The 72,089-nt window shown below is 36.0% G+C and overlaps 2 protein-coding genes and 1 long non-coding RNA gene across 8 annotated transcripts; all 3 read left to right on the top strand.

Annotated features, from left to right (window-relative positions):
- The first annotated feature begins 45,771 nt into the window (after positions 1-45,771).
- On the top strand, positions 45,772-46,474 carry LOC145954864 (uncharacterized). Its single transcript, XM_083069551.1, has 2 exons — positions 45,772-46,240; positions 46,356-46,474. The coding sequence occupies exons 1-2, from the start codon at positions 45,772-45,774 to the stop codon at positions 46,472-46,474; spliced, it is 588 nt and encodes a 195-aa protein (XP_082925677.1).
- Positions 46,475-46,851: 377 nt separating this feature from the next.
- LOC145954863 (uncharacterized) lies at positions 46,852-47,271 on the top strand. The gene has a single exon (XM_083069550.1). It carries the CDS (start codon positions 46,852-46,854, stop codon positions 47,269-47,271), a length of 420 nt encoding a protein of 139 aa, XP_082925676.1.
- Positions 47,272-53,829: 6,558 nt separating this feature from the next.
- LOC145954219 (uncharacterized) lies at positions 53,830-65,560 on the top strand. 6 transcript variants are annotated; one of them, XR_014431395.1, is made up of 6 exons: positions 53,830-54,223; positions 54,346-54,469; positions 59,846-59,914; positions 63,048-63,158; positions 64,139-64,202; positions 64,419-65,560. It is a non-coding gene; the product is annotated as an uncharacterized LOC145954219 (long non-coding RNA). The 6 variants fall into 6 exon arrangements; XR_014431394.1 differs by having other exon boundaries at positions 64,402-65,560; XR_014431398.1 differs by lacking the exon at positions 63,048-63,158 and having other exon boundaries at positions 53,834-54,223; positions 64,116-64,202.
- Positions 65,561-72,089: the final 6,529 nt, after the last annotated feature.

Below are 72,089 nucleotides of genomic sequence, written 5' to 3'. Positions count from 1 at the left end.
TTGAAATTTGACCTAATTTTTGGCTGATTTGTATTCTCGTTTTCCATAGCTTGGAACCTTAGAAAAATTTGAAATAAAAGGCAAAAACACCCTCTGGAATCTTAATTTGATACTGGAAAAAGAAAGAATTAAAAAAAAAAAATATAAGATAATTTAAAATACAAAAGCCGAGAGGTGTACATTGGTGAAAATTCATTTGGTTCCTTGTTATTGTTTTGGCTACTACTTTTGCTATACTTGTCCAATTGCTTTCAAATTTTTTTTGTTTTCTTCATCTACTCTAGTACCTATCTAGGATTCATTCTAACTGAGTGCTAGCTTCATTTTGGAGTCTTAATTTTCCAGTTTTACTTGTTGAACTTCTTTGAGTCTTGTCATATACACATATTACTCTTAATTTTGGTATAAGCTTTCCAAATTGTGCTTTGTTGCTTGTCTAGTTTTCTTTCAATAATTTCCTGTGCTGGAAGTGGCCTTAAATCCTTGCTCAAGGATCAAGCATTGCTCAACAAAGAGTAGGAAAAATTTTGGACACTATAATCACCAAATTTGACCTAATTTAGTGACCAAAATCCTCCTAAATTTCCTTCACTTGAGTGACCAATCCCTTCACCTTGTGAGGCAGCCACTTTAACCTCTTTGTTGTGTTTCTTTTGCAGGTCCAGGAGCAGCATATTGAAGGATTAGTGGCGGATTAAACACTTGGTTAAGTGTTGGAAAATTTGCACAACAATCCGTCACTAATTGGTCACTAAAGCCGCCACTTTATTGTTTTCCTAGGCTAGTTTACATTTTTGCCAAATCTTTTGTATTTTAAACCAATTTGTAAAGCTTGGAGGGAGTATTAAGAAGCTGGTCAGGTATATCTAACCCTTGATAGCCTTCTCAGTGTAGTACTAGTGGAAGTGGCTTGGAAATTTCATATGTTTCAAGCTTCCACTTAGGGTTATCCGACTAGCTACTTGTTTTTGCTTCCTTTAAAGTTTCTTGTCTATAATTGTGTTTACTTAGTTGCTTAATTTCGTCTAGACTTGTGTAGATTTGATTTTTCACGTTTAGTTAGTCTTAAATACAAACAAATTGTGAAAAAGCATTCAAAATTTTTGTGAAAAATTTTGGGGAATTGAAAGTACCACAAAGGAGTTTAGTGATTTCCACTTGAAAAGGCTTGGTTATTAAGTGGCTCTTTGTAGCTCACCTCCCTTGATAGTGCAACTTGTACACTTAGACTTCCAAGTGCTATTTTCATTCCTAGAAAATCTCAAAAATATTTTATACCTTTTTGCATAGCATATAAACTCTTATTGCTTAATCATGAGTCAACATTCTCAAAGTAGTAGTGACTTTCAATCTCCTAAAAGTTTTAAAAGAATTGTAAAGGAGGTTGAAGCACTAAAACTTTGGAAGCAAGATGAAGTACTTCAAAAACAAAAAGAAAAACTTGAAAAAGAAGTAAAAATCATGGCTTTAGAACAAGAGATTCAAATGATTAAGCAACGAGAAGAAAAACTTTTGAAAACATTAAATAAAAATAAAAGTCCAAAAGGTTCTTCTAGGAGCTCAACCAAGAGCTCCAATGATTCTCAAAGCCAAAATAATGATGGTAGTTTGCATATGGATGCTTACTATCAACCTCATCCTAGGAGAGTCATTAAAGAACACAAAGTGAGGGAATCAAGGGTTGATCTCCCTTACTTTCATGGAAAAGAAGATGTGGATGCCTACTTGGATTGGGAAATGAAAGTGGAGCAAATCTTCACTTGTCACCAAGTAGGTGAAGAAAGAAAAGTTCCCTTGGCCACCTTAGCTTTCCAAGGACAAGCTATGTATTGGTGGACCTCCTTAGAGAGAGAGAGAAGACTTCACAATGACCCTCCAATCACTTATTGGAATGAGTTGAGGAGTGCTATGAGAAGAAGGCACATACCTTCTTATTATAGTAGGGAGCTTATGGATAAGCTCCAAAGACTCCAACAAAAGAATATGAGTGTTGAGGAGTATAGACAAAAGATGGAGTTGTATCTCATGAGGGCTGGCATAAGGGAAGAGGAAAGATTGACCATTGCTAGGTTTTTAAGTGGTCTAAATTTTGATATAAGAGATAGAGTTGAGTTACTCCCTTATAGGGACCTTGATGATTTGGTCCAACTTTGTATAAGGGTGGAACAACAAAATTTAAGGAAAAATTCTTTAAAAGGAAAAACTCAATCTAACTCTTATATCAAGAATGACTACAAGAGGGAGGGTCAATATGACTCTTCTAAAAGCTCTAGTAAGGGTCAAGAAAAAGAAAAAGAAAATGATAAAAATGTTGTCACTTCTAGTAGTAAAACTAGTGACATCAAATGCTTTAAATGTCTTGGGAGAGGCCATATAGCTTCTCAATGTCCAACTAAAAAGGTCATGATTTTGAGAGGACAAGACATTTATAGTAGTCTTGATGAATCTAGTTCTACCACTTCAAGTGATAGTGAGACTAGTAAGGAAGATCCTCAAATTGAAAAGCTATATCCTGTTGATGGTGATCTTCTTATGGTCAAAAGGCTTCTTGGAAGTCAACCTTGTCCCACTTCACTATCACAAAGAGAGAACATTTTTCACACAAGATGTTTAGTTTCCAAAAGAACTTGTTCTCTCATTGTTGATAGTGGATCATGTTCAAATTGTTGTAGTACAAGGTTGATTAACAAGTTAGCCCTTACCACCATTCCTCACCCTCACCCTTACTAACTTCATTGGCTCAATGAAGGTGAGGAATTGGAGGTGAATCAACAAGTGAAGGTCAAGTTTTCTATAGGGGATTATAAAGATAAAGTTTTATGTGATGTGATCCCTATGGAAGCTTGTCATATTTTGCTTGGTAGGCCATGGCAATTTGATAAACAAACTATACATGATGGCCTCACTAACAAAATATCCTTCATTCATAAAAATAAGGAAATTGTTTTTAATCCTTTAACACCACCCCAAGTGTTTGAGGATCAAAAGCAAATGAAAAAGAAAAGAAACAAAGAAAAGAAAGAAGGACAGAGTGTGGATAAAGGGGACTCCACTAAGACATTTGTGACAAAAGAAAGTTATTTTATGACCAAACAAGACTTGAAAAGAACTCTCTTTATTCATAAAAGTTTTGACTCTTGTCCTAATGCTGCCACTTATCTTAGAGTTGAGAATGAAAAACAAAATAAATTTCAAACCAAGAATTCTCAACTTAGAGATGTAGTGAAGAAGGAGTGGACTATTCCTAGTGTTACTCCTTATACTACTTCCTTGAAGGCGCACAAGGAAGGAAGTATTTCTTTGGATTTTCTAAAGCACCCAATTTTCGGTTTACATTGTTTAGTAGATCTAACTTGTAATACTCTATATTCTATGTTTGATCTTATGGGAAGTTCTTATTTTTTTGAACTTAATATGTTTCCTTCCCTACAAGACAAAAATAGATTATATGACTATGAGTATCTAATAAACAATAAAATCCAAAATTGTTTAGGACATTTTTTAGTAGTATTTTCTTTATATTTTAGGAAAAGCCTAGGATACCATTTAGGGTACTTTAGGCAAAATATTATAGTGTTTAAAAATCAGTTTTTTCATTGTCTTAGTCATAGTGTTCTTACATTTTTAGGTTTTACTTCTAGGTTATGCTTAGAAGAGGAACCTATTTCTAGAGAGTCTAATATTTTATCTTTCTTTGTTAGGTTAGATACTAGGACTCCTCTTAGGATCCATGATCTTTTCTCTTACAATGTTACTTCTTATTCCTTGCATGTTTTATATGTAGGTGTTAATTTTTCTTCTTCCATTCATCCTCGAGATTTGAGGACAAATCCTTTTCAAGAGGGAGGGGATGATGGAATTATGCTTTGGAGTGCAAGAGGTGACATACTCAAAGAACTAAGAGGAGTTGGCTAGACATGAAGGTTTGGGCCAGTCAGGGCCCAATGGGCCTTATGGGCCTGGGAAGGCCCAAGTTGAACTTTTCATGGGCCATAGTTTGTTATAGCTATTTTCATATGTTTTGTATACATCATGTTAGTATAGGTATCATATATTTTGGTCTTGTATTTTGGACCACATAGAGTAGCATTTTAGGTTTTAGGCTAGTTGGGCCTAGTTTTGGGCTTCATGGGCCTTTGGGCTTTTGGTACCCAATATTGGGCTCATTTTCATTCTTGTAATTTTTCCTTTCCATTGTATTTGTTTGACCATTGTATTTAGGTCATTAGATTAGGAAAATACAAGGAATACTAAAGTAGGCTAATTAGGTTTAATTTGGAAGCCATTTAAGTTACATTTGAGTCACATGTTTTGCACCTTTGGTGGCTGAACATGTGACCTCAAATTAACCCTAAATGACACTCCAAATTACACTTAGATGCACCTTAGGTACCTGAATTTTCAGAGTAGCACATGGGAGCCAAAATTTGAATTCAAATTTCAAATTTGAATTCAAATTTTGGGCGCCACATGTCACCTTTTGATTTAGGCGCCCAAAGTGTGCAAAACCATGCTTACTTAAGTGTTTCCTTCACCATTTTGTATTAACTTTGAATATTGAATGAAATTTGAGAGCCTTTGGCCGAGTTTCTCCCTTTCAAAGTCACCTTGAGAGTTCTCCTTCAAACCTTAGGATTTCACCTTTCTTCCTTCTCTTTGAAGTGAGCACTCCATTGATGCTTGAGCTTGGATACTTCCATCCAAGGCTTAGGCCTATTCCAATCCGTGATTCATCCTTCTCAAGTGCTTGAAGTGCAGTTCCAAGTCTCCTTTGAAGAAGATCCGAGTTAGAGAGAATTTTAGGAGAAGTTCATCTTTCACTTTTCCTAGTGTTCTCCATCAGAGAGTAACCTAGTACACTCGAACCTGACTATACATTTATCAGTTGTAAAGCCTGAAGAGGCTAGGGAAAGAATACTTGTGAAGCCTGGAGGGGCTTGTCAAAGAATACTCACTACTAACCAGAAGTGGCTAATAAGAAAATACTAGCGTTGATGAGTGAAGTCGACGAGCCAGGAGTGGTCGAGAATACTTGGAGAACCATAAGTGATTTAAGAATACTAGCGTTGGTGAGTGAAGTCGACAGGCCAGGAGCAGTCAAGAATACTTGGAGAACCAGAAGTGGTTTAAGAATACTAGCGTTGGTGAGTGAAGCCAACGGGCCAGGAGTGGTCGAGAATATTTGGGCCAGGAGTGGTCGAGAATACTCAGGGCCAGGAGTGGTCGAGAATACTCAAGGCCAGGAGTGGTTGAGAATACTCAGGTCCAGGAGTGGACGATAATACTCAATGTACTTCATTTTATATCTAGTGGAACCCTTCATGTTGAAGGAGACTAGACGTAGCTTAGTTGAGTGAACCAGTATAAAATGATTGCATTCCTTTACTTAGACACAAATCTTCCTTACTATTTCAAAAATTGTGAAAGACTTTGTCCGGTGTTCATTTATCTTTAAAACAACTTTTAGACGAAGACATTAACTTTGCTTGACAAACTTATTACACTGAAAGTTCATCTGCTACTTATCCTTAAACGAAACTATCTTGAAAAGGAAAATGTAAGAACTTCAATTAATATTTTTATGAGACATTTTTCTAGTGGACGATAAACCTTTCATACGCATTGATCGTAAGTTAAACAAACTCTGCACAATCATCTAATATTCAAAAGTGCAGTGGACGAAGAGCATTAATCTTGCAAAAAAGTTTTAAAATACCTTTGTTCATACACACACATATTCAACCCCCCTTTCTATCTGTTTTCCACTAACTTCAATGATGACTCTACCCCTTATTTGGATCTCTAATATCCAGTAGCCTAGACGACTGTTCATTTTTGGATGGCTTGGTTGGGGTATTTTGGTTTTATTTTCTTATCTTCGACTTTTCAACATGTTTGAAGCTTGCCTTTTTATGAATTTTTTTTTATTGATGAAAATATTCATTTTCTCTAGTGATGGTGCTTGTTTATTTGATGAATATTATTTTGAAGCCACTCATGGCTTTGGTCTTGTAATCCATTCATGTAAGCTTACTTATTCCTCTTTGGCGAGTTTTGTTTTGTCTTATTGTTGATGTTTCCTTCTTTTCTTGGTGGCTATATGAAACCACTTGTATGGAGTGCCCTTGTTAAGTTAGGCTTTTAATGCCCTCTTGTTGATACGTGGCCTCGCTTGATGGTCGAGCTTTTTGGCGCTTGCGAGTGTTTTGGCTCAAGAGTTCCCCATGACACTAACAAACAAAACAGGGATGCAAAATGTAAAGAGAGTACAAAGCAAGAATGGATTGGATGCTCTTTTTTATGGTGAGTTTATACCCCTTTGGTGCATCTTTGTTCCATATGCATATGCAATGATGCTTCTATGCTAATGCTTAAAATGCAAATTTATTTTTTACTTTCAAGAAATTAATCTATGCGCATAATCAATGGTGTGGATTGTTAGCCTTTAGTCGTGTCGAATTTATCATAGGTGTCGCTTCTTGAACCAAAGGCTTGTGTAGTTTGACCCTCTTGCCTGTACCAGATATGATTTGTTAGCCCTCAGATCAAGTGTTCTCAAACTCTATTCCAGGACACCTCTAACCTCTCTCTGTGAGTATTCACTATACCTATTCCGTATATCTCTCAATACTATCTTAATGCCATGTAGGTCAAGAGAAAAGAAAGAAATGGATATTTTTGTTTGACTTTTCAAAAGGTTTATTTTAGAAAGTTATTTTTTTTTGAAAAAAAAATTATTTTTAGAAGAACGGCTGGCCAAGGTTGGCTGGAGTTTAGGCTGATGAAAAAGCACATTCAAAGTGAGGAGATCATTTTTTGCATTAGCTCATTATTTCCTTCAAAGTTAAGCGATGACTTAGGATTGCATATTGATTAAATGATCTTCCCGAGCTGACTTTTGGTTTTCAGCTTGAGATATTACTTTGTCCTAACTTTTGCCTAGGTTACTTGAGATGTGTTCCCTAGCGGACATTTTCTTTTCAATCCTTACTTTTGCCTAGACTACCCTTTTTGTTTGTGGATCTCCTAGCAGGCTTTTCCCTAAATTTTGTGCAACCCCCCTAATGGGTTTCATGCCGGGCTTTTTTCTTTGTAGCGTTTGTGATCACCTTTTGTTCCTTCATTAAAAAGGGGATGCCCCTTACACTGATTTTGTTTGGACCTTTATCCACAAGTCATGCTGAATTTTTTTGATTGATTTTTATGTGTTATTTGTCCTTATTCTGCATTAAGCCATTGCTTCCAATGACATCCCTATTTGAAGTGTACTTGTTCATTTAAAGTTCGTTAACGAGGCTTAGAGTAGATTAAAGGAAGAAGAGAAATGAAGTAGAAAGACGTACGACATTAAAATAAAATTTTCAATTTACATGTGCCTATTTAATATAGCTCAAGGGCCTAGGCATGCCCCAGGTTCATGATTCATACATAGAGAAAAAGAAAGAGGGTGCCCCTTAGAGAGGATCGATACACTTGAACAATTTCTTCTGATGTTTGTATGCCAGCGCTTCAAAAACTCTTCATGCAAAGAAAGATATATATCTCAGCTTCTCTTCCCTTAAAGACATGGCTAACTCATATCCTGAACCCTGTCGCTTTGAGTTGTCTTAAAATATGGTAGCTTAATCGTTCCTTACACATCTCCACCATGCCCTTGTCCTAGATGGTAGTATCTGTGCTACTAAACTTCCATTACTCGAGTTCGTATTCATGTGGGGGATCTTTAGGGTTTCTTTCGTCGTATAAAAGATGGCGAGTGGTTTGTTGATAAATAGTTCTTCCTTAGCTTAAACCACTATTGGCTTGTCATTCGCCATGAACTTGACCTTTGGCGGAATGAGAAGGATACAATTTTCCCTTGATGCATCATAGGAGGCGATTGTAAGTGGGAGTGATAGTAGAGCTTTGGCGTAGAACATTCATGGAGTCTTGCTTTTTAAAAGGGATACTTGAGCTGCCTGTCGGTGTTCAACTCAAGCAAACTATGCCTTTTTTTTATTCCTGTTCTTCTATCCCTAACTTCTGCATAGGATGTATCCTATCGGGATTTTTGACTCTTTTTCTCACCCTAATTTTTGCCTAGGATGCCTTATGCAGGTTTTCGTCCTAACGGGTTTTTAACAAGTGTCGCAACCCGAAAATTTTCGATCTTGCGACCTATGGTTTAAACATCCTTTTAAAGATCTCATCAATTAAGGAATGCCCGGACACCAGACTAATCCTTAATTAATGGTTTTGAAAATAGGTTCTATGGAGTCGCCACCAATGTTTTACTCAAAACATTGGAAAAAGAAAAGGTTTTTTAAAGTCCAATAATGACCTTGATAACCAGAATTGGGTTCGGGGGTCGGTTACATGTAGGGAAGGTATTAAGCACCCCTACAACGCCCTCACTTGGTACCCTATGATGAAGTTAATGTGATAAAAAAATAATAAATTAAATATTAGATCCCCTTATGAATTACTATTTACATGCTTGAAATTTAAATTACACGATTGACCCTAAAACGTCTACATGATTGCTCTTGTTATAAAAAAAATAAGAAGTAAAAGAAAGAGAAGAAGATTAAATGAAATACCTCGTTGCAAGCTTTGTTAAATCTTCAAATATGAAAAATATAGGTGCTTTGTGGCAACCTTTCACACTACAATGCCTCACAAAATCTCAAGAAATACAAAAGAGAGAGGGAGAGAGAAAAAGAGAGAAATTTCGTGCTCTAAGGAGTCTAGACGAAATTTTGGAGTCCCTCAGAAATGTGCCCAAGCTGTCTATTTATAGGCTTCAGACAGGGTCCAGAACGGCTCGTTCCGAAATCGGAACGGCCCGTTCTAGATCTGGCCATTACGTGTTAATTTATTGTATTGGAACGGGCCGTTCTGAAATTGGAACGGCCCATTCTAGAGACACGTTTAACACATAAATGCCATTTTGGAACGACCCGTTCCAAATTAAGGATTTAAGCCTTTTTTTGTTATTTCGAATGGTCAGTTCTAATTTGGGAATGGCCCGTTCCAAATGTATGTTTTAGCCTTTTTTAAAGAGCCTGGAACGGCCCGTTCCAACTTTGGAACGGCCCGTTCCAGTTTAGGGTTTTAGGCTCTTTTTGTAAATTGGAACGGCCCGTTCCAGTTTTGGAACAGCCCGTTCTGGGCTACTAAAACCAGCTTTTTTGGGCTTTTAGCCTTTTAATGTCATTTTCTGTTATTTCGATGATTAGGAGCTCCTTTTCTTGATAATAGACGTTCATTTCTTCATTTGTATGCCCCCCGGACGAAATTGGGTGTCTATAACTGCTCCTCTTTACTTGTCCATTGGAATAGCTATGTGTTGCTTTTCCAAAAGCAAGTAAAGACGTAGACATTTCGTCCAAGTCTTCTCTTTGTCTCTTTGTGTGATGCTTCTACGTTGCTTCCCTTGGATAGGTGTATTTGCTCGTGTCCTCACCCTTTAGAGCAGTTGAGCATTGATTGCATACTCTATTGGGTAACAAGGCTGACAAACTGTACACTTGACCTTCGGTCTTCAAGTAGATGCTCCATTATTTCAGCTCTTAATTGCTTCTCTTGCGATAGTGAGGTGGAGATCCGGTTCTTCAACCTGCTGATGTTGAGTATTGTTGTGTCGGCCTCTCCAGGTCACCTGCTAATGTGAGTATTGTTGTGTCGGCCTCTCCAGGCCGTCTGCTGATATTGTGAGTATTTTTATGTCGGCCTCTCCAGGCCGCCTACTGATATTGTGAGTATTGTTGTGTCGGCCTCTCCAGGCCGCCTGTTGATGTTGTGAGTATTGTTGTGCCGACATCTCCAGGCCGCCTGCTGTTATTGTGAGTATTATTGTGTCGGCCTCTCCAGGCAGCTTGCTGATGTTGTGAGTATTGTTGTGCCGGCCTCTCCAGGCCGCCTGCTGATATTGTGAGTATTATTGTGCCGGCCTCTCCAGGCCGCCTGCTGATGTTGTGAGTATTATTATGCTGGCCTCTCCAGGCCGCCTGCTGATATTGTGAGTATTATTGTGCCGGACTCTTCAGGCCGCCTGCTGATGCTGATGATGTGATTGCCTCTTTTCTGTGGGAGGACGTCTGATGAAGAAGAGGATTGCTGGTAGGTGGTGCCCTTGTGATGGTGGGAAAAGGAGTAAATACTGAGTATTATTATGCCTGGCCTCTCCAGGCTGCTTGTTGATGATGATGTGATTGCCCCTTTTCTATGGGAGGACGTCTGATGAAGACGAGGATTACTGGTAGGTGGTGCCCTTGTGATGGTGGGAAAAGGAGTTGATGGGTGATAGGGATTCTAGTGTTGCCCCTGCCATGTGAGTATTGTGATGCCTCTCCAGGCGTCTGCTTGTGGTAGGTTTTTTTTTTAATTTCATTTTTTTGTTTAGCTTCGGCTCTTTCATGTTTGAAGCTTGCCTTTTTTGCTATTTTTTCTAAATGCTTCAGCTTTTTCAACATTTGTGAAGCTTGCCTTTTTCTGATATTGTTTTTGCTTTTTATTGTCATCATTGGTGGAGGGATCTATTCCCATGATGTTATTTGTTGGATCTTTATTGAGGAGTATTATTTTGGAAGCCACTCTTGGCTTTGGTAGGAAAACATTCCTGGTCTTGGCATTTTCATGAATCTTCCATCATTCGGTTGAGGAGTAGGGCGCGATGACCTCTTCATGCTTATGGGTTTGCTTATTTGGTTGATTCTATTCCACTATTAATATGTATTTGCTTAGTGGGCACACAGAATCACTTGGGGTTGCCATTTGACACCGCTTCGACTCATGCTTGGCTATTGAGCTTTTATGAGTGCTTTGTCCTGATGAGTCTTTCTGACCCATAGCAAGTGGAATGCATGAATGCATGGATGCAATTAAAATGCAAGACAAGAATGATTCTTTTATTTTTTTTTGTGTAACGCCCTTCCATATGCTCCTAACTCATATGCATGCGATGCATTTTATGCTCATGTGTTTATTCCTAAAGATGCAATTCATTTTTTTTATGTCACGAAATTAACCTGTACGCATTAAGGTTAATGTTGATGATTTCTTTCTATCCATGTCAATCTTGATTACTGTCGGGATATGTTCTTTTGAGCCCAAGCTTTAGTGGCTCCTTGACTATCCAGTCAATGTGTGGTCAAGCGTCTCTAACCTCTGTTTGAGGACATCTCGGCCTTCCCTCCGTGAGTATTCACTGTGCATTTTCCGTGTATCTTTTCAGTGCTATTTTAATTCCATAAGGGTCAAGAGAAAAGAAGGAAGGAATGTTATTATTATTATTATTATTTTTTTCAAAAGGGTTGTTAGAAAGGATTTTTCAACAAGGGTTTTTCAGAAGAAGGGCTGGCCAAGGTAGGCTTTGGTGTTTAGGGTTATTAAACAAAATGTATTTGTTGCAAGGAAGCTATCATTGTGTTTTAGCCTTTTTGGAAAGTGGAGTGATGACTTGGGGTCGCGCTCTGATTGAATGATTCTCCTGAGTTGTCTTTCGGTTTTCAACTCAAGTTGCTGCTTTAACGTATTAACTTTTGCCTAGGTCACTCGAGATGTGTTTCCTAACAGACATTTTTCTTTTGATCCTTACTTTTGCCTAGGTCACCCTTTTTGATTGTGGGTCCCATAAAGGATCTTGCCCTAATTTTGCGTAGCCCCCTTAGTGGGTTTCCTGCCGGGCCTTCATTTTTGGAGCATTTGTGTAGGACGCCCTATTTTTATTGACCCCTAGTCATGTTTGGATTGTTGATTGTTCCTTTGTTATCCTTCTCATGCTATTATCGAGTAACATCTTTGTCGCAAATACATTTTGTTTATTAAGGGTTGATGGATGAAGCCTAGAGTGAATATTTAAAGGGAGAAGAGAAACGAAAGAGTGTTATGGCATTTAAAACAATACTTTCAATTTACACGTGCCCCTTTAGCAAAGCTCGAAGGCCCTGGCATGTCCCAAGTTCGTGATTCATACACAAAGAGATAGACAGAGGTTGCCCCCTAGAGAGTCATGAATGATTTGATAATTTTCAAAAGAAAACCTTTCCACTTGCTTGAACGTCGATGTTTTGCATTTGGAGTGAAACCTTTGTGAATTCTTGCTTTCAAAGGGAATACTCGAGCCACCTTTCGATTCCAACTCAGATAGACATTTCTTATTTTTATATATCCCTACTTTTTCATAGGACGTATCCTATCGGGATTTTGATTTTGATTTTTTTTTTTCACCCTAATTTTTGCCTAGGACGCCCTTTATGAGTTTTCATCCTAACGGGTTTTTGTATGCAATGTCTTTATTCTTCAATTAGGTTTTGTCTTGTAATTCCCTAAAAAGCAAGGATTCGTCCATTCTTGATCATTCCTCTTATCCTGGCAATTGTTGTTTCCGCATGGGAAAGTCTCGATGTTTGAATCGTCAATTTGGGCATGTGATGCCCCCAATTACTGATACGTGTTGCCCGATTTGATGTGTCAGGTTCGCATTTGATTACAGTAATTTCCATTATCCGGCTAACATGCACAAATTAGATTTCCCTTTTTATTCTTATTTATTATTTACAAGAAAGATGTGTAATCTATATGAAACGTAAAGTAGGATGCAAAGACACATGAGAGATTCAATGGATATCATTCTCATTGATTTTTGTTTAGAGAACATTCTTTGCATACTATTATGTGTGCCTTCCATTTCTAATGAATGTATGCTAATGCACTATCCTAGGAGATGCATGATATTTATTTTCTGCCTAAAATTTATCATGTTTCTGACTAAGGGTTATGATGCATGATTTTTTTGCTATATTTTTTTGCTATATTTTTTTGTTTTTTGTTTTTTTTGAAATAAACTACCCTATATGATGCTTTAGAGTTAGGGTATATAGAAGGGAGTTAAATTTTCATCATATTTTTTTATTAATATCTATTTGTTTGTAATTCTTATCCATTTAAAATAAATAAACACAAACAAATGCAACACACATATGCTCAAACAAATGCACACCCGCGAACAGTCACGTTTAAATCTTTGGTCTGTGGTCCCTGCAAGAAAAGTGCATTGTATAGGAAAGTTCTAATCTCACTGGTCTTAAGGCCCCCAAGGTGCCCCCATTATAGGAACTCAGTATCTCTATCGCCGTCACCTGGCAAACTCTAAGGTCTGTCACAGTATTCAAGCTAGAGTAACCAGTTATCACCTTGAGTTTGATTTTCGACAAGGCTCGCAGGCTCCAAGGCCAAACTTGGGCCGGTCATACGTCAACCACTCCCTATGTTTAATACCCTCATTCCCCCGGGTGTAGGGGGAACTATTGTGTGCAAAGGTTTGTGTACAATTTTATTTCAAACAGGTGCGGAATTTAAATAAGCAAACAGATATCAAAGCCAAACAAAGAAAACGAACAAGGTAAAGGGAAAAAATATTTCAATTATTATTTTTTTATTTTATTAACTTCATCAATTAAATGGGCCTGATCCTCTTTAAACGTCCCCAGTGGAATCGCCATCTGTCGCAACCCAAAAATTTCCGATCTTGCGACCTATGGTTTAAACATCCTTTTAAAGATATCATCAATTAAGGAATGCCCGGACACCAGACTAATCCTTAATTAATGGTTTTGAAAATAGGTTCTATGGAGTCGCCACCAATGTTTTACTCAAAACACTGGAAAAAGAAAAGGTTTTTTAAAGTCCAATAATGGCCTTGATAACCAGAATTGGGTTCGAGAGACGGTTACGTATAAGGAAGGTATTAAGCACCCCTACAACGCCCTCAATTGGTACCCTATGATGAAGTTAATGTGATAAAAAAATAATAAATTAAATATTAGATCCCCTTTATGAATTACTATTTACATGCTTGAAATTTAAATTACACGATTGACCCTAAAACGTCTACATGATTTCTCTTGTTATAAAAAAAATAAGAAGTAAAAGAAAGAGAAGAAGATTAAATGAAATACCTCGTGGCAAGCTTTGTTAAATCTTCAAATATGAAAAATATAGGTGCTTTGTGGCAACCTTTCACACTACAATGCCTCACAAAATCTCAAGAAATACAAAAGAGAGGGGGAGAGAGAAAAAGAGAGAAATTTCGTGCTCTAAGGAGTCTGGACGAAATTTTGGAGTCCCTCAGAAATGTGCCCAAGCTGTCTATTTATAGGCTTCAGACAGGGTCCAGAACGGCCCGTTTCGAAATCGGAACGGCCCGTTCTGGATCTGGCCGTTACGTGTTAATTTAGTGTATTGGAACGGGCCGTTCTACAATCGGAACGGCCCGTTCCAGAGGCGCATTTAACACATAAATGCCATTCTGGAACGACCCGTTCCAAATTAAGGATTTAAGCCTTTTTTTGTTATTTGGAACGGCCCGTTCCAATTTGGGAACGGGCCGTTCCAAATGTTTGTTTTAGCCTTTTTTAAAGAGCCTGGAACGGCCCGTTCCGATTTTGGAATGGCCCGTTCCGATTTTGGAACGGCCCGTTCCGATTTTGGAACGGCCCGTTCCAGTTTAGGGTTTTAGGCTCTTTTTGTAAATTAGAACGGCCCGTTCCAGTTTTGGAACAGCTCGTTCCGGGCTACTAAAACCAGCTTTTTTGGGCTTTTTGCCTTCTAATGTCATGTCCTGTTATTTCCATGATTGGGAGCTCTTTTTCTTGATAATAGACGTCCATTTCTTCGTTTGTATGCTCCCCGGACGAAATTGGGTGTCTACAACAAGAAATGACTTCAAGCATAATACTTCTTCTTCATATTGAAATTATCTTAGTAAGAAAGTTCTATTCACTTCGCCCTACACGTTTGAGAGATTTGTCCTCCTCTTTAGGTTCCTCTCCTTTCCCCTTTGAACTTCTTCTTTTTGAAGGCATTAACTTTACAATTTGCTAAGTCTTGGCCACTCCTGGTCATTCATCCAATCCTAATGATGTTTGATGGGTCATTTAATGATGATGCTTGGATTTTCGCAGACCTATGACATGGCTTTATCCTTGTTGTATAGGGAAAGGCCCGACATCTTTATAGTTAATTTCGACATTCTTTGCCCTTTACCCACTCAAATCATAACTGGTGTAACCATTAACTGTGCCCCGCTCTAGAGTGCGGGTTTGATTACCAGCGGCTTACTTCCCATTACTTCCAATTAACGCACATAGGCTAATTTTCCTTTTTATTCTTATTTATTCTTTTACAAGGAAGGATATGTTCTAAATGAATGTAATGTAGAATGCATAAAAAGTTGAGAGTCGATAAATATCACTCTCATTTATTTGTTTATCGGTGAATGCTTAAATAGATTTTGAAAGTATCAAGCGAGAATCTAAAGAAATTTTTAAATGGTTGATGTCTTTGTGAAACAAGTCTTATTAATGCCTAAGTCTGCACTTTTTACATTTTGTCACAGTGGCCCTTTTTTTTGCGAAACATGTATATTAGAATCTAAGAAGGTTTGCTTCAACAGACACATCAAAGAAAGGGCTCAACCATAATATTTTCAAAATCGATTTGGGCCTTTCTTTACAGCGTAGATACTGTCATATATTAGAACATTCACTTTTCTTAACTTTCTATACATGTTGCTACCTAATCCATTACAAGAATGCACGAAAGTAGGGTTGGCCACACAGCGTCAGCCATGGAACAGACGCATATAGCGACGGTTAAGCTAACTCTAGAAGGACAATAAACAAAAGTTATGCAATTTTTGTATTATTTCATTAATTATTTCATTTGTGTCAGTCAAAGCAGATGCTAAATAATAAATTTTATTTTAATATATATTATAATAGAGGTTAGTGTCGCTTTAGCCAACACTATATATTTTAAAAAATTTATAATTATGGACGAAACCCATTACTCAATTAGTTTGTTTTATAAAAAATAATATATTAAATATTAGTGTCTGTTTAGCTGACACAAAGAATTGAAAATTAATTAATAAAACTAATTATACGAATAAAGAAACCTGAAAAGGATCGAAACTCACTAAAATCGTCCAAGTCAAAACCTTTCACACATTAAACATGAACCCCAAGTTCTAATGTGTCTCACGCCCCCCTTCTCACGCCCCCTTCTGCATCTACTTTAAGCCCTAACTCATCAATTTTCCCCTTCCCGAAAGTAAAACATGAACCCTAAGTCCTAGTATGGCTCATGCCCCTTCTGCATTCACTCTCAATGAACCCTAGCTTGTCAAATTTTCCCTTCCCAAAAGTAGAATATGAAGCCTAAGTCCTAATGTGGCTCACGCCCCCTTTTTCTTCTACTCCCATTGAACCCTAACCTGTAAATTCTACCCTTCCTAGAAGCAAGAAAGTAAAGTAAATAGATTGAGAAGGCATAAAGTAGACAGAGTGAGTCATGAAACCTACACTCACAACCTTCGCCACTCTTCCCAACAACACTCACCTCTTCACTTGTTCCTAATTGAGGCTCGGGCTCTTCTCCTTGGAAAAAATCCTACTAGTTTCCCAAAACCCCAAGTTCGACAACAAAGGTATTTTTCACTTTCTCTCTAAGCTTAGAAAAAATGCTCTTTTTGTTGAGTTACTCTTTTTTATTTTTGTTTTAATATGTTTTGGATTTTGATCTTTGTGCGTTTCGTGGGGGATTAGGGGTTGAGGTTAAGGGAAAATATTGTATATTGGATTAATATTGTATATTTAGAATGAGGAAGTGGCCATGTGTCGTTGGGTGGCTAAAAAACATATTCACAAATGGGAGACATGGGTTGCTTGTGTGGTGTTTTGGATTCTAATCTAAAATGAAAATGAGTAAAAATTTGAAGTTTTAAATGAAAATACGGACACAGGTTAGATTGGTTGAAATTTTGCATTTTGACTTTATAGGAAATGGGTGAAAATGTCAATAAGGATGCTAATGAAAAATTTTGAATGTCAAGGTGGTTAATGTTTTTATTTCTTCTATTCTAAGATGAGGTTTGAGGATTTCGATTGCTTAATTTGCATTGGGTTGAAGGTATTACTTATGTAGGATTTTAATTAATAAGTATCTTGAATCATCTTCTCTTAAAAGGATTGCAAGGTTGAAATGCTATTTCTCTGCAAGAGTGACATCCCTATGTTCAATTTTTGTTCAGTAGTTATCTATGTTGTGACGTTGAGTTGTATATGCAAATTACATTTGTGCCTCAAAGTGAATGTATTTGCTCAAGTGGACTATGAAATCCCTACATTTATATTTATGTGGGCAATTGACTGAACTTCAAATTTTGTGCCCCTATTCTACTTTCTTGTCTTTACATAATGGGGATGCAAAGGTTGAAAGTATGATTTAGCTAATTATTTTCATTATTTGAGTTTCTATGGATGAACTTTGTATATTTTGAGTTGTCTGATCTATGACCAATATGTGTTTTTTTGTGGAAATACTACCACCAATTATATGTAAATAATTGGCTACATGGCTTCTTTAGATATGTAGCATGTAAGGTAGTCTATATAAATTAAGAGATTGAACAATTTTAAAATACTAATCCTGTTTGATATCTGTTGATTTTGATTGAGAAGGTTGTTTGTCAATATGACTTGCTACCTATGTAACTCTGTTAGATATGTGTTTGAGAAGATTGAACATTTTTGTTCTTGGCCTTTTTCTGTATGAATAAATAACTTTTGATTTTTTTTTCTTAATAAGGTTTCTCTTGATTCAAAAAGAGGCTAGGAACAACAAACTAATTTAGAGTACAACTTAGAGGTAAAAATCATTGATATGGTTACTATTTGAGTTTTACCTATGTCAACTCCATTATAAAAAAACTTGAATGTGAGGTGTTACTTCTTTGCTTAGAGTACGTATGAGGTTGTTATATAGGGTCGCAAACACTTGAATGTCACAGTTGTTTTGTGATGTTGGAGAAGTTGTTTGAATAGATAATTGCTAGAATGAGTTTGGACCTTAACTTGGGAATTAGTGACCTCAAACACCCATGCTATATTGAACATAGGACCAAATTAGTTCCCAAATAAAGTGTGTAATATGGGGTTGGTTTACTCATATTTTCAACTCTTATTGATTTTTTTTCATAGGGTCATCTACTTTCCTAGTTTCTAGTGTAATATGATTTTGATATCTTGGGTTTAAATCAATTGCCTTTTATTTTAATAGTCATAGTTGTAGTTAGTTGTCTCCTTTATTATAATGTGTGTTGAAGGCCATAAATGTAATGACCATTGTGATTTTCTTTATCCTTTTATATCTCTTACCTAATTATGGTTTGTAAGAGGTTGAGGCTAGATGGGGGAATATAAAACCATAACTAATATTGGCATTTCTCTATTGTTAAAAAGGGTTAGTGAAATTTTGAAGAATGTTTTTTCATTGGTATTTCTTTAAAAAGTGTTACTCTTTGAGACTAATAACAATTATGTATAAAATTTAAATTAATATTGTTGTATGATTTTGTAAAAATATGAAGTTTTAAATGAAAATGAGTGAACTTTGAATTTTGCCCGCTATTCTACTCTCTTGTTTTTACATAATAGGGATGAAAATGCTAGATTAATTGACACGCAAAAATTTCACGTATTTATTTCCATCATATTTGATAGTTATAGAATGTTTGTTTTATCTGAATTTAAACCTAGAGTTGCCCTAGAGTTGTTGTTTCTATTTTGGTCACTTGGTTCAAGTCTGGTGCTTGCTGTTTTCAGTTTGTTAAATCTGATTTGGTTCTGTGGTTGTTCCTATATATGCATCTCTTGTCTTGGTGTTTGCTAGCTTAACAAGGATACTACTTTTAATTAAATGTATAAAGTAGAGTACATTGTTGTTTATTTTTTTCCTGTTTAAAAAGTACATATGATGGAAACAAAATGTATAATTTTGAATTCTTTCATTTCATATTCACTCAAATTTCTTTATTTAGTGTGTTTATTTTTTCTTCCTTTAACTTAATTTTACCCAATTGTGGTCAAATGTCTATAATGACTAGGACAATAAGTCCAATGAACATAAATTAAAGGCTTACTTAGACTTGGAAGTGAGCCCGAAGATATCAATGTTTTATATCGAAAAGTTAGCAAGGTTAGCACCAAAAAGGAAGTGGAGCCAAAATAATAAGAGAAAAAAGGTGTCAACTTTGAAATGGGTTTCTTGATAAAACATGGTTTGTTTAAAATTTTCTCTGAAACTTTCATGAAATTGGTAGAGTAATAATGATTCTACTATATCTAAAAAAAAAATCAATAATTGTATCTAGTGATCTAAGAAAATTGATCAGTTTATTTCATGATTTGTCAGCTACTCATTAGATTAGAAACATGAAGTTGAATTAGTTATCATCCTATATCTTATAGCTTATACCTATTTTTTTTCAATGTACCATGATTTAGATCCATATGGTTTCAATAGATATAAAGGGATTAAGTAATTTTTGAAGCTTTTAGAGAGACTTTATAATTATAAACACACTAATGATTAGAAAGCCACATACACAGACGAACATTTTTTTCCCAAAAGCTACTAGGTGTTAAAAATGAATGGTCATAATTATAAACTGAACATGTTAGATTTAGAATTCATCTCTCAATCATTAAGATTTCATGTCTAAATTTCATTACTTGCACAGAAAATAACATGATAGTATGCATGTAGCCCAAGGTTTAAGTTAGCTGTCAAATTTTCAATCAATCATACTATAAATCTGGAAAAATGTTAAGTGTTTTAACATCCATTGGAAACACTAACAAGAATTGTGCATGTGCTTATGTAGACGGAAAGTTCAAGGTCACTCTTGAAAAAGCTCAAACAACATGTGCTCATGCATAAGGAGGTTCAAGGGCACTCTTGAAAAGGCTCAAACAAGAGGTGCTTATACATGATGCAAGCTATTATTTTTATCCAATTGGAGTGTATAGGTGATTTTAGTTTTAATTTTAATTAGCTTTTTTGTTGTTATACATGTGAGTCTAAAAGACTCACTAAAGTGTTGTGATTGAAACATGTTGAAATTACAATCATCTGGATTGTAATTAAAATCTCTATAATTTTTATTATTTGAGTTTCTATGGATGAACTCTATATATTTGAGTTGACCAATTTATGAACAATATGTGTTTTGTGTAAACTCTACCACCAATTATATGTAAATGTTTGGCTACATGACTTTGTTAGATATATAGCATGTAAAAATATTTAAGAATTGAGAAGACTTAACAATTTTAAAATACTAACTCTATTAGATATCTATTGATTTTGATTGAGAAGGTTGTTTGGTGCATGAATTACTTCTTTTGTGCATATGTTAGATATATGTTTGAGAAGGCTGGGCATTTTTGCTTGATAGATATAAATTGGTTAAAGGCTTATAATATGGTGCAATTTGTAGTGTCATTATTCAATGTTCTACTTATGAGTTCTTATTTTTGAATATGTGTATAAATTGATAAAGTCTGATTTTAGGAGTTACTCAAATTCCCCTATTTTTTCATTCCTAATTCACCAAGTATGTGATGAACTAGAGTAATATCATTATATAGATTCAGGGCTTTCTTTAATTTCTTATTGGCCATATTGGATGTTGACACCAAGTTTATTAAAGCAATATCATTCTGGTAATGGCATACATAATTTGTAATCATATTTATGTGATGCAAAAGTATAAATAAGTTTTTAATGAGTATGCTGATTTCCTTTTAATAAGGATTGATTACCTTTTAGGACACATCTTCTTGGTTTATTGTGTTTTATCATTTGTTAACTCTTATTTTCTGTTGAACTTATTTATGTTTTATTGTTTGTTTCTTGATATGTTACTAGAATGTATTCTTCAGATACTACTACAAGGTGAATTCTAGTTTGATTTGAATCGATGTGTAACCAAATAGCTACAAGTTAATCACTTAATACTCATTCAGTTTCTTTTCTTTTGATAGACCTAATAGCTTCTCAAAAAAGTTGTCTCTTCTCCATCAACAAAATAATAAAAAAAGCAATATTTCTCCAAAATAAGCTAAATCAATGACACACTTAGTCTACTGAAACCAATATTTAAATCCATCAATTTTTTCTAAACCAATTATAAATCCTTAAGTTTGACCATGAACTAAGTTTAAACTAGTTAGAGCTGATTTAGAACCAATTTTTAACCTTTGATCTAGTTTTGAAGTTTGCAAAACCCATATAGAAGGTGCAATTAGTCTATACTTGTACTCCAACCTTAGAAGTATATATTATACTTGCTTTTGACATCTTTCACTTGCACAATTCTTTATTAAAATATGGACTTACTAGACAAAAAAAAAGCATAATAGAACTATTGTTTATTGCTAACATAATAAGCTATTGCTTAGCATTATAAGAAATTGAAGTAACTTAATTTGATTGATAACCTAAGTTGCCTCTAGCTTTAATAACGGGATATATTTTGTTTTAATTTAATGTAATGTGCATTTTTTTTTTCTTTTACATGTCATTGATATTTCATACAAGTTGCAAGAGAAAAGCTGCTAGTGGTACTCCTTCTTCTTAGCTTTCTCATTTGTTGTAGATTTAATGGATATATTAAAAATTGATCTTACTTCTAGCATGTGTGTTGTCTAAATAGAAAAATTTTCCTAGAGTACTATTTCTTAAATGAATTTAAATTTGTCTTCTATATATTTTAGATAGAACATTTTTATTGATGGTTAAGGTTTGGTGTAACTAGTTTAGAACATTCTTATATTGGTGACTTGGTTGCTTTCTTTATAACCAATTTTAAATTAAGTGGTTTTAATGTATGAACCGGTTTAAAATTTGTTGAGCAATTATTTTTTAACCTATTATTAGTTTTAAACTATACTTGCTTTAGACATATTTTACTTAAACAATCCCTTCTTAAAATGCAGACTAACTAGACCAAAGAAAGATAGCATAATAGAGCTATTGTTTGTTAATGACATATGAAAGATAGCATGATAGAGCTATTATGCACAATTAAAGGTTGTAAGCCATTAAATAACTAGAGGAGAAAATTTAAATTTAGAGATCAATGAAAAATGTGTAGTTCTACCATTATTTGTTGGTAGAACTTGTAAAATTTCTTGATTATTCTTGTAAAAGGATAACAATAACAATCTAACATAGTCAAATTGCATGACTATAGATCAATCTTGATTATCAAACACCAATTTTTAGTGGCTTTCCATTTTGAAAATGTCCCCATATGAATTCTTAAAATGTTATGAATGGTATGTAGAAACATGGATCGTAGCTGGATGTATAATATGCTTGATCCTTCAAGGAGACTCAGACATGAGTTCATCAATGGTGTCAACGAATTTGTTTGCAAAGCAATGGAACAATCTTGTTTTGTTCTAGATGGAGGGATTAGATGTCCTTGCGTAAATTGTAATTGTGAGAAGATTCTTAAACCACCGATAGTGAGCGCCCATTTGCTACGATGGTTTAAACCAAACTACTAGGTCTGGATTGAACATGGAGAAGATGGGCCAAATGTCTCAAATTTAGAAGTTGGGCCATCTAGTAACTCTTCATCTATAGGTTGTGAGAATCAATTTGCATCAGTGACTCGAATGGTGTATGATGCACACACACATATGGGTGATGTATCACATATCAATGCAGATATGGACAATGAGTCTCCAAATCTAGAAGCCCAAAGATTTTATGACATGCTAGCCTTTGCGAACCAACCAATATACGAAGAAGCAACTAAATCCAAATTCTCAATTGTTGTAAGGTTTTTGGCAGTTAGAACCAATTGGCATGCCCCTGAAAAATGTTTAGATTATTTTATACAAATGTTAGTTGATTTAGCTCCAAAAATTATTTGCATACCAAAGAACTATTACGAAGCAAAAAAAATTGGTGTTGCAATTGGGGTTGAAAGCTGAAAAGATTGATTTTTGCGTGGATGGGTGCATGTTGTATTACAAAGAGGTCAAAGATTTAACTAAATGCAAGTTTTGTCGTAGTCCAAGGTATTTACCTCCTAAGGTGGGGAAGGGAAGATACAAAAACATTCCGGTGAAGAGAATGTTTTACTTGTCAATCATTCCAAGATAACAAAGACTATATGCATCAATGGAAACTGTGAGCCAAATGAGATGGCATCACGAGAACAAAAATAATTCTATTGATCTACGACACCCATGTGATGGGGAAGCATGGAAACATTTTGATCATGTTTATCTAGATTTTGCAAGTGAACCACAAAATATAAGACTTGGTCTATGTTCTGATGGGTTTACACCCTATGTTCAAGCATCAACAAACCCATACTCATGTTGGCCTGTAATTGTTATGCCTTACAACCTTCCTCTTGAAATGTGCATGACCAAACCATACTTTTTTCTGACTTGTCTTATACCTGGTCTGCATAACCTGACAGTGAAAATAGACGTGTACTTGCAACCTCTAATTGATGACCTAAAATTGTTGTGGGATTGTGGGGTGTTGACGTATGATATCTCCACAAAACAAAATTTTATCTTGCATGCGGCGTTGTCATGGACAATAAATGATTTTTCAGCTTATGGCATGTTGTCTGGATGGGGGACAAAAGGCAAATTAGCATGTCCTCATTGTATGGCAGACACAAAGGCCTTCCAATTAGATAATGGTGTGAAATCTTCATGGTTTGATTGTCTTTGACAGTTCTTGCCAGCAGACCATCCTTTTAGGAAAAGTAAAAGGAGATTTACAAGGAATAAAACTGAATTTGATGGATCACCTTATTTCTTGAAAGGAGATCAAATATGGGAATTTATCCATAATTTTCCTAAAGCGACAGATGGTCCTTTACCGAATATGCTAGGGTATGGGCAACTTCATCATTGGTTTAAAAGATCTATATTTTGGGATCTTCCATATTGGAAAGATAACTTATTAAGACATAACCTTGATGTAATGCACATAGAGAAGAATTTTTTTGATAATGTATTCAACATTGTAATGGATATCAGGGGTAAAACAAAAGACAATGAAAAGGCAAGAAAGGATGTTTCTAACATTTGCGCACGTGGGGACTTAGAGTTGATTCAATTACCTAATTGGAAGAGGGGAAAACCTAAGGCAAACTATACTTACTCGTCAAAAGAAGAAAAATCAATTTATAAATGGATTACTGAGTTAAAAATGCTAGATGGGTATGCCTCTAACCTAGCTAGGTGTGCCAATGTTGATCGAGGAACTATGCATGGGATGAAGAGTCATGATAGTCATGTATTCATGGAGCATCTTCTCCCGATTGCATTCCATGCATTGCCAAAATGTGTGTGGAATCCTATTGCTGAATTAAGTGGATTTTTTAGATATTTATGTTGTAATACCTTGCAGATGGATGATTTACTTAGAATGGAGCAAAATATAGCAGTCATAATATGCAAGTTAGAAAGAATTTTCCCTCCAGGATTCTTTGATTCAATGGAACATCTATCTATTCACCTACCTATGGAAGTAAGACTTGGTGGTCCTGTTCAATATTGATGGATGTATCCATTTAAAAGGTATTTTTTTTATATGTAATATTGATTATCAAGTTTCCCATTTATTTTCTGGTTGCACTAAATGGTTAATGGGGTATAGAATGATGGGAGATGCAAAACGAGCAGTGTATAATTTGGCAAAAGTAGAAGGGTCAATATGTGCATTCTACTTACATCGAGAGAACATTTTTTTGCTCCTATTATTTCAAGAGTGTAAGCTTGCTGCCAAACACTAGTTTGAGAAATGATCCTAGAACTGCACATGAGGGCATTCACCCAACATTGTCAATATTGAACAATTTTTGATGCCCTAGTGGCATGTCTAAAGAATATTGGTTACGTGACGATGAATGGAGATCTTCTCATGTACATATTCTCATAAATTGTAATAAGGTTAAACCAATTCTTGAGTAAGTACCTCTAATTCCTAAATTCATTGTGACAATCATAATGTAACTATTATATTTGTATGACTGGTTATGTGTTTCATTTTAGCTTATTCTTACAAGTTCAATCCCTAAATGATGAACCAACTTCTGGTCATATACATGCATATTTTCCATAATGGTTTAGGAACTTTGTAAGTGTTATGATTCTCAATTTCTTAATAAGGAAAATCAACAATATAAACTTAAGTGTCTCATTTATGTAGGTCAATGATGGGAGGAATGGGGTGGTAGACCCAAACATAAGGTCATTAGCATGGGGTCCTAATTCATGCGCAATATCGTAGAACATGTACTTTGTTAATGGGTACAAGTTTCACACAAAAAGTTGGAGTAATGGTAGAAAAACAATCAATTGTGGGGTGCACGTAAAAGGTGTAACCGAAGGAGGAGAAAATGACTTTTATGGCATTATCCACCATATTTATGAATTGGAGTATCTTGGATTAAATAAAAAGATTCCCTCTTTCTACTTTGAATGGTTTGATCCCACAAGAAATAGAGGCACAAAGGTTCATCCACAATACAATCTTGTAGAAATCAAGATGAGAGGAAGATATATTCCATATAATTCTTTCATCCTTGCACAAAAAGCAAGAGAAGTTTACTATGTTTCTTATCTATATATTTGTAGAAACTTGCGTGCTTGGTGCGTGGCAATCACTACAAAACCAAGAGGTCATGTTGAAGTCAACAATGTGGATGAGGAATTACCTTATCAAGTTGATGAAATGGAAAATGTATTACCAATTGTAGAAATTGAAAAATTACAAGGTTTAGTTGACACATCAGTAATTGAAGAAGTTGAGGATGATGAAGAAGATGAAGAAGTTGAAGATGGTCAAGATAGGTTGCAGTTAGGGGAGGAAGATGATGATGAAGAGGATTGGAACTTTGATAACGACAATGATTAACTTAGGATTATATTTCATTGATTTTCATATATTGTTAAGTGTTTCTTTTATTCATAAAAGGTTTTATGTTAACTTGTGTTATCTTAAACTTTAACTAATGTGTGAGAAAAATTCCTAGGACACGAGGCACAACTGAGATTTTTCAAGGCTAGCGAGCTATGGCGAGAGATCAAGGGATTAGATTATTACCCGGTCATCTTGCTATAGAGCTTGGTCATGTGCGAAATTCTACCCCCACATCCATGGGTACCTCTCCATCTATCGATACTACATCCACATCGGGAAATAACAGTACTAATACACCTTCATCCACCCATAAGCCCAAAGCACTAGCTCAACACCTTCAGTAACTCATCAGGCCACCTGTACTAGTGGTGTTGTACATTTTACCCCTTCATCATTGCAATTACCTAGCCCTACGCCACCACCCCACACTCTCATAGTTCATCCAACCCCTACTCCATCACCTTATATCACCCACCCTCCACTCGATCAATCCACTACTATTCTTCCACCTCACACTCCCATAATTGATCCCACCCCTATTCCATCATCCTATGCCACCCAACCTTCACTAGTTCAGCCTACTCCTCCACCCCATACTCCCATAGTTCAGGCTACCCCTACTTCATCATCTTATGCCACCCAACCTCCACTAGTTCATCCTGCTAATATTCCTCGAGCAGAGGATCCCCATAATGTTGAAGGAGATGAGGATATAGAGGTGGAGGCTCATATAGGGAAAGAGCACGTCCAAATTAAGGAGATAGTGGAATGTCATAGTGATGGTAGGATCATCATCTGACCTATTGCAAATGGGTATGTTTAATAGCAATTTGATTTTTAATGCTTATGCCTTTTATGGTTTTATTCATGAACTTAATGCTTAACATTAGATTTGAATATTTTACAGATGGATCCCTAATAGTCACCCTATTGTGGCAATTGGTCATGCAATTAAGTCATAATTTAGGGGTCCTTATCATTGTTATGATGTTGTTCTCGAGGATGTGCAAGTCAAATGATGGAAAGAGTTCAAGGTGACTATATGTTCTTTTTGAAGTTAGCGAAAAAACACAAAGAAGGGGGGGGTTGAATATGTGTTTGTTTGTATGAAGGAATTTTAGAAACGTTTTCGCAAGAGAAATGCTCTTCATCTAATGCACTTTTGAATGATAGACGGTTACAAAGAATTTTGTTAACATAATGTCATTGCTTTTGAAGGATTCATCGTCTATTGAGAAAAATGTTTTATAATGATAATTATTGAAGTTCTAACATTTTACGTTTCAAGATGATAGTTTCATTTAAGGATAAGCAGCAGATGAAACTTCCAGTATAATATGTTTGTTAAACAAAATTTGCGTCTTCGTCTGAAAAATGGTTTTAATGAGAATTATACAGTAGACGAAGTTTTCAACAAGATTTGTCAATTAAGAAGTGTTCGCGTATGAAGAATAAGTAAAATAGTGCAATCATTTTTATATTGGTTTGCTCAATCTAAGCTTCGTCCAGTCTCCTTCAACTAAAGGGTTCCACTAGATATGAAATGAAGTACACAAGTATTGTTGACCACTTCTGGCCCGTTGACATCACTCATCAACGCTAGTATATTCTTCTCAGCCTCTTCAGGCTAGCAGTGAGTATTATGAACCACCTAGGTTAGAATCACTCCTGGTCCAAGTATTCTCGACCACTCCTGGCCCGCCAGCTTCACTCACTAGCGCTAGTATTCTTACACCACTTCTGCTCCAAGTATTCTCGACCACCCCTGGCACGTCGGCTTCACTCAACAATGTTAGTATTCTTAAGCCACTTCTGGTTCCCCAAGTATTCTCGATCACTCCTGGCCCGTCAAATTCACTCACCAACGCTAGTATTCTTAAACCACTTCTGGTTCCCCAAGTATTCTCGACCACTCCTGGCCCGTCGGCTTCACTCACCAACGCTAGTATTTTCTTATCAACCACTTCTGGCTAGCAGTGAGTATTCTTTGACAAGCCCCTCCGGGCTTTACAAGTATTCTTTCCCTAGCCTCTTCAGGCTTTACAACTGATAAATGTATAGTCAGGTTCGAGTGTATTGGGTTACTCTCACAAAGAGGATTGGGAAATTTCCTACACTCACTAAGGTTTGTTACCTTAGTTTTACAGAGATTGTGTTTGAGTGTTTGGGTTACTCTCATGGAGAGGATACATAGGTTTACAACACTCACTAAGGTTTAGTCCATCGCTGACATTTCGAACACCTTAGTATAAAGAGATAAAAATATAATATAACATTGTACATATGACTATATATGCTCATCTCTGGTCTCTATTTCGTGGGCTTGATATCACTCTTTTTCTTCCAATCAGAAAGCCAACCATTTAAGGTTTGAGGTAGTAATATATATAGACTCTTATAAAATATGCCTGTTGCATATGTCCGTTGAAGCAGATATAGTTGTTTATTACTAGTTTAATCTTCTCATTTAATGCGCTGTTCCTGCATTAAATGTTACTTCCAGTTTATAGACAGTGTGTGAAGTTTTCCTGCTCAATTGGTAGCTATATCTGTGTGTAGCAGAGTCCTAGGAAACTTCTATCCTTTTTCTGATCCTATAGTTGTGGAGCTTTTGTCCTTGCATGAAAAACTGATGTACTTTTTCTGACATATGCAAGATTTATCGTTTGAGCATACTCTTCTTCTTTCTTTTTCTCTTCTAATAATTCAAATGACTTTGTGTGTTCTTCTTTGAGTGTAGACGATATTCAAACTGTCTTTTGAAGCTTGATTTCTCAGATGATTGCATGTCATTTTTTGTCTGCGTCTGGTATCTGCTTTTAGATCACTATGTTGACCTTGATCTAATCATTTGTTATTAACGCATTGACTTTTCCTTTCGTCTGGTTGACTTTGTATATGGTTGGACTTTCCAGTTCTTCTGGAGTTTCTTCTTGGTTGTTTGACCATCCTTCGTCTGATTCCCTATGTGCTACCTTCGATTGTGCTTGGCATGGTCTTGTTCTTGATTTGGCTTGTTGAGAGCTTATGTTGGCATTCCGTTTTGTATCGTATGATGCTTATGCCTCTTCATCATTTTACTTGTTCTTATATTTTTCTGAAACACTAACTCACTTGTTAAAGATAATAATATATATTATATTTTTCTCAAGTTTGTTTAAGAATAAGATTAATTCGTCTGAATTAAGGCAATTTCAAATAGAGTAAAGTAGATTGTATGTTTATTATGCAAGTTGAGTATTGTGTTCATGTTCAATTCTCCCCCTTAGTGTATGCACTCCCCCTTACTCGATTATCCCTTGGAAGATATTAGCTGTATGTTTATATTTGATCAATTTCTTTCTTCTATTTCTCCCCCTTTGTAATCATAAAAAAAAAAGAGAAGATAGTATTGAATTGCAATGAGTGTGTACAATAAAAACTTCAAAATAGAACCTAAAAAAGAATTTTATACTGCTTTCTATCATGACTAATCCTGTACTAGCTATCATAGCTTCCTTGACCATGATCATAGGATGGAGGAGGTCCTTTCGAAAGCTTAGAGGCAATTAGATTAAGCAAGCTGTCAAATCGGTTGTTCAGATCATCCTTGAACGCATTAAAGGATTCAATGGAGACATATTGTTGTGCTGGTTCAGAATCTGATGGGAGTGCCTCCAGCGGAGCAAATGCTGAGATTGGCTCAACAGAGATAGGTTCAAACGATTCAATTCTTGCCTCTTTAGAAAGAGTATCCCAGGGCATAGGCATACCTGGTTTCCATGATGGGATATCCTTGCACCACTCATACTCATCCTTATGCCATGTGTTTGTGACTGTCTTCCACTCATCCTTGTATAGGTCGAGATTGAATAGGGAGGAATGGATGAATTATCTCTTGCTAAGAGCATTAAGGTCAGGCCCTCGTCTTCTGTTAAGAAAGGTAGCAGATGTGTCGTTGAAATGTATCACTTTTCATGGAGTCATCTAGCAATACCCACGCAACATGAGAGTCTTGGCCTTTTCATCGTCTAAGAGACCAGACGAACTAGCTTCCTGACTATATTTGTACATGAAGTTCTGATAAAGCTTCTCAGCCTCATCTTCGATGTAGATCAGTGCTCTAACGGGGTCTTGTTCCCAATCCGATTGTACTCCTTTATAGAAGCGAACCTCAAACTTTGATGGCTTGGGCATTGGCCCCAAATATAGTGCAGGTTCTTTCATCTTACTTCGATCAATTGGAGGAAGACGCGGGCAGATATAGTCAGGATAGATATAAACTTGTGTTTCTGCTAGAGTGTATAGAGAGGGAGGTATGTACAAGTGTAATGGTGTATCTATACATAGACGTAGGTGACCAAATGTTGCAAGGTCCGACGTAGAAAGGGAACGATAGTGGCCAATATGTACAGGGAAGAATTTTTTAGGAGAATTAAATAATTCTACCTTTGGCAGATGAGATGATCGCTTTCTTGGTTGGGTGGAAGGTATGGATTGCTGATGGAGAGGACGAATGAGTTGAGGAGTGCCCTGTGGTGGAGTCCATGCGAATTTGGACTTAATCATCCTTCCTAGATATATCTTTCTCTTGAAGGTTGATGGAGGAAGAGTAGTTATGGCACTAGGTGGAAGAGCTAGATAGGCCTCAAATGGAGAGAAAGGTATGTTTGGGCAATATGGTGTGTACACGTACGTTCCTTCCTCATACTCATATTCTGGCACGGGAAGAGCATTTGGACAGGTTGGGGAGGGGTCTTCAACTGTTTGACCATGAGGGTCAGTGACAGTAAGTGCAGGAAAGTGTTTCAACAGAAAATACACAAAAGGAGGATGTCTGGGCAGATCTTCTACAGCCTAGAGGGAGGGCGAAGAGGATGAGTGAGATTCTTGCTTGAGTCCAAAACCAGGTGGTCGAGCAAGGATGGAGAATGGAGCTGGAGGAGGAGACTACTCTAGGTAATAGTACTCAGGTCCATATGTTGGCTTTTTGGACAGAATGGCTTCATACTTATGAGTATTCCCTTGCAAATCACGCAGAGGGTTCCTTGATACGTCTAGTATGGTTGAACCTTCCTCAAGCCAAGAGTATACTGGTCTGTAATACCCTAGGACGTGTGTAGTAGGTGTTTGCAAAATATAATGTCCTACCCAGTCGATGGGATAGTGACCACAAAGCACACTTATTGTCCTGTCCACAATGTAAGGTTGTGGCTTTGGACGCAAACCAACGTTGTTTTTCTTCATGATATCCCTATTGGTGGTAAGTTGGATGGATTGAAGCAACTCTATCTTTCCCTCATGATTTTCTGCCCCAGGATAAATAAGTGAGTATTCATCAGTGTTTGGAGGCATCCTTTCTGGAAGTAGTGAGTTTGTCAGTTCAGGGAGAGAGAATGATGGAAAGGAAGAAGGCCCTGGAGGCAACATCATACGATCACTCCGGATTGCCATTTTTCTATTTCTCAATGCTGTTGTATCTACAGTAACAACGAAGGGAGAATGTACAGTGACTAGAGGAGAGGAAGAAATATCATTTTGAGTCTTTGTCGAAGCTGAAGGGGCAATGACTCTAGCTGCTGGTTCAACAGTGATCACCTGTTCAGTCACAAGTGGAGGGGAGCATGTTGAATTCTCCGGTGCAACCACCTTTGAAACGAGCCTCACATTCCTTTTTTGTTTAGGTTGAGGTGGCGCGACAGATGGTATGGGAACCCTTCTTTTCAAGAACATCCCAATGGTTGGTCATCTTCAGCATCGGATGTAGAGACTTCGTCTGATCTGAGGATTGTCCTTTTTTTAGCTGGTTGTGCTACAACAACCAGAGACTCGTCTTCTTTGGAAGACGGAGGATGAGGATGCTTCGTTGTTTAGCACGTCATAGCTTGTCCTTCTCTAATCTCCGCCTTAAGTTTTAAGGCAATTGTGGGGTCACAAAGTTTAAAACTAACAGGCATCTTCCCCAAGTTAGCTTTTCCAAAGGTAATGGGTTGTAATCTCTTGTCTCTCCCCATTGCCAATATCCTCTACTTCTCACCTTCTTCAAGAGAGAAGAGGGTGTGATAGATGTTGTGATCCCAGAAGATTTTATTTAAGAGCATGGTATGAACCACAAAGTCCTTACAGTCTTTCAGGCACCCTCTCTGGTGATGATAAAGGATTTGTGGTAGATTGAAGGCTCCTCCAGTCATCATCTGAAACAAGAAAAATTTGTTCATGTCTGAGATGCTATCTTTGGCTCCCGCTTTATGAAGAATAGACTTGTTTAAAATTTGTTGAAAGATTTTGGCTTTGTCATTGAGTTTGTTGTAGACAATGGGTCCCTTTTCTCCCTCCTTATGAATGGTCTTGATGACGCTGGTCAACCCACCGGCGTCAGATATCCATTCTTTATGGTAGAGAGAAGACTCTTTCTCTCGCACCCAATGGCTTGTGCAATAGAGGCGGGACAAACCTTGACTTTTACTCCAAGCACGATTCCCTCAAAGAATCCTGGAGATGTCCTCAAAGATTCATAGAATAGCTTTATAAGACCGGGGTAAACGACTTCTTTAATGTTTAAGTAACCAAGGATCCCGTAGTCTGCCAAGTTTTCATAAATGGGTATTCCCCATTCTTTCATTTGCTCAATGTTGAAGTGGTGTTCCAGGTAGATGAATGGTTTTTCCTCGGTAGAGAAGGTATGAGTGTAGGTGGTGGCTTCACGCATCTCACCAGGAATGATATCCGATGCAACTCTTTCAGCTTGAGCGAACATTGTAGTAAAGGATTTGCAAGATGAGAGTTAGGGTTTGTGAAGGAGAGAGAGAGCTTGAGAGTTTAGAATTTCAAAGTTTTGGAGCGTAGGTGATACGTTAATGAGCGTGAGAGAGATGTAGTACCTTGTCAAGGTTTTCCTAATTTCATTTTCTATTTTTTTTATATGACGTGGCACTTTCTTCCTTTCCTTGTGTAGAGTGTCGTACGACTTGCATTTAATTTAGAGTAAGGATCTATCTTTTCAACCCAAACCCCAAATGATGGTTTTGTCATTTATCAATTTAAGTATTTTATCTTTTAAGTACAGTGAATGTTTGTTTCCGACTGCACTTCGTTCATTAAAGATAATTTCGACAAACTAAATTTTCGGACGCAAGAGAAGTGTTTTGCACACTTCATATAACAAGGAATCTTAGACGCTACAATTTCTTGCAGTGTCCTCAAATGTATACAGACACATCAATTCACTATGTCTCTGTCTGCATGGACACTAGACGTACATACCTATTATAGCATGTCAGACGATATCTATCCTAATATAGTGTAGATTATGCTTTATTTGAGTGAGTAAGATGATACTTGTTTTACCTATATCAATTCTTCGTCTTCCTTGCTTTTAAGCTTCCTTCGTCCTTCGTTCTTCTATGGATCGTCGTATTCCCCTGCATTGTTAGATACTCAACCCAAGGGGTCAAGCTCAAATACCAATTGAAGTTACCGAAAAAACACATAGAAGGGGGGCTTGAATATGTGTTTGTTAGTACAAAGGAATTTTAGAAACGTTTTCGCAAGAGTAATGCTCTTTGTCTAATGCACTTTTGAATGTCAGACTCTTACATAAAATTTGGTTAACATAATGTTATTGCTTTTGAAGGAATCATCGTCTACTGAGAAAAATGTTTTATAATGATAATTATTGAAGTTCTAACATTTTCCTTTTCAAGATGATAGTTTCATTTAAGAATAAGCAGCAGATGAAACTTCCAGTATAATATGTTTGTTAAAAAAAATTTGCGTCTTTGTCTGAAAAATGGTTTTAATGAGAATTATACAGTAGACGAAGTTTTCAACAAGATTTGTCAATTAAGAAGTGTTCGCGTCTAAAGAATAAGTAAAATAGTGCAATCATTTTTATACTGGTTCGCTTAATCTGAGCTACGTCCAGTCTCCTTCAACTGAAGGGTTCCACTAGATATGAAATGAAGTACACAAGTATTGTTGACCACTTATGACCCGTTGACTTCACTCATCAACGCTAGTATATTCTTCTCAGCATCTTCAGGCTAACAGTGAGTATTATGAACCACCCAAGTTAGAACCACTCCTGGTCCAAGTATTCTCGACCACTCTTGGCCTACTAGCTTCACTCACCAGCGCTAGTATTCTTACACCAGTTCTGGTCCAAGTATTCTCGACCACTCCTGTCCCGTCGACTTTACTCACCAACGCTAGTATTCTTAAACCATTTCTAATTCCCCAAGTATTCTCGACCACTCCTGGTCCGTCGGCATCACTCACCAACGCTAGTATTCTTAAACCACTTCTGGTTCCCCAAGTATTCTCGACCACTCCTGGCCCGTCGGCTTCACTCGCCAACGCTAGTATTTTCTTATCAGCCACTTCTGGCTAGTAGTGAGTATTCTTTAACAAGTCCCTCCGGGATTTACAAGTATTCATTCCCTAGCCTCTTCAGGCTTTACAACTGATAAATGTATAGTCGGGTTCGAGTGTATTGGGTTACTCTCATAGAGAGGATTGGGAAATTTCCTACACTCACTAAGGTTTTCTACCTTAGTTTTACAAAGATTTTGTGTTTGAGTATTTGGGTTACTCTCATGGAGAGTATACATAGGTTTACAACACTCACTAAGGTTTAGTCCATCACTGACATTTTGAACACCTTAGTATATAGAGATAAAAATACAATATAACATTGTACATATGACTATGTATGCTCATCTCTGGTCTCTGTTTCGTGGGCTTGATATCACTCTTTTTCTTCCAATCAGAAAGCCAACCATTTAAGGTTTGAGGTAGTGATATATATAGACTCTTGTAAAATCTTCCTGTTGCATATGTCCGTTGAAGTAGATATAGTCATTTATGACTAGTTTAATCTTCTCATTTAATGTTCTGATCCTGCATTAAATGTTGCTTCCAGTTTATAGACAGTGCGTGAAGTTTTCCTGCTCAGTTGGTAGCTATATCTGTGTGTAGCAGAGTCCTAGGAAACTTCTGTCCTTTTTCTGATCCTATAGTTGTGGAGCTTTTGTCCTTGCCTAAAAATGTGATGTACTTTTTTTGACATATGCATGATTTATCATTTGAGCATACTCTTCTTCTTTTGTCTTCTCTTCTAATAATTCGAATGACTTCGTGTGTTCTTCTGTGAGTGTAGACGATATGCAAACTGTCTTTTAAAGCTTGATTTCTCAGATGATTGCATGTCATTTTTTGTCTGCGTCTGGTATCAGATTTTAGATCAATACGTTGACCTTGATCTAATCATTTGTTATTAACGCATTGACTTTTCCTTTTGTCTAGTCGACTTTGTATATGGTCAGACTTTCCAATTCTTCTAGAGTTTCTTCCTTGTCGTTTGACCATATTTCGTCTGATTCCCTATGTGCTGCCTTCGATTGTGCTTGGCATGGTCTTGTTCTTGATTTGGCTTGTTGAGTGCTTATGTTGGCATTTCGTTTGTATCGTCTGATGCTTATGCCTCTTCATCATTTTACCTGTTCTTATGTTTTTTTGAAACACTAACTCATTAGAGATAACAACATATATTATATTTGTCTCACTCAAAATCTTTTTGGAAATGTCTTCATCTGTCTTAACAATTTTTAATGTATTTAAATATTTATTAATATTTTTGATGAAATTGATACTTATTTTCTTTATTTGTTTTAGGCAAGAATTACTTGGGCACCACATCACGAATGGGAGATTAGAAGGTGTATGCAAAGAAAGTCAAAAAACGCCTTCGTGATATGCTTACCAAAGCAAGGTGTAAAGGGGCTAGGCCACATTGGATAGGAAAACAGGCTTGGGATGATCTTCTCAAGTATTAGGACAACAAGAAATTCAAAGAAAAATCTACCCGAAATAAAAATAATCCGATTTCTACTAAAGGTGGAGCATTGCACACAACGGGACGTAAGTCTCACATTGAGGTTGTGTTAGGCCTAGTAAGTATTGTTCATGACTTTTGTAAATTCCCATATATAATGACATTATATAAAATATTGCTTATATTTATTTACATTTCTTAAAGGAGCTTAAATATGGTCGACCTTTAGATCCAGACGAGATATTTGTGGCCACTCACACAAAGAAAACTGGTAGCTGGGTTGATGATCGTGCTCATGATACATATGTACCTTATACAAAAAACAATTTCATTACAATTTCAATTTTTAAACTTACATTTCTAATATCTGACATGCATTATAATTGACTAGGAAAAATATCACAAGTGGTTGAGAGTGATTCAGTTAGAGGGTGCTGAGGGGTCCAACAGTTAATTACCTATAAATGGGGTGAAAAAGTTTCAGTGTTGGAAGGAAGCAGCAGGAGGCAAGAGTAGGGGTCGATGTTATGGTACGGGAGATCTAGCTTCTAACATATGCCATGGTGTGTCCTCTCTTACACAGGTCTCTTTATTTGTTCAGGCTACCAGTCATACACATCACCATTCTGCTGAGCGAGCTGTTGCAACAACTACACGAGCTGATGTAGTGACTGCACGAGCTAATGCTATAAATGAGAAGTATGCAAAGTTAGAGGAGCAAATGAAATTGATGCGGTAACAGTTACAGTTGGTGTTGGACCGTTAATCCGGAGGTGGTTCAATAGGTACTAGTCGGTTACATCCTCATTATAATGAGGAATTTGATTAGAAACCACTAGATAAGGAGAGTCACCTATGTCAACGTCGTCGCCGTTCTTAAATACTAGCATTTTAGGAACTTAAGTACATGGTGCTTTTTTTTGTCATGTGGACTTTATGGACTTGGTAGTTTTTTTGGGTCATGTGGACTTTAGCAGTAATGTTGATTTTTGTACACATATCTACCTATTTTTTACTATATTGACATGTATGTTTAAACATAATGATGATCACTATATATGTTTGGTTGAATGGTTTTCTTATTGTATTCTTATTTTCACTATTTAATTTATGAAATTAGTAGGTTTTAACATATTATTGTGAACTAATTGGCATCAAACGGGTTTGGATAATCCCTGCCCTGAGATATTTATGTAATGATAATGGTAGTAAAAACTGCAAACTCATATTTTTCATTTATGCTTGTAGGTCTTGGGACTACTATTAATGCTGCCAAACCAAAACCTGGTTCTTTTGTTGCCATCTTTGGACTTGGAGCTGTTGGCCTTCTTGTATATTACCCTTATGCCTTTGTGTGTCTGTGTGTGAGAGTGACCATTGTAATTTTTATACAACTGATAAATGGCCAATTAACTCTTGCTCGTATCATTGATGTTTGATCTAATTTGTAGGTTGTTGAAAAGACAATGATTTATATATACTGCATCAATAATTATTGGGGTTGATTTAGTTTCCATATGATTTGAATAAGGTTGAGTGTTTTACTTCCAACAAATATTTTAGGTTTAGTTAAATATAAATTAAATATCTATTCACTTATTATTTGGTATTTCTCATTTTTTTTTCTTCTTGGCAACTAATGTCTTTGGGTACAGTTCAACACAAAATTATGGTAGCCAAAAGGATTTTTCCATGTCTTTGCATCAAGCACCAAGAAAATCCTCATCATGGAAGGCACACCAGGTTTATTAGTGTCTTTTTATCTAGGCTCCTTGTCAATGAAGGTATATGACTTGTCTATTTCACATTAATTAGTCATTTTGGTTAGCCTGCATTTGCTGTAAGGAATGAGTTTTCATTGCTCCTAGAAGTACTTATGGATTTGATTATAAACATATGAATTTGGCAAGTGACTTTATTTACAAGAGGTAAAGCGCCTATCACTTAGCAACTACTAGGTGATCAAACATTCATTATGTTGATGATTTTTCTTCCAAGGTATGCTAATTGTAAACGGAAATATTGGACTAACCTTCTTGTAAGGAATGATGTGAATCTGTGGCTTTTCATCTTTGTTACTTTTTTTCCAAAGCATTTACTCTATACTATCTTTAATTTCCCAAATGTTGCATTTCAAAGGAGACAAGAAGGACTTTGACTTTGTAAAATTCAATATCTTGGCACAATAGTTTGATATTGTTTATGACATAAATGGTGTGCACATTCCTACTTGTTATCACCATATATATGTAGTTGATTCTTAATTTATGGATTCTAATTGTTGATTAGAATGTTTTTTTATATTAAAATATAAATATCTGAAAATGTAGTGTCAACCAAACACAACAAAGGTTGACATTAAATTAAAAAAAAAAATGGTCATAAAGTCGGCCTAGCCCTCATTAGGCTGACTCCAAAATAAAAAAAAATGAAACTTTAGTGTCGGATAAGCCCACAAAAACCTTATTCTATGAATTAAACTAACTAACATAACTAACTTTAAGTGTCAACTTAACGGATAATAAAATAATAATAAAAAATAAGAAATTATGTTAGAGTCGGCTTTGTTAACACTAAAAATATAAATTTAAAAAAAAAATATTTTTTACTGTCGACAATGTCAACAATAACTAATTTTAATTTTAAAAATTATAATTTAACGTCTCTATGGTTGACGCTAAACAAAATTTATTTAATATTTAAAAGCAACCTGACATATTTTAACGACGACTAAGAGTTAGTTTAGTCGTCTCTACGAGCTGTCCGTTTGTCAGGCTGACACAATATATCTAGTGTCAACAAATTTAGTGAAGGCCATTCTCTTGACGCATAGCCAATGCTAATCACACGATAGAGTCAGCTTTTTTAAGTTAGAGTCGGTTAGAAGCCAACACTAATAACCAACATTCTTGTAGTGATCCTTCCTTAACTAATAAAATAAAAATGAATGGAAATTAATGAGCTAATTTAGAATGCATGTCATTTTTTGCCTAAACTTTATCATGTTTCTATTATCTAAGAAGAGATGATGCATGCTAAAGATTGGGATTTTTATTCATTTCCTTTAAAATAAGAAACTACCTATATGATGTTAATGGGATGATGACCTAAGAATATACAAAATGGTATAAATTTCTTTATTTTATTTTTTATTTCTTTAATATCTATTTGTTTGTTTTAAAATTCCAATCCACTCTTGTTGAAACGAATAATACAGACAAATGCACGCACACATGCTCAATCAACATACACCCACGAATGATCACGTTCAAATCCATGGTCTGGGGTCCCTGTCAAAGAAAGTGCTTTGTATAGGAAGGTTCTAATTTTCCTCACTAGTCTTTAAAGGCTCCCAAGGTGCCCCCATTATAGGGACCAGTACCTCTGTCACCGTCACCTAGCAAAATCTAAGGTCTTTCGCATTATTTCGGGCTAGAGTAACTAGTTATCACTTTGAGTATGATTTCCGACAAAGATTGCAGACTCTAAGGCCGTTCTTGGGCCAGTCGTACATCAACCACTCCCTATGTTTACACTTTCATGCCCTCGAGTATAGATGGAACTATTGTGTGCAAGGGTTTGTGTACATTTGTTATTTCAAACATATGCGGAATTTAAACAAACAATAGATATCAAAGCCACTCTAAAAATAGATAAGCACATATTTACAAAGAAGCTAAAAGATAAAGAAAACGATAAACAAGATAAAGGTAAAGATAAAGATAAAAGATAAATATAAAAGATAAAGGATAAAGATAAAAAAAATAAAGATAAATATTTACAAACAAGATGAAAGGGGGAAAAATATTTAAACTATTATTCCTATTTTGCTAACTTTATCATTTATTTGGGTTTTACCCTCTTTAAACGTCCCTAGTGGAGTTGTCATCTGTCGTAACCCAAAAAATTCTGATCTTACGACCAATGATTTGGATTACTTTTTTGAAAAATCTCATTAATTAAGGAGTGCCTGGAGACCAAACTAATCCCTAATTAATGGTTTTGAAAGTAGGTTTATAGAGTTTCCACCAATATTTTACTCAAAACATTGGAAAAAGAAAAGATCTTTAAAATTCCAATAAAGGCCTTTATAGCCAGTATTGGGTTCGGGGGTCGGTTACGTGTAAGGAAGGTATTAAGCACCCTCACAACGCCCTAAATTGGTACCTATAACAAAGTTAGCATAATAATAAATAATGTTTTAAATATTAATTCCCCTTTACGGATAGTTACTTACATACTTGAAATTTAAATTACACAATTTATCCTACAACGTCTACATGATTATTTTGTATTCAGAAGCGCATTTATTAAAATAAGAAAGTAAGGGTCGAAGAAGGATATTGATTGAAATACCTCTTAGTCGAGCTTTATTGAATCTTTGAATGTAGAGATCCTTTAGGCGCTTTTTGGCTACCTTACACACTACAACACGTCTCACTAATCTAAAGAATTACAAGGAGAGGAAGAGAGATAGAGAGAGAATTTTGAGCTATCTAAGACTTCCTCGGTAAATTTTTTTTTATCTGCTGAGTAGTGTCTAACGCTACTATTTATAGACGTTAAAATTGACAAGAATGGCCCGTTCCAGTTTCAGAACGGTCCATTCTGGATCCATCTGTTAAGGGTAAAATTTGAATATGGAATGACCCATTATGGAATCGGAACAGCTCGTTCTGGATTTGAATTTTACTCATAACAAACTATGTCAGAACGACCCAATCTAGATTGGGAACGGCCCATTCCAACCTAGGGTTTCTTGGCCAATTTAGAACGGTCCGTTCTAGATTGGGAACGGCCTGTTCCGAACTACTCAATCCCCCTTGTTGGGTTTTTGGGCCTTCTGATTTCATATTGTGTCATTTTTGGACTTTTGGGAACTCTTTACCTTCATGCTCGATGTCCATTTCTTAGTTTGCGCATCTGGAGGAAATTAGGTGTCTACAACACCTTTTACACCACATAATGTGGCAAGATCTATTTTACTCTTTTAGATCGAGATTGGGATGTCACTTTTGGAGGGAAAAATCAAATTCAAAAATTTCAAATTCGAACTAGAGTTAGTTAGCTAGAATACAAGTGATGGAAACCTACTTCCCAAGAATCCCTTTGGAAAAGATAAGTCCAAGGAGGGTGAAGGTTGATAAAGTTGGTTTAGAGAATTGTATGACACTTACCCTTATTTTTTAAGGTACCCTACCTTTGGAGACTTATTCTACCTCAAAGGACTCCTATTGTTATTATAAATTTTTCTTACTTGTACTTTATTTTAGTAGTAATTGTATTAGGATATTTTTGGCCTTGTATTTTAGGTCAAGTAGTGTAGGTAATTTTTCCCTTGTATTACTTGAGGGTGTAATTAGTAGATTAGGAGAAGTGTAACTAGCAAAGTTTTGTTAGACTTATTTAGGCTTGAATGACCCAAATCTTTTTTATGGCCCATAGGTTTGGACGTCCACTTGCTTATGCAAGTGGTTTGGACATCCAAACCACGCTAAGCTTTCCATCTAAGCTACAAATTAAGTCACATGGCTTTGATAATGACATCTCAACAACTTGTTAAAAGTAATCATTAGTCTAGTAGTTGTAATGATTAGGTTAGGTAGTTGGAGTTAACTTAAGCTAACCTAGGTTATTCTTAAACTAGGATTAGTTTAGCTTGCTCCATAAGCTTCTAGACAACTAACTAGACTTGTAAAAATTTAACTATAGTTAGTTAACTTAAGTACAATATAGATAGCCATGGTTACACTTAACCATGGTTATTCTAGCTTGCACCATAAGGCAACTAAACTCTATATATTATAGTTTTGACCCATTTTGTAGAAAAGTTTTGAGGTTTTAATGAATTGGATGAACTTTTCCCTAATTCTCTCTCAAAGCTTGTTTCTTTATTTGAAACTTCTTCTTTTTCTATTGTTGTACTATCCGTACCACGAAGCCGAGCTCTAGCTTTGCATCACAGCGCAGAACGACCTCGGACACACGCTAGGCGACATCGGCCAGGACAAGGCCCGCTATCTAAATAGGTCATAACTAATCTCAGGCCCAAGGCCCAATGAAACCCTAATTCACACTAAGGTACGTGTATTACTTATACGAGACTCATACATCTACAAGCACTAACTTTAGTATCGGAGTCTCTTTTGCAGGTACCACCCCCGCTCTGGAACAGCAAATGTACCCAGCGAAGAAGGCTCACCAATCTTGCCCAGCAGATCGTCTCTACGACCGATCTCCGGTAAGAACATTTGGCGCCCACCGTGGGGCCGATCAAGACATCTCTTACTAGCCACGCTTATGGTTTTCACCCGAAGCCATAGTAGACGAGCAATAGACGACCTAGATCGCACAACAAGAATGAAAGGTGAAGCAACATTAAGAAGACTGATCGAACAGGTCGAGCAAATACGACAACAACACGCTGTCGACCTGGAGAACATCCGTGCTCGACACGAATCTGACCTAGCGGCACTGCGTGCCGAGAATGAGCGCATTTGCGCTCAGCTTCCCAGGTGCCCTTCTGATCAACCCCCTCAACCGAGTAATCAGAACAATGAAGAGGGACACTCGATTTCCCAGCCATCGACTGCACCCAAGGCACCTACCCACAGGTCTACTGTACATCGGTCACATGTGCCGACGGACAGGTCAGACCATGAAGTCAGCAATGTGCCTATCCAAGCCCCAGGGCATAGGGCAAGCATCCGCCGCCATCGCTTTGTTGACGACATCATAGAGACACCCCTTCCTTTCGAATGGAAGCCTCTCAACATCGACCGTTATGATGGCACTGCCGACCCAGACGAGCACATCGATCTGTATGTCACACAGGTAAACCTATACACTAATGAGGATGTTATTCTGTGTAGGGTTTTTCCGACCTCGCTGAAGGGAGCAGCACTCGCCTGGTATACCCAATTTCCAGCAAGATCAATTGAGAACTTCGACACTCTGGTGAGATGATGCACGACACAGTATGCAACGAGTCGACCTCACCACGTCACATCAGCCGCCTTGGCCAGTCTCAGACAGGGCGATGACGAACCACTGAGGGAGTTCATGGAGCGTTTCGCCAGCATCTTGGTTAAGATCTGAAACTTGAACCCCGAGGTCGCCCTACACGCCATGCTCATGGCGCTCAAGCCAGGACCATTCGTTGATAGCCTGTGTCGACGATCTCCCCTGGATATGGACGAACTTCGTGCCCGAGCTGTAGGGTACATTCAGATGGAAGAGCACCCAGCTTTTCGCGACCAGGCTCGTGGAAAATCACAGGCGAAGCTGAACCACGGCCACAAAGACAAGATGAAGGTCACCAATGACAGCCAATTCAAGAAGGCTGCTAGGGCAAATAAAGGGGGGAGGTATGACTTCTACACCCCCCTAAACGCACCCCGAGTACACATCCTGGAGGAGGCCAGCAACAGAAATCTGCTCACCCTGCCACCACCTGGACACAATTCCAATAATGCGGACAAATCCAAGCATTGTCGGTAACATAGATATTATGGCCACATGACCGAGGAATGCCGCACACTCAGGGATCGCATAGAGGAACTCGTCCAGGGGGGCACCTCGAACAATACGTCCAACGGCAGCAAAGTCACAAAGGAGGCTACCACGACCGAGGACGAGGACGAGGCTGAGGTTCCGGGACTCGCACGGACCAACCTTCTAGTTCTCAGCAAAACACTGGTGTTGCGGTGCAAGCCGAGGTGAGCCCGGATACAGGGTCAGTTCCCTTGCAAGGAGTTATCAACACAATTGCAGGTGGCTTCGTAGGGGGAGGCTCCATCAGCTCGGCGTGCAAACGACATTTGCGCAGAATCAACAACGTTCATTCTGCCACCTCAGCCCCGCACCACATCACACCACCAATCACCTTCACCGACGACGACTACACCGACATCTGCCCAAACCAGGATGATCCCATCGTCATCGCTGTAGAAGTCGCCAATTGGGAAGTCCACAAAACATTGATCGACCAGGAAATTTCGGCTGACGTCCTATACTGGCCGACGTTCCTAAGGTTAGACATCCCCCACTCCCTTATTCAACCTCACACAAAACCCCTAGTCGGTTTTGCAGGCGAGCGAGTTCACACTCGAGGGTACGTGGATCTGCTGACAACCTATGGGACCCCTCCTGACTCAAGGAGGATCATGGTCAGATATCTCCTTGTGGAGGCCAACACATCCTACAACATCATCATCGGCGACCTACACTGAACCAGCTCGGAGCTGTAGTGTCTACCCCACACCTGACGATGAAGTTCCTAGGGAGCAGTGGCAAGATCGTCTCCGCCGAGCAAATCAGAAGACAGCTCGACAATGTTATGCTGAAAGCTTGAAGGTCTCGCCATCCGAGGAGCGCCACAAAAGTGACCCTCCTACAGTAGCCCACATAGCCCAGGTGGACATCCCCGACCTGGATCCAAGGTCGGAATCCCATGACGAACGGCCAAGTCCCACTAATGAACTTGATGACCTCCAGATTGATAAATTCCCTGAACAGTGCACAAAGATAAGCCGACAGCTAAACCCAGAGCTAAGGCAGCAAATTGAAGCCGAAATCTCCAAGAACGCCGACTTTTTTGCATGGTCCAGCGCTGACATGCCAGGTATAGATGCTAACTTTATCTATCACAGGTTGGCAATTCGCAAAGAGGCGAAACCAGTAGCCTAGAGAAAATGAAAGGTCGGCGGTGAAAGGCGAGAAGCTATCATAGCCGAGACACAAAAGCTGCTAAACGTGGGCTTCATCCACGAGGTCAGGTACACCACGTGGCTGGCAAACGTGGTACTAGTCAAGAAGAACTCGAGGAAGGGGCGTATGTGCGTCGATTACACCGACCTTAACAAGGTGTGCCACAAGGACTCATACCCCCTTCCGAGCATCGACAAGTTGGTTGACAGTGCTTCTGGCCACGCCCTCCTCAGTTTCCTGGATGCCTACTCCGGGTACAACCAAATCATGATGTACCCACCATACGAGGAGCATACAGCTTTCATCACCGACCACGCAAATTTCTGCTATCGCGTGATCCCCTTCGGCCTTAAAAATGTTGGAGCCACTTACCAACGTCTAATGGACAAGGTATTCCAGCAGAAAATTGGAAAGAACATGGAGGTATACGTGGACGACATGGTCGTCAAGACATTGTCAGTTAAGGCTCATGCCGCCGACTTGGCCGAGGTGTTCAGCCAGATCAGAAAACACAACATGCACCTCAACCCAGAGAAGTGTGTCTTCGGCGTCCAGGGAGGTAAATTTCTTGGTTTCATGATCACCAGCAGGGGCATTGAAGCCAACCCGGAGAAATGCAAAGCCATTATCCAGATGTAGAGCCCCCAGACCGTGAAGGACGTCCAACGCCTGGCAAGAAGCTTAGTTTCCCTTTCCCGCTTCATCCCCAGGTTGGCGGAGAAAGCAGGGCACATCTTCACCCTACTGCGAAAGCCGAAGAACTTCGAGTGGACCGACCAATGTGAAGAGGCCTTCAAAAGCTTCAAAGTCTTCCTCACGACTCCACCAGTCCTTCAGAGGCCGGATCATCACGCCGACCTCCTCCTCTACTTGGCCATGGCAGAAGGCGCGATCAGCGCAGTCATAGTACAAGAGCACCAAAAAGTGCAAACACTAATCTACTTTATCAGTCGGGTCCTGTAAGACACGGAAAAACGTATCAAATGATCGAGAAGCTTACACTAGCACTCGTCACCCCAGCTCGGCGCCTCCGACCTTACTTTCAGAGTCACCAGGTGGTCGTCAAAACCGACTACCCGATCAAGCAGATCTTGAGAAAACTGGAGCTCGTTGGATGAATGATAGCATGGTCAGTAGAGTTGTCCGAGTTCGACATCAAATATGAAAGTCGCGGCCCCTTAAAAGCTCAATACCTGGCAGATTTCATGGCCAAACTCACCCTAACCTCGGTTAAGAAACAACAGGTATGGACTTTACACGTCGATGGATCCTCCAACTCTAAGGGTGGTGGTGCAGGTATCATTTTGGAGGGACCGAATAAGGTCACCATAGAGCAATCGCTCAAATTTGGCTTCAAGGTGACCAACAACCAAGCGAAATATGAAGCACTTCTGGCAGGGCTGAGGTTGGCTCACGACCTCGGAGCGTAGAGAGTGAGTTGCAACAGCGACTCAAAGCTCATGGTGGAGCAACTCAACGGGGCATACCCGATCAAGGGCACCCTCCTGCAGAGGTATTTCCATACAGCATCCCAAAAGATCTCGTCCTTCGATGAGTTCACAATACACCATGTACCCCAGGAGCAGAACGCCAGAGCCGACCTCCTATCTAAGCTCGCCAGCACAGAATGCCCCGGGCAACATCGGACCATCATACAGGAGACTCTAAATTCACCTAGCCTGGACGACAAGGTCATCAATGCTAATGACAGCGAAAACCAGGGATGGATGACGGGTATTTGGAACTACCTAAAGGACAGAACTCTACCCAAGGATAAAGATGAAGCTCGGAAGATGAGACTAAGGTCAGCTAAGTTCGTCATCGTCGAAGACGAACTGTTTAAACGCGACATCTCTACTCCTTTGTTGAAATGTTTAGCGGGGTCCCAAGCCACCTATGTCATAGAGGAGATCCATCGAGGGATATGTGGTATGCATTTCGGGGCCCCTCAATAACGACCAGAGTACTCTGGGCTGGGTACTACTGGCCCACAATGAAGTCAGATTGCCAAGCTTACGTACAAAAGTGTAAGGAATGTTAGCAGTTTGGCAATGTACATCGACAACCGCTCGAACATCTCCACCAGATGATATCACCATGGCCTTTTGCCCAGTGGGGAATGGACATCCTCAGACCATTTCCCCTCGCAAAGGGTCAGCTTAAATTCCTCCTAGTGGCAATCGACTACTTCACCAAGTGAATCGAAGCATATCCACTGGCCAAGATCACTGCCGAGAATGTCTAGAAATTCACTTGGAAAAGCATCATCTACAGGTTTGGAATCCCGCATTCTCTCGTCACTAATAATGGCAGACAATTCATCGCACAGAGCTTCGAAGACTTCCTTTGAGAGCTCAGAATTAAACATCTCCCAACCTCGGTAGAGCATCCCCAAACCAATGGCCAAGCCGAAGCCGTGAACAAGGTAATACTCTGAGAACTCAAGAAGCGGCTAGGAAACGCCAAGGGACTATGGGTCGACGAGCTCCCTAGCATCCTCTAGGCATACCACTGTACCCCTCTAGTCAACAACGCAGGAAATGCCTTACAGGCTGACTTTTGGAGCTGATGCCATGATCCTAGTGGAGGTCGGCGAGACGTCTCATCGACGTCGTGTCTTCGACAATGAGCAAAATGCTCAAGAAGCGGCGGTAAACCTTGACCTACTGGACAAGCTCAGAGAGGAAGCTTGGATCCATGAGGAAGCCTGTAAACTTCGGGCTTCCAGAAGATATAACATGCGGGTCCGACCTCGCTCTTTCCGGGTCGGCGACCTGGTATGGCGACTACTAGGAGAAGCACGAAGAGACTCGTCAGAAGGGAAGCTCGCGCCTAACTGGGATGGCCCATTTCGGGTCACAAAAGATTTAGAAAATGGGGCATACCGACTAGAAGAGCTCAGCGGCAAAGCCATCCCACGAACTTGGAATGCCACGCATCTCAAGTTTTACTTTAGCTGAAAATGTACAAATGGAGCGTACCGACTAGAAGAGCTCAGCGACTCAGTCTTTTGTCCCAAAAAATAGAAAAATGGGTTTTGGCTGAGAGGGTTTTTAACGAGGCATACCCACAACATCAATAAAAGTGACTCATTCCACTCATATTCTCTTAATTTTATACCGTATTGGTAGAAATCATACCATGACAAGCCAAGGTCGAATTCGAACCTTGGCACGAATCATTTTATCTTAAGCCAAGGTCGAATTTGAACCTCGGCACGAATTACATTATGACAAGCCAAGGTCAAATTCAAACCTTGGTATAAACCACACTACGCTAAGCCAAGGTCGAATTCGAACCTTGGTGCGAATCACTTTACGCTAAGCCAAGGTCAAATTTGAACCTTGGTGCGAATCACTTTATGCTAAGCCAAGGTCAAATTCGAACCTTGGTGCGAATCACTTTATGTTAAGCCAAGGTCGAGTTCGAACCTTGGTACGAATTACTTTATGTTAAGCCAAGGTCAAATTCGAACCTTGGTACGAATCACTTTATCTTAAGCCAAGGTCGAGTTCGAACCTTGGTACGAAATCTTAAGCCAAGGTCGAGTTCGAACCTTGGTACGAAATCTTAAGGCAAGGTCGAATTCGAACCTTAATGCGAATCACATTATGTAAAACAAGGGTCAAATGCGAACCTGGATACGAGTTATACTATAACTAACCAAGGTCAAGACTTAACCTTGGGACGAACGCAAATCAAGCAAATAATATTGAAAAACGCAAAAAATCAACTAGTGGTGCGAATAAGCAAATTATGTACACAACAAGTTCACCAATACAAAGAAGAAGTTCAGAGAGCAAGAAAAATAAACGAAATAAACTAAAGCTATTACATAAAGGAGCCTAGGCAATCGTGTTCTCGCTCGAGCTGTCAGCAAGGTCGTCCTCTTTCACCAGCCGCCCAGCTCGCACCTCTTTCTCCACATGCATAGCAGAGAGGTCGACCCCAGGTGCAAGCAACCTCGCCTGACGAGCTACCTTGACAAAGCCTTTCTTATGCTCAAACAAAACAGCTCGCTCGGTCTCAACGAGCCTCCTCTCTAGCTCCGCCTTCGCCGCAGCCAACTGATCAAGGTCTACCTTCAAGGCACTGGCCTCCTCCTCCTTACCCGCCAGAAGCACCTCGTCACAGAGACGCCTCTCAGCCGCCTCCTCCAGATCAGCTCTCAACCCCGAGACCTCGTCTTCGAGAGAGCGCACTCGACCCCGAGAAGAATTGGCGATCTCTTGAAGCTCGCCAACCTGGGCAGCATAGACCTCATTAGCCCTCAAAGAAATCTCCAAGGACTTCTGAGTCCTTGCGAGATCCCTCCCCATGGCCTGCAGCTCGGCCTCATTCTTCTTTATTGCGTCGCTCAGAGCGGCCCCCAAAGCCTGGTTCTCCTCCTCTAGCGGCTGAACTTGGCTTCTAGCACTCTTGAACTCCCACTGCATCTTCAACCACTTACGCTTCTAATGGTCCACGATTGTGATCGACCTATACATGAAGACCTCCGCAGAGTCTAGGCCCTCCACTGGCCTGACCTTCTCGATGATCGCCTTGTCAGCAGAGCGGAGCGACCCTCGCGGGTAGAAAGCCTCAACAGTCATCCCTGAACTCCACATTGAGTCGATGTCTGATGACATGCTCACATGGTCCAGCCTCTCCAAGGGGCGAGTGACATCGAAGCGTTGTATGATGCACTTCCCCTTCGGAGCCGCTAACGGAGGTGGCGACGGCGCAACAGTCGTAGGGGTCGATGATGGCGCCCCAGAACTCGGCCCCTCCCTGCGGGCCTCGGCGAGAGTTGAGGTAGGCGCCGCCTGCGTAGCAGCTGAGGTATCCAGCCTTGGAACCCCCGAGCTCGGCTATGCTTGCACCTCGACAGAAGTTGGCACAGGACCCGCCTATAAAAAGCACAAAAATTATCATAAGTTATTAAAAATAAAACTCACACAACATGGGAGAAAGACCACAAGAAGAAGAATGCAAACCTGCGCCTCACGAGCGACCTCCTCCACAATAGCTCGGGAAGATCCCTCAGGAGGAGGACTTCCGGTTAGGTCGACTGCGTCGGCATCAGCAGCCTTCAAAGTCACCTCTCCAGCGTCTTGAGGGGTCGAGGTCCCCCCGACCTTATTTTCTCCCTCTTTCTTTTTCGGCGAGTCTCAAGGGGAGCAACCTCCTCCTCGAGGGGGTCAGGAACCTCGATCTCGGCAACATTGTAGCGGGCCTTCAGCTCGCGCCACTTGCTTTTCCCCATGATACCTGCAAGCACAAAAATCCAACATATAAGAAAAAGAAAATGAAAGAAGCCCTGACAACTGAGGATGACAAGGTACTCATGGGGACGTGGGAGCGCGGCTAGGTTGTTAATGGCAACAGTATCCGAAGCTGTCAGCTGAAGACCGCCCGACCCGTTGAATTTGATCGGATACTGCTGCCAGTAGAGAGGGAACCTCGGCAACCCGCCAAAATAGAACACTTCATCCTTTAGCGGGTCAGCCTCTTAGGCAGAACTCGGAAGAACTCACTCTTGAAGCTCTTATACGATTGGGAATACAGCTAAAACAAGCCCCCGGCCTTGCTACAGTTCAAGGACACCCAGCCATAGGGAGGCTCACCCAACTTAAGTTGGTAGAAATGGAGGAAAACAGGCAATGATAACCCTATACCTAGGGCCGAGCACAGGACTTGAAAAGCCCTCAAAAAACCCCAACTATTGGGGTGCAGTTGGCAAGGAGCCGCGTTGATAAAATTCAAAAAGTCACACTCAAACTGAGTGAAGGGCAGGCATACACCTAAATCCCTAAAAAAACACTGGTACATGTAGAAAAAGGGGGGATTTGAGGTACCCCCCATATACACATGCTCACCGGGCTGACAAGGCTCGAGTCAGATGAGCTTGGGAATGGACCCTTGGCAGATCCTGAGCGATTTCCACATCGCTTTAACCTCAAGGAATGATTTGAGGACGCTCTGGAACTCTCCAACGTCCCCTCTGACCCATTCGTAGCCAGTAATGACGGAAAAGAATCCCTAGGGTTATTTCCACCCCTCTTCTTTTCAACGTTGGCCGCCGTCTTGCCGCGTGCCTTGCCTTTACCCTTGGCTGGCGCAGAAGGTGTGACACCACTATTACCAGCCATCAAGAACAGAAATGATTCGAGAAAGGGGAAATACGAAGAAGATTGGTAGGGAGAAGGAATGACAGAGAAGGCAATAAAGGGAAGTACCTGGTACTCCTCTCATAAACGAAGACAAACGGGGGAGAACGACAACTACGACCGCGAAAACACCGGCGGTGAGGCAAATCGGAGACGGAGAGAAGGTAGAGAACAAGGAAAAGACAAAACGTAGAAGGGAAGCCAAAGAAAAGAAAGAGTGAAGTGAAAAGGAGAGGGCGCGAAGGAGAGAGGGAAAAAGGGGTTTTCCCAAAATTGAAACTAAAATGACACGTGGAGAGAGGAGACAAAACTGACGACACATTAATGGGGCCCCATTATGGCGAAGTGCGCCCATCATTACATAACTGTCAACTCTCATTAACACGTCGCCCACGCATTTCGGAGAACAAGGTGACGGCTATGACAGATGGCATCATGATAAGGAAGCGTACGCGAAGAGTCACGACCCTTCACCGAGCTCGGCATTAACTCTTCGACCCACGGTCTTCAGAGCTCGGGGGGCTAGTGTATTATCCGTATCGCGAAGCCGAGCTCTAGCTCGGCATCAAAGCGTAGAACGACCTCGGACACACGCTAGTCGACATCGGCCAGGACAAGGCCCGCTATCTAAATAGGTCATAACTGATCTCAGGCTCAAGGCCCAATGAAACCCTAATTCACACTGAGGTACGTGCATTACTTATACGAGACTCATACATCCACAAGCACTAACTTTAGCATCGGAGTCTCTTTTACAGGTACCACCCCCGCTCTAGAACAGCAAGTGTACCTAGCGAAGGAGGCTCACCAATCTTGCCCAGTAGATCGTCTCTACGACCGATCTCTGGTAAGAAAAATTGTCTTCTCTTGAGTATAGTGAGAATTTGAAGAGACTTATCACTCTTCAAGAGTGTGTCATCACCTTAGGGAGATCCTACCTTTCCTTTTGTGTTACAAATGGTTTCTAACATCATTGGAAGCCATTGAAGGAGCTTGGAGGAGTCCAAGAAGTTAAAGATTCGTCTAAGTTTGAAGGAGAAACCACATCAATCAAGTCTCTCCTAATGTTTCTATCAACTCTTCTTTCTAAACTTGAGACTAAGAATTTATCATTATTGTAAGGCATGTCCTTGAAACTTACATGAAACTTAGCCTTTCAAATTTAGTAATAAGGACATTGAAAATAAAAGGATAAAAATAAGTTTTTGTCTTTTACTTTTGAATTTCCCTTGGATTGACTTAAGTTTGCTTTTTGGTTTATCTAAGAAGTTTTTTATAGATCTTATAAGATACAAATTGAAAAAGAGTTTCATTATTATTTTTATTGGTGAATTTCTTGTGCTTGTATTTGATCTAGGTGGTTGGATATAGAAGTACATATATAATAAGATATCTACCTTCCAACATGTTTAAATCTCTATGTAAGTAGGTGAGGCTGATCAATGGCCAGTTACGATTGGATTTGAGTGGGAAATATCTAAACCAATCAAAATCATCAACCAAAAATAACGAATCGCAACTGATTGCTTCACTTTTTGGTTCGAAAAATCACAAGTTTTGTAAGTGGTTTTATCACTAGTGGAAAAAACACTTTTAAAATCGGTCATTTTTTACTTTTAAAATCGGTTTTCTGACCGATTTTAAAAGAGCCAATTTTAAAAAGTGGCACTTTTAACATCGGTCATGCATCAACCGATTTTAAAAGTTAACATCGGTCATGCATAAACTGATTTTAAAAGTTAGACTTTTAAATTGGCACAGGTCATTCCAGTTTCCTCAAAATTCCTAAATCTGTAGTCTGGAACGGCCCGTACTGCAATCAAAACGGCCCGTTCTTCAGTTAGAACGGCCCGTACTGCAGTCAGAACGGCCGTTCTGATTAAAGCACCACCCGTACTCCAATTAGAACGGCACGTTCTGATTGCAGTATGGGCAGTACTACAACCAGAACAGGCCGTTCTGGTTGCAGTACGGGCCGTTCCAGATTCAAAATTTACCAAAACGCAGCACATGAAAAAAAAATTAGAATATTACGTTGATATAATATTCTTGCAAAGAAAATGAGAAGCTAGGACTTTAGATGTGAGTTCGAGAGAGAGTAAAGAAAGAAATGGAGAAAAAGATTAAAGAGAATGCAGGAAAAGATCAAACAGAATGGAGGGAAAGCGAATAAATATAGGCATTGACATTTTTAAAATCGGTTATTTAAGAACCGATTTTAAAAGTAGCACTTTTAAAATCGGTTCTTAATGAGTTGATTTTAAAAGTAGCTTTTAAAATCGGCTCTTAAGTAGCCGATTTTAAAAGTAGCACTTTTAAAATCGGTTCTTAAGGAGCCGATGTTAAAAGTAGCTTTTAAAATCGGTTCTTAAGTAGCCAATTTTAAAATTAACACTTTTAAAATCGGCTCTTAAATCGGCTACTTAAGAGCCGATTTTAAAAATGCTACTTTTAAAATCGTCTACTTAAGAACCGATTTTAAAAGCTACTTTTAACATCGGCTCCTTAAGAACCGATTTTAAAAGTTGCATCAGAGACCTTTTAAAATCGGTTAAAAGGTAGCCGATTTAAAAAGTAATTTCATTATTTACAAAATTGCTACCGCGTCACTTTTAACATCGGCTGCTTAAGAGCCGATTTTAAAACCCCGATTTTAAAAGTGATTTTTGTAGTAGTGTATGGTCCTTTCCAAGTAATAGAACATATTAGACTCATGGCCTAAAAACTTGTTTTACCTTCTTACTCTTAAATTCACAATGTTTTTCTTTTCTCACTTCTAAAAGCACATGTTGGCTCTCTCTTACTGTGAATGATGAGGTTTCTATGCAATCAATGGACAACAATCCATTAGTTTCTTCATTAGCCATATTGGGGTTCAAGACAAAATTTGTAAATAGTAGTCTAGTTAAGATGGTTCTAATGTAGTGGCTGGGTCTTCTTTAGGAGAATTGGATCGAGTAGCAAGCTACTTATGACATTAAGGAAAAGGTGTTGCTTCCGATAAGGGCAATATTGATGTGAACATGTATTTGCGACTAGATTTTTTTTAGTGATAAGTTGGCAAGCTATTAGTTTCTTAGAAATAATTTTGTTAGATTGAACACATGGCCAAGATTGGTTATATATCCTTTGAATCCCTAATTTGAGTATGTTGAATATAATTTTGTTTCTTCTTTTTTATTCTTTTTTTTTTCTGAGGAGGTATCTCTGGCCTCAAATTCAAAGAGATCATCCCCCATCAGTCACACAATAAGTTTTAGCTCGTAAAAAAGCTACCATTTTCATCTCTAATGCATGCCATAACCCCATATATGATTCCTTCAGTTGGGATAAAGGAAGCATTGCAATTGCATTTGATGACTCACTACTATAAAATCAATATTCTACGTTGTTAAATAATCGATGTAAAAAGAAAGACGATGACATTTTTGTAATTAGTTGACTATTTTACATTGAGTTTAATAAGAAGGGATGTAAAAATAGAATATTCTACATTGGTTAACAAAAGGATCGATGTAGTATTGTCTCCTCAAAACACTCTGCCTCTCTCTTAGTAACAACCACTTCTTTCTTTTCCAACCCTAATTTGATCATTAAACATTGTCATTATGCCCACCTCTCGCCCCCAACCTCCTTATCCTTCGTGCCTCTTACTCCTTGTTCCTTGTCTTCGAGCAGCTCCAGGCCCTCACCACGCTCCTCTCGAAGTGAACGTGTTCTTCTCTTGATGTTGACTACTCGCCTAATCTCATAGCGTCAAGGAGTATTTATTTTTCGTTATTTGTTTCACCTTTCCTCTAATGTTAGGGTTTTGTTTTCCCCTTCTTATTGGTGGATTTTGATTGGTTTATGTTTTTGTGTTGCGTTCCTCTTCTTGGCTTTTAGTTTTTTAGCAACTCGAGATTAATTACAAGATTGGAGAGTCACAAGGAGTTGTCATTGAAGTCGCTATCAAGGGGATAATTGGACTCATTTTTATCAAAATATTTGGAGTTACGTACCAAGGAAGGTTTGCTCCTATTTCTGTTTTCTTTCATGTTGCAAAATTTGGTTGCTCGGGAAATTATTGGTTTGTTTGTTTATAGTGTTGCATGAGGTTCTAGGGAAGAAGATGATAGGTACCAATTAGTGGAGGACCTTATTTAGTTAATTGTTATATTCAATTTGTTTTTTAGGGGGACTAGATAGTAAGAAATATGCCATATTGCCTATAAATAGGAGAAAAGCTTGAGTGATTGGAGTATCTTGCTAATTGACAAGAGTTTGGGACTTTGGGCATTGGAAGGGACTAATTGTTGTACTTAGGGACATAGATCAGTGCCACTTTCCAAATGATGATGTCTTTCTCCTATGAATTAAATTAAAAATAACACTACAAGAAATTTTAGAATTACAGATGACCAAAATCTGTGAGTAACCCAAAACATTCGTGGGTAACACTTATTTTTCAACATATTATAGACAGACAATAATCTATCAGTAAATTGCTCGTATAAAACATTTATCGACAAATTTTCAGCCGTGGGTAACTTTTTGACAACTTTACCAATGGATACATTCGTGGGTAATTACATACAGATATATCCGTGGGTAAATGCAGACAAATGTATCTGTGGGTATTTCTGTGGGTATAGTTGATAATATTTTTAAAAACTAATTTCAAAATTGTATTAAATTAGTACAACACCCCTTAGATTTAACCTCTCAACGGCTCCACTCCACTATAGTTCACGCAACTCCTCGTTGGTCAGAACCCTTCACTAGTTAGAACCCTTTATGCGTAGCCCTATCTGAGATGTCTATCCATTTTTAGGATCAAAGACTTACCTCACAAATCAACATAAGACTTTTCAATGTGCTTTTTCTTCACTCGCACATTTTCTGGAAAACTTCCTAGAAGGTCACCCATTCCTAAATTATTTTATGTCAAGCACGCTTAACTATGAAACTCTTATGGAATAAGCTATCAAAAAGTAGATGCATCTTATTGGTATAGATAGTACAAATTAATTCCTTTAAGTTATCCTCAACTATATAATCTCATACTTGTATAATCTCTAAATCCCTCTCATTCCGATGTATTTGACAAGTTACAATATAATATAATACTATAATTTTTATGTAAATTAAAAAATACTAGTATTTTAGTTTGTGTATTTCACAAGTTACATTTTTATTATATATGATTAAAATTTATAATAAATTATATATAAATAAAGAGGAGGATTCAACCGACATCAGTGTAACTTTTACTAAGTATTACACCGCTCAATAGTTTAATATATATTAAATGTAAATTTTGTAAACCCAATCGTTAAATTGAAAGTTCATATCACTTTATATGTTTATATCAAATTTTATTAAAATTGAACAACAACTTGAAAGTAATCAAAGTATTCATATTTTATTATATTTTGAAATGTATATATTACATCAATTTTTTTTATAAGAATGAAGTATCAAATCATCTTGGATTAATATAAAATTTTGTATATATGATCTAAGAGTAAAGAACTTTCAATCTAATGGTTAGATTTATAAAATTCACATTTAGTATAAAGTTATTGACCGGTGTAATACTTAGTAAAAGTTGCACTGGTGTCGTTTGAACCCTCCTCATAAATAAATATTATACTTAAATCAATAAATAATATTTAAAATTTGTATAAATATATATATTAAATTAAAATTAGTAACTAATCAAAGAATAATTAACTTCTACATAAGATGGAATCATGCCAAGGAAGCCAAGAGGTGACATCTTGAAGGAACCAAGAGGAATGGGCTAGACATGAAGATTTGGACCAGTCAAAGCCCAATGGGCCCGATGGGCTTGGAAGGCCCAAGTTGATCCTCATATGGCCACACCTTGAGATACTCATTTTCTTACGTTTTGTATATATCATATTAGCATAGGTTTCATATATTTTGGTCTTGTATTTTGGACCACATAGGGTAGCATTTTTGGGCCATAGGCTTATTGGGCCTAGTTTTGGGTTTCATGGGCCTTTGGGCTTTTGGTACCCAATATTGGACTCATTTTACTTCTTGTAATTTTTCCTTTTGATTGTATTTGGTTGACCATTGTATTTAGGCCATTAGAATAGGATTATGGAATGATTACTTAAATAGGCGAATTAGGAAAAACTAGGTTTAATTTGAAAGCCATTTAAGTTGCATTTGAGTCACATGTTTTTCAAATCTAGGCGCCAATTTGTGAAGCTTGAACTTGGCACCAACTAGCTTCAAATCCGTGCCTATATAAGCTTCCTTCCTTCATTCATGTATTCACTTTTGAGATTAGAAAATTCTGAAATAAAACTTCAGCCAAATTCTCTTTAAGAGTCATCACAAATCCTAGGCTTAGCTTTAGGGATCCGAGTTCTCCTAAAGCCTTTTTGTGAGCCTTCCTTGGCATTCTTTGCTAGAGTGCTTCCATCTAAGGTTTGGATCTTCAAACCTAGTCTTCTTCCTCCATTCTTTCGTCCATCTTCAAGGTCTCAAGGAGAAGATGAAGTGTAGATTCAAGCAAGAGAGATTCAATGCTTCATCTCTACTGCTTGACTCCATCAATATATAAAGTACAAATGTTTTTCTTATGTCATGACATTTTTAGAGACTTTATTTGGCTAGAAGAACTTTATATATTTTTAAATTTTTATCTAATTTATTTTTTATTTATCATAATTGCTTATAAATTAATTTTATTATTTTTAAAATAAATTATTAATAAAAAATAATTACCTATGGATATATTCGTCAATAATTACCCACTGATACATTCGTTGGTAATTACCCATGTATATATCCAAGGGTAATTCCATGGGTATTGTTGATAATATGTTTAAAAAATTCATTTCAAAGTTGTATTTAATAACAACCTTGTTTAGTACAATCCCTCAGATTTGACCTCTCAACAGTTCCACTCCATGACACTTCACATTAATCTCAATCCTTTTTAAAAAAAAAAAATCTATATTCATATTTAAAATTTGAATAAATATATATTAAATTAAAATTAGTAACTAAACAAAGAATAATTAACTTTTGTATATAAAACACAAATGTCTTTCTTGTGGCATAACGTTTTTAGAGACTTTTCTTTGACTAGAAGAATTTTATATACTTTTTAACTTCTTATCTAATTTAGTTTTTATTTATCATAATTCCTTATAAATTAATTTTATTATTTTTAAAATAAATTATTAATAAAAAAATAATTACCCACGGATACATATGTGTATAATTATCCACAGATACATTCGTCGGTCATTACCCACTGATACATCCATCAGTAATTATCCACAGATACATCCATGGGTAATTCAATGGGTATTGTTGATAATATTTTTTAAAAATCATTTCAAAATTATATTAAATAACAACCTTGTTTTATTAAAAATAATATAGTTCAAAATTGATAAAATTATTATACATGTAAAGAAAATACCTTTTAATTTTAGACTATCATGCATCAATGTCGTTTCACTAATTATATATTTCTCAATTTAAATAAATTAACTATATATAATATTAAAATTTATTGATAGTAAATTATTATTTTATATTATCATTTAATTCTAAATTTTATATATATAATAGTTGGTATGGAAAATTAATTAACATGATAAAATTAGTTAAGAATTTAAATCATTATATTTTTTAAAGTTACTGATGAACTTTTTTACATTTTCGACAAACAATATTTTAGACAGATAATCTATGGGAAATATATGTATGAAACATCATAATTTTCCCACGAAAAAAATTCGTGAGTAACATTCATTTGAAATTTTAGATGGAAAAAATATGTGAGTAATATCCGTCAGAATTATTTATGTTTTACATGCACATATATTCGTTGAAAAAATCTGTTGATAATGACATTTTTCAGAAGAATATTTATCCGTAGAAAAAATCCATCGGTAATGGGTATTTTTTTGTAGTATAAATAACCTCTAAATCTTAGCAGGTTACATGTATTTATCCTGATGATGTGGAGCTGATTTATTTAATTGGACATGGATTATGTCTTAGTTACAAAGATCATTAATGTTTGGAATATCCCTATATCTTTTATTCTTGAGATTAGAGAATCTTCAAAAGTCAATTTGAGTCTTCTTTTTGGTATGTAACTTTGAGTTTAGAACATCTTTTTACGAGTTTGTTGAAAAATTATACAAGTTCAGTTAGTATGTAAATTGAGCATTATGGATTGTTTGGATTTCCACAAGATCTTGATTTGGGAGACTTTGATGACTAATGTGGTCATGCAAGATCCAAGTTCAGTTAGTATGTAAACTGCTGGATCTCAAACATATTCCTATATGCACTATCATGTCCAATTTAGGTCTGAGGTATCATGATCTGTTGCTTTAGTGTATTCAAATTTTTTAATATACATTCATGGATAATAGAAATTCTTCATAATTTACATTCAATTAAGGGTGGGCGAAATTATCTACACTAAACTAAATTGATAAGAAACTAATTTGAACTGCATACAAAAATATTGAACTATACTAACAATAAAATTGAGCTAAACTCATTTTCAATTCATGAGTTTTAAAAAAATTGAACAAGTGAAAGATCAATTTAGTGTACTACTAAACTATTTTCCTTAAGAGTGTGTAAAAAAAGAAAACACAAGTGAAGTCTTTTTATTCCTGCCTCTGGTTATTTGCTTTATTGCTTCTATAAGAAAGAGGAAAAGATTTTACCCACCCCGTGAGATTACTACTTTATTACTTTTTGTTCCCCAAGATCATGTTCGTGAAAAATCAAATCTTAAGTTACATTAATGCTAAATCTTGAAAAATCAAAATTGACGATGATTATAATATTATATTATTTTACTGTTTTTATCAAGTAATTATGCATTGCATTTGAACACATTAATTAGTATTGTGTCAACATTCTTTGTTTTAAATTCTATGATTAGACTCCTTATCCACTACAAGAAATGTTACATATAGTGACATACAAAAAGTGTCATTATAGATACAATATATGTAAGTATATGTCTATTTGACATATAGTTACACATAATTTTAGTGTTGATTTTGAATGAGATTTAACATATTTTGTGTGTCACGTATATATACCCACACTTTTTAATAATATACCAATATATATTGTAATTATTGTGTGGGTAAAAGTAATTTTTAGTGACATGTATAGTGTCACTATAGGGTGTGCATGTGTCACTATATGACAATTTTGTTGTAGTGATCCATCACATTGATAACAAAGATATTTAATTGTTTAGGACAACAATGTTCATAAATTTCTTTCATATTTTTTTTTTTTTTAAAAAAATTCTAGTGTTTTGGTTTTTTATGTTGTAGAATATATATCGATCTTATTCTTCTTATTTTCCATGCAGGCTTAAGGTTTGAGGAAATTGTGGGAGTTGATGTTTGGCATTGTCATGTGTGGGCCGGCTAGTTATCATGTATGTTCTTTTCTGGTGCTTCCTATTTTTTTACCTTTGTCAATGGTTTTGCTAGTGCTATTTGGATATATTTAAAAGCTGAAAAGAGTGAAGAAGGAAACCTTTTTAAAAAATATAGTGCTATGGCATTCACTCAATTTACTAAAAGAGTTAAACCGTTAAGTTTGTGAGAAGTGACAATACTATGATGCCATGAAGCTATCTTTAGAGTGGAATGATAGTTATACATTAGAGACAATGCCCATAAGAAGAAAGTTATTGCTGGAAAATGAGTATACAAAATTAAGTACCACTATAATCTAACAATTAAGCATAATAAGGTTGGAGTATTTGTTCATTGATAATTGAAAGGAAGAAATTGATTACAATGACCACTAAAAAAATCAGCAAAATAGCAATAGACAGTTAGCAAAAACAAAACAGCAAAATAGCAATAGACAGTTAGCAAAAACAAAATAGCAAAATAGCAATAGACAGTTAGCAACATCCATAAGATAGGCACCACATAATTGGTTTGTGAAACTTGTTGCTCTAAGACTTAACTTCAAGTAATTCCATTCAAATTTCTCCTTTAATTATCACACTAATAGATTTTGAGTATTTTATTTATTTTGATGTTTCGATGATTGTTGGAAACAATGAAAATGTCATTGGGGATTTAAATAGTATCTCAGTAGTTATTTTTATTTTTATATGAAAGAAGTTAAGACTTTAGTGCCCACATGGGAAGGCTTGATAGGTTAGTTATATTTTATTTCTTGTAAAAAATTTGAAATTGTAGTTGAAAAATCTCTCAAGTTGACCAGAGTGGCTAATGTGTAGGGAATGTAAATCTATCGGCTATGGGCTATATAAATAATATAATTCTATATAAACTAGACTCTGGATGGTTCTATGTTCTAGTTAAACCACGTGACAGGAAGAGAATAGCCCCCCACAATGCAAAAAAGAATGCAAATTTATTATAATATTAATCGAACAATTGGATAAATTTATAAATTTATTATAATAATTGTAACGTTGTTTAAAAAAATAAAAAATGATTCAGTAGCCAGAACGGACCGTTTCTAAATTGGAACGAGCCGTTCCAAACTACTGAAGGAGAACGGGCCGTTCCGGAAGGAGAACGGGCCGTTCCGGATGAGTCCCAGAACGGGCCGTTTTGATTTTAGAACGGGCTGTTCCGAATGGAAATTTTGAACGTGATTGAGGGGTGCAGAACGGGCCATTCCGGTATCGGTACAGGTCGTTCTGGCCATTTTGAAAAATCTATAAATAGGGGTTGAGGGCCTTTAGGAGAATGAGTTTTTAGAAAGAAATTTTAGAGAGAAGGTCTCTGGGTCTGTGAGCTCCTTTCTCTCTTAAATTTCTCTGTATGATTCCTTTTCTCCTCTAGATCACTAACTCCTTCTGACTTTTCTTGAAATTCAGATTAGAAAGCTTGCTTTGGGAGGATTGAAGTTCCGGGTTGAGCTTTGGAAGGGAATTCTATTTCTTCACAGTTGTTGGCTATTCTGAGCCAACCTTCAGGAGAGGGAAGCTAGAATGTTTGTTATTTAAGTTGCATGTGAGATTAGAAATTCAATTAATGCATGAAAGTTGAGGATCCATGGCTGGATCGGAGAACTCACTCATTTTTCGAGGTTTTGGGAAAAATGGGATTTTCGGGTGGAATTGATGCATCGAATGGGTGCATGTAGATTTGGAGTTTGTTTTTGTGTTGTATGGAGCCTATGCATTGTGTTTTTGTGTTTGCATGTGGCTGGATTTGTTGGTTTGGATGAGAGTTTCTGAACTCTCTGACTGGGATTAGGCTAGGCGCAAGTTGAGCGCGCCAGGCGTGGAAGAGCTTAGGGCTCTCGGGTTGGATGTTGGGTCAGACGTGATTTGGTTGCGTCAGGCGTGGATACTCTTAGGAGTCTCTGTTTCAAGGACACCGAGCGTGAGTTGAACGCGTTGGGCGTGGATGAGTCTTAGGACTCTCAGGTTGGGATTAGGCTGGGTGAGCTCAGGCTACAACGGGCATGAATATGTTTATGAATGAATTGATGTTTATGCATGTTTAAAGTTGAAGTTTTAGATCATGTATGTATGATATATGATGTATGGTGAGGTGTGATTCATATGTATGCTTTGTGATGATACGTATGAATGTTTGAATATGATATGACATGTGTATATGTTCATATGAGTATGTTTATTGATCATAATGGTAGGTAGACCATTTATGATGTATGATGCATTATTGCATGTGATGTCTTATGACATGTGTATGATTGTTGATCATGATGGTGGGCAGACCATTAGGATGTATGATGCATGATTGCATGTGATGCCTATGGCATGAGTCTAGCCTAGGACTTGAGGAGAGGAAAAATATTTTCGAACTGGAAGAGCTCACATAGAGTCTCTTGAGAGTGGTGCTTGGATAGACCACTGATATATGAGAGTGGTGCTCTGGGAGGCCACTGGATTTGGGAGAGTGGTGCTCAAATAGGCCACTGGGTTGGGTGAGTCTCCTCTAAGTCCTTAGCTAGTGTTGGAGGGGGTATGAGATCGAGGGTTATTCCCTTAACCAAGTACTCGGGAAGGTGCATGAATCCTTGCGGATAGTCGGTGGGCGAACTCCACTATTGACTTGGTTATGCATGCCAAGGTCGTGGTAAGCCCGTACCCAGCTGTGCTATACCTGACGGTGGATCTGGACTTCCAATTGTGTAAGTGACATCATCCGAGTAAACCCGAGTGAGGATTATATCCTGTTTAGCTGTGACCGAGCGGGTGCATTGGGCGTGAAAACGGTTGGGGTGGTTTCGGTAGGATGGAATGTCACTTATACAGCTCTGTTGTTATGGAGATCTCCTAGGTGTATGCGTGACGACGCATTAGATGATTGATATGCATTGATATCTGTCATGAGATGCATTTATTGCATGATTATTAATATGATGAAGTGTGGTGTTTGACTTCATGATTGGTGGATTGTATCTTATGCATGAGTAGTATTGGATAGAGTGTTTGGTGTGACTCTATGAATATGATTGATAGTTGGACAATTATGTAGTATAGATTATTGTTCTATACTTGTATGATTGATTTGTGAATTCTAGCTTACCCTTCTGTTTCCATGTAGTGGAACTGCGATAATCATACTTGGTATGGGAGCAGGTCAGGGCTAGCTTGGAGTTGAGGTGACCGCTGCGAGACGGAGAGTTTGATCCTCGTGCTAGGGTTACCATTTTGGGTAACAGTTTTGTCTGTACTTGACCGGCACTAAGAAATATTATTTTTGGGATGACTGTACATATATGGCGTTCTATTTTGTATTTTAAAAAAAAAAATTAGTTATTTTATTCTTATCTATACCTGTATGTATGAGTTATCCAACTTAATATTTCTCTTAGTTCACTAGTAGTAATGCGATTTCACTAAGTGTAGGGACCACGGCGGATCGTTACAATAATAATAATAATAATAATAAAATTAAATATATATATATATACATATATATATATATATATATATATATATATATATATATATATATGAGAGATAAATAAATTTAATAGAATAATTGGAAGCTAATCTGTTATTACAAATTTATTATAATAAACAAGTAATTCGAGTCATGTATTAGTTGATACACAAAAATAAGATTGCAAATTAGATTTGTTATTCAAAATTAATCCTTTGACAATCTTTATGGCTTATTGCGAATTAGATTTGTCTCACAGAAAAAAGTGTTGCTAACATAATATGGATGCAAGGACACCATATTGGATTCTATATATTCTATTTCTTATGATTTTGCTACACGTGCCTTCTTTGCACTCTTTATTTTTCTTCAAGAACATGCTTTCTTGTATTTTCTCTTTTGGATTTTGTGAAATTTTTAAGCTTAGCTAAGCCTGGAATTTCTGATAAATCATATACTAGCTTCAAGGCTTAGATCCTCTTTCATATATAATATATTGTGTTCTCCAAGCCTATTTTTTTCTCTAAATGGATTAGTAAAAACAATGTTCTGCATTCTTTTCAATTTTCTATCTTGTGGTGAATTTCATAAGTCCGACAAAGAAGAGAATAAGCTAACTTTGACAGTCGTTCTCTCAAATTTTATAATAACAGGCCCTGTATATTTGATCTTGATTTAAATCATATATCCCTAGTCAATTTATATGGCTTCTCTAACTTCTTGCAGCTTTGCCTGTTGTGGACTTGTAGGGGCATTTGATTCTAGCAATGATTCCTGGTATTGATCCTAGCTCTCAAACTGGTTTTGATCTAGGTGAGGCTGCTGATGCTGGTGCTACGTACATATTAGTTATTGATAAACCTGAATCTTGAAATGAATTTTGTTATTCAATAATTAAAAAATGAGTGGTGTTTAAATCTTATTACTATATTCATAGGTTTTGATAGTAATCAATTAGATTGCTTTAATTATTTTTCTAATTTTGGGTTTTTTAATGGTCTACCTGTTCAAGTTCATTTTCTTGAGCAGGATGTTGAAACAAAGGTTGTTGCTGTTATTCAGCAGCCTCATAACCCTCCTTCTACCTCATCTTTAGAGGGAATGCCTCTCTTGGAAGACCATTTTGATGCTAATGATTTCAATTGGACTAAACATGAGGAGCTTCAATTCTGGCGAGTAGTCACCCAAAGTCAAAAAAAGAAAAAAAAAAAAAAAAACAGTTTCTCTAACACATCAACTTTTATTAAAAAAAAAAAAAAAAAAAGTGATTTTCTGTATTTTGTTGTCATCTTAGACAATAATTCTAAAGTATACTTCTCCTTGTCCATTAATGCTTTAATCAATTGACATTATTTTTGTTTAATAATTTCTTATGATTTTTTGCTTGTACCAATTATAAAAAGAAAGTTTTTTTTAAAATTTTCCTCCTTCTTTTTAAATATTTTTCACTATTAATATATTAGATCTTGCATTGTTAATTGATGTAGAAATAAGGATTTTTACATTAATTTTTTAAACTGATGTGGAATATTTTACACTTTTTACATTATCTTAATCTCTCCCCTCAAAAAAAAAACATTATCTTAATCTACATCCATTTTAAAATTAATATAAAATCTCTAAAAAGCCTGATGTAAAATGTGTCTCCACTTGTAGTGATTGTAATCGGTAAATGGGTCCAAACTTCATCAATAGGATTATTCGAATGTTGTTCTTCTAAATGTCACATGCATTAGCAACCTTCCAATCTAGTAACCTGTTATTGGCTCATTGAATAACTGAACCTGCCAACTCTTCTCTTGAATTTCACAACTTTTCATGTTTTTTCTTCCAACTTCTCCAGGTAACCATAACCATTTGATCAACCTGCTCCCATGTTAAAAATCGAACTATACATTTTAAAGAATTCTTTAAAAGATTCCCAGCCCATAGTCAAAATGTCAATATTGAACCATAAATCACATTTTTGCCACACTTTAAAAATCTTAGAGTTTAGGATTTATATAAAAAGATAAAGAAATAAAATATTTTTAAAATATTATTTTCATAGATGGATTAGATATCTATCTATTAAAAAATTGATAATGAATGGATTTAATAGTTTTTCTCTTTAAATGGATTGGATAGATTAGATTTTTTAGTTAAACTTTAATGGATTTAAATGTAATTAATGAATTATTTTTATTTAATCTATTATGATACATTTTAATATAATATATATATATATATATATATATATATATCGACTTAACCGAATATATACTATCCTAAGTTTAAGCTCCACAATAATTTGTCTTCATCACCTATCACGCAAGTAGGCATGTGTTGTATCTTTCTCACCACTTCAGTTGGAACAAGCATATGAATAAAATTAAGATCCCAAACCCTTAAAACCTTGTATGAATATGTCCTTAATAGCTAATTGTGCAACACAATGATTAGAAGTACTACGAATAATATTTTTAAGCCTTCTACCCATGATTGCTTCCAAATTTTCGTTGTTGAATCATCACCAATACACCACCAGGCCGTGTTTACAGCAAGGCGAACTTAGACCCGTTCAAATCTTAGTTTTATTATTTTAAAAATTAATTTAAATTTAAATTATCATACAAATTTTTTTTATATCATTTATGGTTGATCTATTAATAAAATTATTTGATTATATATATATTATAAAATATTTAAAAAGGTTTATTATTTATTTAAAAAATTATATGAAAAATTAGTTTGAATTCAAAAAGTTTTTTGGCATGAAATAAACCTAGAGGTCAAATTTCATAAAAATAGGATCATATATAAAATAAAAAACAAAAACAATTTTAGGAAAAATGGCAGTAATTAGATTACACATTTTAAATATTAACTATTTTGATTATTATAAAAAAAATATTTTAATTATGAATACTTTATATAATATAATATAAATCAAATTATTTTCTTTTATTCACAGATTATGAATAAATTCTAAAGTATAAAATTATTTTGGACTCTCATTTAAATTTAAATAGTTGGATATTTTCAAAGATAAAATTTTTAAAAAATATTTATTAATCTTCAAATAAATTTTAGTTTTAGTGTGTATTAATTTCGTTTTGTAATCTTATTTTTATCTCTCCGGTTGAAGGCACTAAAAGAAATATTAATAAACAGTCTTTTAGAATCATTAATTATATTATTAAAAATATTTTTTTAATGAATAATATATATATATATATATATAATATTATTAATAAGTAGATAATGATATTTTTTATGAAAGTTTTTCTAAAATTCTGTAAGATTCAATTTGACATCAACAATATTATAAAGTGTATTGTTAAAATTATTTTGATTATTAAATATTAATTAAAAAATTCACAGTTAAAAAAATAGAAGAATAAAATAAAAATTAATAAATTATATTAGAATATAACTTAAATATAAAATTTTCTGCCTAAGGCTCCAAAAATTCAAGACATGGTTCTGTACGCCACCTTAATCCTTGGAAACTCCAAAAAGAGACTTTATTGATGTAGTTCCTCCTCTAAGCTTCTAAAAAAAAATATTTATCTTCTTGGTCTCCTTCTAGCTTTGTCAATGATTTCCTAAAGTGTTAGAAGCCATATTCAAACACATGTGGAAAGGTATGAGATTCCCTTGTTGACGCCACACTCATGTGAGTGATATAAGCTCCTCCAATTCTTATCACACAAGAGAAGATAAGAGAAAAAGATCAAGTTTCAAGGAGAGAAACAAGCTTATTGAGAGAGAGAATTAGAGAAAATTCATCCAATTCATTTATAAAACTCAAAGTAGTTTCGACCATTACAAGGAAAACCTATACATACGAGTTGGTTGGCTTATGATGCAAGTTAGACGTAACCATGGTCAAGTGTAATCATCGTTAGCTATCTTGTACTTAAGCTAACTAATCCTAGTTAACTCTCTAGAAACTTATGGAGCAAGCTAAGCTAATCCTAGTCTAGAAGTAACCTAGGTTAGCTTAAGTTAATTCCAACTACTTAACCTAATTATGACAACTAGCTAACTAATGATTACTTTTAACAAGTTTGTTGAGATGTTACTATATCAAAGCTATGTGACTTATTTAACAACTTGGATGACTAATTTGGCTAGGTTTGGACGTCCAAACTACTTGCCTAAGCAAGTGGATGTCTAAATATATGGGCCTAGGAAAAAGTTTGGACCATCCAAGTCAAATAAGTATATGGTTTAAACTAGTTCACTACAAGAAAATTCGCTATTACAGACGGCCAGAATCCGTGGGAAATGCCAAAAATCTGTGGGTAATAGTGCATTTTCGACGGATTACCGACGAACACTAATCCGTCGATAAATTGCTCGTCTGAAATATTTACCGACGGATTTTTATCCGTGGGTAACTTTCCGACGGATTTTCTCACGGATTTATCCGTGGGTAATTACCCTCGGATATATCCATGGGAAATTACCCTGAAGGAATTTTTCGTGAAAATTATAATTTTTTTTAATTTTAATAAATTTATTAATGTAACAACCCTCATATTTGGCCTCTCAAGGGTTCTATTTCACGATATTTCATTGTTTAGCGTGTTTTATCCTTATTTGTGCAATTTCTGGGAAACTTCTTAGAAGGTCACCCATCCTTGTAGTACTCCAGGTTAAGCACGCTTAACTGTGAAGTTCTGATGAGTAGGCTACCAAAATATATATGTATATTGTCAGAATAACTTGTACAAATTAATTTATTTAAGTCATCCTCAAATATACAATCTCATATTTGTACTGTAATAATAATATATAATAATTTTATATTAAAAATAATAATAATTAATAATAATAATAATAATATATTTAATTATTATTTATTTATATGTACTTACTTTTATAATTAACATCTACTTATTTTTATTTAAAATTATAATTTAAATTATTTAATTTTATAATCTATAATGATAATATAATTTATAAAATTATAAATATTTATTTATTACATACTTATAAATTAAATTTTAATATTTTGAATAATTATTAATTAATTTAATATATTTATTTACCTTAAATCAAACATATAAAATTCAAAAAATGTATTTATCCTTTTTTTTTCTAATTATCAACTATTAATAAAATACTAACTTAAAATCTTATCTAATTATATATAATATTCTCATATCAAATTTAAAACCAGATATTAGTTATACAAAAATATTAAGATCATATAGTAAATTGTCAATAAGATTTTAGTTAAATAATTTAAAATAATTAATGTTTCAATTATATTGTTAATTAGCAAATAATTTATTCAAAAACTAATTAATTTTTTATATTAATTATTAGTAAAATTTAATAACTTTTAATTTAACAATTAATTGGATCGATAAAATTCAACACACGCCATAAGTTATTGAGCAAAATAACTTTACCAAGAGTTATTTTGTAAGTTATCTTTAATCAAACATATAAAATTCAAAAAATGTATTTATCCTTGTTTTATTTTTTAATTATCAACCATTAATAAAATACTAACTTAAAATCTTATCTAATAATATCATAATATTTTCATATCAAATTTAAAGCTAGTTCTTACATTTTCGACAAATATAAATTTGTCTGAAATATTTCATCAATAATATAGTTTTTCCTACAAAAATTTTCTCATCGAAAATATAAATTTTTCGACAGATTTAATTTGTTTTATAAGAAATCATCTTCGATTAATATTATATTTTGTATATATGATTTAAGAGTAAAAGATTTTTAATTTAACGGTTGAATTTACAAAATTCACATTTAATATAAAGTTATACGTAATCTTGTAACTGATTTTGTCTAAAAAGTAATAGATAATCATACCCTTAACTGATTTTTATTTTATATATTCTAATTTTATTTGTAATAATATGATTATATATTTAAATAGTTTAATTTTAATAATTTTTTAAGTATATTTTTGTATTTTCACTTAAAATATTTGAATTTCTATATTTTAATTTGAATTATTTTTTAAGTATATTTTTGTCTTTTTGTCTTAAATTTTTGAATTTCTATATTGTAATTTTAATAATTTTTTATTTCTATTATTTATTAATTATTTTCTTTTTTAATGTTTTATAACATTATTAAAATTTTATAATTTTAATCTCTATAATTTTATCTTACTTTTTATTTTATAAATATAATTTGGATTATTCATTTTATAATTAAATTATTTTTTTTAAATTTTTTATGAGTTTACATTCTAAGAATGTATTAAAACCCCTCAATCTTTAATTCTACTGATCGTACTATATGTTATTTTTAAATTTGAACTCCTAAACTTTATTTGTTATGTATGACATTTTATTTTGTATGAATGAACTTGTTTTGTTTTACATAATTATGATTGATTTAATATCCTTAAATAGGATAATTATTTAATACAATTTTGAATTTAAAAAAAATAATTTTTTACAGAATTTCCCACGGATTAGTCCGTGGGAAATTACCCACGGATAAATCCGTGGGAAATTCTGTGAAAAATTATCTTTTTTTTTTAAATTCAAATTTGTATTAAATAATTATCCTATTTAAAGATATTAAATCAATCATAATTATGTAAATCAAAACAAGTTCATTCATACAAAATAAAATGTCATACATAACAAATAAAATTTAGGAGTTCAAATTTAAAAATAACATATAGTACGATCAGTAGAATTATAACATAATGTCTAATAATCAGAATATCCATGTTGTTGCTATCTAATAATCAAAGATTGAGGGGTTTCAATACATTCTTAGAATGTAAACTCATAAAAAAATTTTAAAAAATTAATTTAATTATAAAATGAATAATCCAAATTATATTTATAAAATAAAAAGTAAGATAAAATTATAGAGATTAAAATTATAAAATTTTAATAATGTTATAAAACATTAAAAAAGAAAAGAATTAATAAATAATAGAAATAAAAAATTATTAAAATTAAAATATAGTAATTCAAAAATTTAAGACAAAAAGACAAAAATATACTTAAAAAATAATTCAAATTAAAATATAGAAATTCAAATATTTTAAGTGAAAAGACAAAAATATACTTAAAAAATTATTAAAATTAAACTAATTAAATATATAATCATATTATTACAAATAAAATTAGAATATATAAAATAAAAATCAGTTAAGGGTATGATTATCTATTATTTTTTTAGACAAAATCAGTTACAAGATGACGTATATTTCCCTTTATCTATTACTATAGATAATCAAACAACTATATATTTAACTATTTTTCTTCCATTCATTTTCTTTCTCTTTATCTCTACTTTCTATATATAGATTCATTGAAGTTTTAAATACTCATATTTATACTCGTTACTTTGTATTTTACTGATTTACTTAAATATTAAATTCAGAAATCAATAAAATGTAAATTTAAGAAATTACTACAACTTAAAGAGATATTTTTAAATCAATCAGTTATTAGGAAAAAAATAATTATTTAGTGTAATTATTTTAACTTTAATGTGTTAAGTTTTAAATAAAGAAGATTTAATCTAGAAAAAATTTCATTAACCCCTACTTGAAGTTTTTCTCAATAACGTCATACGTATATCTCTTATCAAATTTTCCAGTGAGTATTAATTTTCTTATTTATTTATTTAAGTGGCACATACAACTACTTATATAAGATAATACTATTTATATACTATTAAGAGAAAATAATTTATTAATACAAATATCAATAATTAAATGAGATTTGATCTCTTATTTCATTATTTCAACTTTTTGAAATTTATTTTAAATATCATGCACACTGTGATTTAAAAAATATATTAAATTTAAGTAATAATTTTAAAAATGAATTGAAAAAAAATCTTATTTTCAAAATTGAAGATCAATGAAAGTTTTCATGAAAATAACATAGTATTGGATGTAATTTAGAAATAAATGATAGATACATATATATGATTTGCAGAACATAATTTAACTTTTCCCCCCTTATTTAATTAATAACGTTATTTTCAAAGAGATGAGTGATTTTTAAAAATTAAAGAAAAGATATGTTATTCTTAAATTTGGACCTCATGTGTTGGTATTTTTCAAGATAAGTAAAAAAAAAACACATTTACGCTAATTAGTTTATAATTTATAATAACCTAATTAAACATATAATTATATATAGGTAAGTCATACCTCACTCACTCTGATTTATATTTATCTTATTCATTACAATATATTTATATTTTGAAAACACCCATATAATAATGAAAATATTATATAGTGCATTGTTGTGTGTATCGATGGGATCAGGATTGCTTGCATTTGAAAAATAATTGGCTTATATTTTATTTAATAATTTCAGACAGATTTAAATCTATGGGAAATTCCGTCGAAAATTTCAGACGGATTTAAATCCGTGGGAAATTCCGTCAGAAATTTCAGACGGATTTAAATCCGTCGGAAATTTCCGGCGGATCTAAATCCGTGGGAAATTTTCGACGAATTTTTGTCCGTCCGAAATTATCCGTCGGAAATTTAACTTTTTCTTGTAGTGGTTACACCTCTCCCAAATTACTAATTACACACTTAAAGAAAAATTATACAAAGACAAAAATTCCTATACTACTTAACCCAAAATACAAGATCAAAAATATCATATACAATATATACAATAAGAGACTAAACAACTAGGAGAACACATACTCTATGCTCATGAATCACATCATCTTCTCTAA

The sequence above is a fragment of the Cajanus cajan genome, chromosome 2, assembly GCF_000230855.2.
Source record: "Cajanus cajan strain Asha chromosome 2, NIPB_CcT2T_4, whole genome shotgun sequence".
Lineage (NCBI taxonomy): Eukaryota > Viridiplantae > Streptophyta > Magnoliopsida > Fabales > Fabaceae > Cajanus > Cajanus cajan.
Note: the sequence above shows the minus strand (reverse complement) of the source record. Positions and strands in the feature narration are given on the sequence as shown.

Excerpts from the sequence above, each read along its gene's own strand:
- LOC145954864 (XM_083069551.1), top strand. The coding sequence starts at position 45,772 with ATGGTGGAGCAACTCAACGGGGCATACCCGATCAAGGGCACCCTCCTG. Across the intron at positions 46,241-46,355 it reads GATCCATCGAGGGATATGTG|TTTGGCAATGTACATCGACA; the intron begins GTATGCATTTCG and ends GAATGTTAGCAG.
- LOC145954863 (XM_083069550.1), top strand. The coding sequence starts at position 46,852 with ATGCCTTACAGGCTGACTTTTGGAGCTGATGCCATGATCCTAGTGGAG.